General features: G+C 47.3%; 6 protein-coding genes and 1 pseudogene across 6 annotated transcripts in view; 3 read left to right on the top strand and 4 right to left on the bottom strand.

Moving 5' to 3' along the window:
* Positions 1-32,085: 32,085 nt before the first annotated feature.
* Positions 32,086-32,794, bottom strand: LOC112896240. Its single transcript, XM_025964160.1, has one exon. The coding sequence runs from the start codon at positions 32,774-32,776 to the stop codon at positions 32,297-32,299; it is 480 nt and encodes a 159-aa protein (XP_025819945.1). The 5' UTR covers positions 32,777-32,794; the 3' UTR covers positions 32,086-32,296.
* Positions 32,795-33,619: 825 nt separating this feature from the next.
* Positions 33,620-35,241, bottom strand: LOC112896844 (annotated as a pseudogene).
* A 536-nt stretch (positions 35,242-35,777) lies between these two features.
* On the bottom strand, positions 35,778-40,715 carry LOC112897685 (lysine-specific histone demethylase 1 homolog 2). The gene is made up of 2 exons (XM_025966039.1): positions 39,084-40,715; positions 35,778-36,851 (listed from the first exon to the last, which is right to left on the bottom strand). The coding sequence occupies exons 1-2, from the start codon at positions 40,633-40,635 to the stop codon at positions 36,094-36,096; spliced, it is 2,310 nt and encodes a 769-aa protein (XP_025821824.1). The 5' UTR covers positions 40,636-40,715; the 3' UTR covers positions 35,778-36,093.
* A 514-nt stretch (positions 40,716-41,229) lies between these two features.
* Positions 41,230-45,419, top strand: LOC112897988 (beta-glucuronosyltransferase GlcAT14B-like). Its single transcript, XM_025966395.1, has 5 exons — positions 41,230-41,484; positions 41,559-42,366; positions 43,107-43,182; positions 43,287-43,402; positions 44,208-45,419. The coding sequence occupies exons 2-5, from the start codon at positions 41,685-41,687 to the stop codon at positions 44,771-44,773; spliced, it is 1,440 nt and encodes a 479-aa protein (XP_025822180.1). The 5' UTR covers positions 41,230-41,484; positions 41,559-41,684; the 3' UTR covers positions 44,774-45,419.
* An 8,609-nt stretch (positions 45,420-54,028) lies between these two features.
* On the top strand, positions 54,029-55,862 carry LOC112897579 (phospholipase A1-Ibeta2, chloroplastic-like). The gene has a single exon (XM_025965913.1). The coding sequence runs from the start codon at positions 54,106-54,108 to the stop codon at positions 55,609-55,611; it is 1,506 nt and encodes a 501-aa protein (XP_025821698.1). The 5' UTR covers positions 54,029-54,105; the 3' UTR covers positions 55,612-55,862.
* A 3,445-nt stretch (positions 55,863-59,307) lies between these two features.
* LOC112897000 (putative lipase YOR059C) lies at positions 59,308-65,234 on the bottom strand. Its single transcript, XM_025965159.1, has 10 exons — positions 64,876-65,234; positions 63,874-63,941; positions 62,917-62,987; positions 62,523-62,738; positions 61,843-62,006; positions 61,655-61,710; positions 61,500-61,552; positions 61,274-61,391; positions 59,721-59,818; positions 59,308-59,629 (listed from the first exon to the last, which is right to left on the bottom strand). The coding sequence occupies exons 1-10, from the start codon at positions 65,004-65,006 to the stop codon at positions 59,561-59,563; spliced, it is 1,044 nt and encodes a 347-aa protein (XP_025820944.1). The 5' UTR covers positions 65,007-65,234; the 3' UTR covers positions 59,308-59,560.
* A 3,443-nt stretch (positions 65,235-68,677) lies between these two features.
* Positions 68,678-69,989, top strand: part of LOC112896999 (transcription factor MYBS3-like) — a 2,639-nt gene continuing 1,327 nt past the window's right edge. Inside the window, exons 1-2 of the mRNA XM_025965158.1 lie at positions 68,678-69,007; positions 69,942-69,989. The exon at positions 69,942-69,989 is cut by the window's right edge and continues 161 nt beyond it. Coding sequence (XP_025820943.1) covers positions 68,713-69,007; positions 69,942-69,989 — 343 coding nt within the window. The 5' untranslated portion in view covers positions 68,678-68,712. The remainder of the gene's footprint in view (positions 69,008-69,941) is intronic.

Raw genomic sequence — 69,989 nt, forward strand, 5'->3', positions numbered from 1 at the left:
GTTAAGCCGTTGCCCATACAACGGTCAAGTGGTTTGCACGACAGGAAGCTAGGTGAGATGACACATCAACTCGGTCCTTAGGGGTGACAAGATGGATATCTCCCTTCCTTGCCCAACCACACAGGTACGAGCGCACCAATCGGCAAATCACACAGAAATGCCATCCATCCCGTCTAACTCATTTTTTAAAACCACATTTTATCTCTTTCCACACACGCACACATATTCCTTATAAAACCAGGTGGTCAAGGAATGGTCATCGCGAACAAGGGGTGGCTATCCTACCATGTTTTCAGCAAAACACATGCAATTTTATAAAACAGGCCAATGGGTTGTGTTTATAAAAACTAGGACAGAAACATGCATCAAAGGGTGGGATTGAACTTGCCATCTTCAAATCCTTGCAGGAGATCCTGATCGAAGCACTGCCCCTCGGGTTCGGGGTCGCCAAACTGGTCCTCGTTCGCTTGATCACAGTCGGGATCTTCCTCGTCTACACCGTGTCCTATGACGCAAACAAACAGGCACACAATCAAGCGAAAGAACTAAAGGCTTTTATCGTTGAGCTTGAATCGGAAATAATTTAGTTATGGAGATAGGGGTAATATTTTTGGGTGGTTTCTTAATGGCATGGTTAGAACTATACTAGAAAGGGCGTGGTAAAGTTTCGGGTCGATCGGAGGTCATTTGGCGCATGAAATGATGAGTTAAAAAAGGGTTCAGGGGTTAAACAAGGGTCCAGGGGCTCATTTGTAAATGGTTATGAAACGGAAAAGGACTTGGTTATAAATTTTAGAAATATTTGGGGCATGTTAGAAAGATGTAGGGGTTTATTTAATATTAGGTTTACATGACGGGGGTTGTTTTCCTAAATAACTAGGAGCAGAAGGGCCTGTAGTTAAAAGTGGTACAAGGGGGGTTCTTTTGGGGAAAAGAGATAGGACTAGGGGTTTTTTGGCAAACTACCACCTTCTTCCTCCTCTCCCCACGGGAAACAGAGGAGGGGGTGCAGGGCGCCGGCGGCGGTTAATCCGACCGGCCCGAGGCCCGGCGTCGGCCGTGGAGGGAGGGAAAAGGAGGAGGGAGGCGAGGGGGTTTGATTCCCGGCCTTACCTCGGGCCGAGGCGGCGTGAGGAGGCGGGGCCACGGAAGCAGGTGGCGGCGGTCTCGGGAGCACGGCAGGGCGGCGCTAGGGGCTCGGAGAGGGAGCTAGGAGCGGTGGTGGAGACTAAGGGGAAGGTGAGCTGCGCGAGGGGCCGATTTATAGGGGAGTAAGGCGGTGGGAAGGAGGGGGACCGAGTGGTGGCGGTCGGCGGGCAGTGCGGGGTGCCATTAATGGCGCTCCGGCTGCTTGCGGCCGTCGTGGAGCGCCGTGCGGCAAAGGCGCGGGCGCCGAGGGCGACGTCGATCACGTGGGGGAGGAGGGGGTCGGGCGCTGTGCGGCACAGGGGCGACGGCGCGAGCGGCGAGGGCGGAGCGTCAGCGGCGGGCGGCGCGGCGTGTCGTGCAGCCACGGGTGCGCGTGCGCGCGCGCGTGGGCAGGGGCGTGCGCGAGCCAGAGCGCGCGTGCGCGGGAAAGGCGGGGAGCAGGGACGCGCGCATGCGTGGGCGTGTGCGCGAGGAGAGGGGCAGCGTGGCTCGGGAGCCAGAGGCCGGGCAGCGCGGCCGGGTGATGCTCGGAAATAGAGGAAGGAGGGAGAAGAAGGGAGGAGAAGGGAAAAGGAAGGAAAAAGAAAAGGGAGGGAAAGAAAAGAAAAGGGGAGGAAAAGAAAAGAGAAGGAGAAAGAAAGGAAAATGGGGAAAAAGAAAAAGGAAAAGAAGAAATGGTGGAGGGAAAAAAAAGAAAGAGAGAAAGGGAGAAAAAGGGGTGACGCGCGCTGGCAATATTCGCGGCGGCGACCGCGACTGGTCGGCCACGCGCGCGCGACGTTCGCACGCGGTGCGAGGAGAAAAGGGGGGACGTGACAGCGGTCGGATTCGGGTGTCGGTTCGGGGTTCCGGGGAATTAGGGCTTCGACAAAAGGTTTCTGAAAAAGATATTTTTAACGTATGATTTCTTTAGTAAATTTTTTTTCGGGATGTCAGAGAGAGAGAGAGAGAGAGGAGAGAATTTGCAGCAACGCGTGACAGACTAATTGCTATCGATCGAAACGACTGATTTCTCCGAACATTCAACATCAACGAGCACGCGCACATGTTGAACAACTTGCCTCTTTGTTTATTTCTCCAAAAAAAAACAACTTGATGGATCATCTTCGTGTTTGTGGCGCCCTAAGCCCGTTCCTGACACGCTAAACTCGAAATAGCCACGCCAAAAAGGACCTACTTAGCACTTAATAGGCTTAGAGTACTAAGCCTGTTTGATTCAGAAGCTAATTTTTAGTTCATCATATTTGAACTAAAAACACTACTAGAAAGCCTCTATGTTTTCCAACCGCTACTGCGAAACCAAGACTAAAAGTCTCGATCTTTATCATCGGGTAAAACATCCAGTACCTAAAGTTTCTTTTTAAGCACCGGGTTAAGGTTCCACCTAATACCTAAGCATTTTTGTTAAAAAATATATTAAACCCGTGAAGAGACCCGCACCCGTGCACATCCGAAGTTATTTTATGTGAAATACGCGCGCGTGCGGTGGCCAGTAGCCAGGATTCAAACCCGCAACCCCTTACCTCGCGTTTAACTCTCTAACCATCTCACCTACATAGCAATTATGATTAAAAAGGAGATACTTACTATTCGAAGTAACCTGTGGAGGATCCTTTAACACCACCCGGTACAAAAGGCTAGACATTGGTATCGGTGGTAACACCATCCGGTACTTTATGGTGCTTGTACCTTTCCATCCACCATCCAGCTCAAAAGTACCGGCATGAAAATGAATAGATTTTTAGCGTGTTTTCTAGTAGTGAAATTAGTTAAATCCCAACTAATATTTAGTCCCTTAGCCCTTCAAACCAAATTAATAAGGATTAGTTTCTAGCAAAAAACCTGCTAGCCACTGGTACTCGTGTTGGTCCCACCAGACAATTACAAATTAAATAAGGCATCTTTCCCAACTGGCACATGACTTACCGCCGCCCTTACTTTTTCTCAGATGTAATGCCATCATCAGAACCGAACAAAACCTTAGCACCTTGAAGGCAGCTAAATCAGTTTATAAACACTTGTCCTAAATATTGTGTGTACTTAAAAAGTAAGGGTAATTACTAGAAAAAAATGGTAATTACTAGAAAAAATGAAGGTAATTAGCCTTTAGCTGTATGATTTGGCACCCTACCATCTGACTTACATATATATTTCATAGCTGCAGCGCCGCTGGCTTTCTTCTTCTTTTTTCCGAGGGATACTTCTTAACCTCTTAGACGTAAGATTGGCCACCTTGCCGAGGTAATTTGTCGGCCTGCTTGCTGGGCAATGGCCCATGGAGCTTGAGCAAGCAGCTATGGTGGGCCGTAACATTGTGCGGTGTGGCCCACTAAATTGGGCTTTCCATTGACCGAATCGAATTCAGCCCCCAAAATATATAGCAATAAAATCCTTTCAAAAATTGTTAAAGATCCTTCCTTCCTTAGAGCCTATTTGGCATGGTTTTACTACCGGCTTCCGGTGAAGTCCAACCAAAACACTATCTCCAATGCAGCTTCACCATCAAAGCTATGAAAAAGCGCAAAACGGTTTTGCCCTGCGCGACTGAAGCTATAAATTATAATTTCTTATAGCTTCACTCTCACGTACCTCTTCAATCCATTCATGAAAAATAGAAGAAGCTACTTTACCACACGTTTATCAAAATGGTTTTTTTTCAACCAGAAAAGCTGCTTCATCAGAGAAGCTACAGCCAGAGCTGTTTTAAAAGAAGTCGTAGCCATACCAAACGGACTCTTGGTTTTAGTAATCGGAGATGAACAGAAAAATGAAGACCCCACCCATGAATACAAGGCACGACTATATTGTCGTTGCTCCAGTACTGAACAAAGAGCGAATTTCTCAACATGTGCATCGAAACAATTATCAACCATGTTCATGCAACCAAACCCTCAGGATCATTATTGCAACTAACCGGATCAAGGGCACCATGGCCACTGCTTGCCATCAACCAGCAGGGCTCCCAGGCTCCCAGCTCAAACGCGACCATGGTCAGATCGAGGTCGGCCGAGACCGCGGCGAGGCCCGGACCCGGTAGCCCGACCAGAGCCCGCTCAGGCAGGCCTGGACGGCGAGGTGCGCGTCGTAGTACTCCCGCTTGGCGGCCGCGAAGTCGCAGCGGGGGAGCTGCTCCATGATCCTGGCCCGGAGCCGACCGCAGCGCGTCACGGCAGAGCTTGTACCACGCCTCATCCACCTTGTGGATCTTGACGCCGGTGACCGGTGACCGGTGACCGGAGCCGACCGCAGCGCGTCATGGCAGAGCTTGTACCACGCTCATCCACCTTGTGGATCTTGAGGCACACGGCCTCCCGTGTCGTGGAGGGCAGCTTGGCGCAGTTTTCACGGGTGGCAAGAGAGACCAAGGATGCAAGGAGGAAGAAGGCGGCGGTCACGGCAGCCCTCTTCATGGTTGATTCTACTTATTAGCTTGGTGGACTTTGTGTGATGCCGAAACGAACTCAGTTGATGGACCTATAAATAGGATTATTATTCTCCACTTTGGTGATCAATCAATGACAAAATATTGGGAGATGCAAGTATGTTTACTATAATCCAACATATAAGAAAAAGATAGTGATTTTTTTATGAAATAAGATAGTGATTTCACATGATGTAGTTTTGATAAGAACATAGTATATCTTTTCTAGATAGCCCAAAATAAATGGCCCTATGTGCTGGATATCTTGCTTCACCTTAAATTAAAATCAACACATTTGTGACATTATAATATATGACTCTACCAATGATAAAATATTTGCAGATGCAAGTATTTAGTATAATTAATTAATGTCACAAATAAGCCAATTTTTTATTTTAGGTTTTATAGTTTTGATAAAAATAATATATCTTTTGTAGGTTGCCCATAAATGGCCATATGTACTGGAGTACATCTTCCTTCACATTTAATTAAAATTGACGTATTTGTAATATCATAAGATATGGTTTCCTTGAAAAATATCCCTATAGCTAGATCATCTATACATGAAAAAGGGCATTCTTGTCATTTGCTTGTGCATTATAGTTATTTATATGACCTAAATCTTTATATCATATTTATGTGTACTAATACAATGCACATAGACGCATAGTTTATTTTACTAGATGAACAATTCAATTTATTCACATAACATCTTGAGCAAAATGTCGGTATAACCCCAGACTATATTACCTCTAATGAGTTTTGTATTGTTTTCTCTCCCTTGTTATAAGTCCAATTTCAAGCTCATCATTTCTAGATGACAAAAGGACATCATTACTTATGTTAAAAATATGGTAGGTATTTTATGATTCTTTTGATAGGATTCTAATATTAAATACCAAACAAACCAAAAGGGATACAAAATTTCAGGAAGATAAATATATTTAAAAATTCAGAGCATTTTTTACATTGGATATATATAATGTATTTATCACTCGCACAAAATTTGAACTAAAACTCAATATGTACTTAGAGAAGCACTGGAAAGCATGTAAATTAAATGCAATGCATATCTAATAGGGTATTTAGATTTGTATCTTGCGGCGTACATTACTTGTCTAGGATTCGATATTTATTTCTTTTCTATGGGAAAATTACGAATCGATTACACTTTGTACAATCGAATTTCAGAGATATGCAACAGTTGTAAATTAAATGCCTTTTGTATCGCGTATCTCTATATATGTGTGTATCTCTATCTATATCCCATGATCAACACAAAAATCAGAGGCAATTTTCTTTTGAAGCAGACCAACTGTATCATTAACAGCCAACCGTTACTGTACAGCCACGTACTCTACCGGTAATCGTTTTATGTCAACAAAGATTTGCAAGTGTTGTAACTGCTTCATGATTGGCTTCGAGTATCTTGGTGCTTCACGTTAACCCATCACTAATACCATTATTATTTCCAATATATCTCCTGATCAAGAGAATCGATCACAACATAACATAGTACACTAGCTGTAATAATGGCCATAATAAGATAGGACATCAGCTAGCATGAATCAGCAGATAAGCTAAGGTTTCCACGACCACGGTCAGATCAAAACCGGGCTTCACGCGATTGGCCATCCACGAGCTCGGGAACGCAGTCTCCCGAACAATGTTCAGGCAGGCACCAGTGGTGCTAAGCGCCCAGCTGAACTTGCCTTCGGCGAGCCCGAAGTCGCAGCCAGACAGATGCGCGGCGCCGCTCGCCATCAGGTCGTACGCCTTCTCGTACATGTCCCTGCAGTAAACCATGGCTTCCTCCTCCTCCTGCCGGCGATCTTTCCCGGCCCCGAGCTCCAGGTTGATCGCGTTCATGGTGGAATTGTACTTGAGGTGGGCCTTCCTGGCCACCATGAGCACGTAGGTGGTGACCTCGGCGGGGTCCGGCGCCGACTGCAGGGTCTCCTTGCAGGCGGCGTACGCCGACTTCCCGGGGCACGCCTTGCACGCGTCTTCGATTTTCATGGAGGGCACGTTGCTGCAGGCGGCGGCGGCGCCGGTGGTGAAGAACATGGTGGCCAAGGAGACCTGCAGCAGGATTGTTGCCAGGACGAAGAAGGCCTTCATGGTTGATGATGTTTCTGTTGGGGGGCTTACTAGTGTGGTAGCGAAACTAAGAAGCGTTTGGGGCCTATTTATAAATAGGATACATGATTCTCAACAAGTTAAGCCAGATGCAACAAAATTTATAAACAGAAATGCTGATGCAAGTTTTATATTTGACGAGCAAGAAGTATCCTTTTGTTCAAGAAATTAAATTAAATGCTGCCCATATGGATCGGATACGTAGATCACTATGTATATCTTGCTTCATCACTCGATCGCATCCATAGGGAATCCAAACAGTCGGTGCAAAAATTATGGAGTGATCCAAAAGTGATGCATCGATAAATTGGAGACCATTCTATATGCATATATAGGATTCATGTGTATTTATGGTGATCCAAAAGAAGCATTAGACGTCTAAAATAAGATTTCTTTTCTAGATCAAGCATTAGACTAGAATAGATATATAAAATTATACTTGCTCCACCGATTTTCTTAAATCGTACACTACTACAAAAATCATAAACTATTTGTTCATCAGGCTGCTGATGACAACCTTTTTAGCTAGCTGCCCATAATAAAAAAGGCCTGTGAAAATGTTACCCACTGCAATCTGTAACAAATTATTTTCTTCCACATGTTAAGTTGAATACCTTGCTTGTTTCTACCCCGTACATATATAGACACTCTTTTTTGTTTCTTTTAAAAATCTACCTAGACTCTAGGTCTTAAGACTGCATTTTTCTTATTAGTTACTATTGTGCATGGCACTACCCAAGATGTCGTATATTTTTCAATTAAATAGATACGAGTGTAGATGTATATTTTTTCTAAAATAGTTGGGGTGCTTTCAGTTAAATAATCAGTGCAGATATGTGATAATGTTTTCAACAAAAAATGCAATAAATTTTTGTGAAGCTGCAGCAAACTTGTAAGTGAATAAGTAGCAAGCCCCTCTGATTAACATCACAAAATACACCATAATTCTTATTATAACCTAATGATCAAGATTCAAGAGAGACTATCACATCACAGTATATAACATTATAGAGCTAGGACTCTAGCCGCAGCCATGGCCATGTAAGACCTAGCAGCTAGCACATAGATAGACGTCAAGAAACAACACCGTGTGCGCATCTTGCATTGCCGCGCCATCTACTAGCCAACATTGATCAGGGCTTCCAAGTCATTGGCCACCCCGGTCAGAGAAAAATCAGCCGCAACCATGGCGTACAGCGGCAAGCTCCGGAACGAGCCGTGAAGCCTGTCCAGGCAGGACCTAATGGCAGTGAGCGCGTCCATGTACTCCTGCCTGGTGTGCATGAAGTCGCAGCCGGAGAGATGGCCGGCGCCGCTCGCCATTTGCCCGCACGCCTCCTCGTACTTCTTGCAATGGCTGATGGCTTCCCTCTCCTCGCCGGGGAGGATCCCGACCCCCAACATCATGGTGATCTCGTTCATGGTGTCGCTGTACTTCAGGTTGGCCTTCCTCGTCGCTATGAGCGCGTAGGTGCTGACCTCGGCGGCGTCCGGCGCGGACTGCAGGGCGTCCCGGCACACATGGTACCAGTTGGAGTGGCACGCCCGGCACGCGTATTCCATTTTTGTGGAGGGCACGTTGTCGCAGGCGGCGCCGGCGGTGAACACCATGGCCAGAGAGACCAGGATCGTTGCCAGGACGAAGGTCCTCATTGTTGATGTTTCTGTTGTGGGTTTGGGGCCTATAAATAGGATGATGGACAACTAGCTAGCTAGGCAGATCATGGTAAGACGTACAGAGATGCAGCAGCATTTACAAGAGCACTCCGTAAAACAGATATGCCAATTAAGTTTTATATTTCGCAGGTTATCCCACAACAAGCATCATTTCCTGTCAAGAAATTAAATGCTGCCATATGGAATGTATTTCACTAGATCTTGCTTCACTCCATCACAAGCACATGGAACACAAACAATCAGTGCAAGCATGATAGAAAAATCTATGATGATTTAATATTGTCATCTGTAAGAACCATGATCGGGGGATTGCATTGGTAAAGTAATTAATGATCATTCTATATACATGGGATTTAAGTGTATTTATGTTTATACAAAACAAGTGCTAGCTACCTACAACTAAGAAACCATATAGATTATTGTTCATGGATTAGAGGGAAGCACAAGGAAGCTACCATACGAAACTTGCTCTAGCCATTAGGCAATGAAAATGATGAATCTAATATAAATATGCATAAGCAATTCTCGGCAAGCATGTAATAGATAATAATAAATGAAATTGCAAAGAGATAGATCTTGTTACCTAAGTTATCTATGGAAGATTTGAATATTGGATTGATTAAGAATTTTCAATGAGATTTAATCTTGAGAACGTTGTGCATTATAATGTCCAAAATAAAATATACTAGAGGTAGATAGATAGATAGATATGGATCATGCACCAACCGGCCTCAAAATGTGAAAATAAGATAAGTTGGCCATAATTATATTATTAAATTGCACTTGCAAGTAACCGAACTTAAGATCTCTAACCGTGATATCATATTAAATTGCATGTATTGACCAATTCAACTAAAAAAAACATTGTATGCAACCATCTCAAGCAAAAGTAGTATACCGGTACGTTTTGATTGATTTGTATCATGATCACAAGAAACGAACAATGTCTACAGATAAATAGCTATGCATATAGTTTTTGCTATATACTCCCTCCGTCCAAAAAAAATAAGTCATTCTATGATTTAAAATTTATCCAAAAAACAAGTCATCTTACCTTATTTAGAAAGTGCATGTGCATGCAAGAATCAATTAGTGCCAAATATGGGTAATAAATAGGGAAAAATATGGTTATTTTACCATTTTGTTAATTTATTCTTATGACTTGTTTTTTGGGATGGAGGGAGTAAAATCTAATAGCATACAGAAAAACGCTATATATGGCTGCCGTCTAATTGCCAAAAATCAGGCCCCCCAGTTCAAACGTGACCATAGTCAGATCATGATCGGCCGTGACCATGGCATATAGTGGCATGTACTGGAACGTCCACAGCCCGTCCTGGCAGGACCCAATGGCGACCTGCGCATCTATGTACTCTTGCCTGCCGCGCGTGAAGTCGCAGCCATCCAGCTGCTTGGCGATGCTAGCCATCAGGGCTGCTGCCTCTCCATACTTCCCCTTGCAGTGACTGACGGCTTCCCTCTCCTTGCTGGGGAGATTCCCAGCCCCCAACATCTGGTTGATCGTGTTCATGGTATCTCCGTACTTCAGATTGGCCTGCCTCGTCGCCATGAGAGCATACAAGGTGACCTCGGCAGTGTCCGGCGCGGGCCGCAGCGTCTCCTGGCAGAGCTCGTACCACTCGGGCTTCATGTCGCATGACTTGTGGCACGCGTCATCCCTTTTCATGGTGGCGACGTTGTTACAGGCGGCGCCGGTGATGAACAAGGTGGCCATAGGGACCAAGAATGCAAGGATGAAGGTGAGCATGGATGCTGCCTTCATATTTGCAATTGTTTTATGTTGATGTTTTTCTTGGGGAGCAACTGCAAAACTAAGCAATTTGGGGGCTATTTATAGGATGATTCTCATTTTCAATGGTCTGATCTTGATAAGATATGCGGATATGCAATATTTTTAAAGAATATGAAATTAAATAAGGCAAGATTATTATTTATGACTTCGCAAGATGGATATGATTCTCGTAACAATATTTCATTCTGCCAAATGATTACGTCGCTATATATATCCTGCTTCACACGGAATCGAAAACAATGGGTGCAAATATGATATGTATAGATGAAAACTGCACCAAGTATTGGATTTACTCAAATGATGTGCAATAGACAATGGCATTGTGTATAGATATTGTCATTTTGAATATCCATGATGAGGATTGCATTGATAAATTAATGATCATTTTATATGCGTGAGATTTATTCGTATTTATGAATAATGATGCAACGGAAACACTTATAGTCTAAAACGAGATTTCTTTTCTTCACCAATTTATCAATAGCATGACATCCGTCACACCAAAACAAATGTATAAAACTATACTTGCTCCATAACCCCACAATACTTCATATTTAATCACTCAAGTAAATAAGAAAAAAAACTAATGGTCAATCAGTTTGCTTAAATCTTTCAATGAATTTTAAAAGTACATATGTGGCTGTTTATTTGCAGCACGAAAATGCAAAAGTATAGCGGATTATCCGTGGCACAATAAATTGAAGTACGTACATTATTTTTCTCAACAACAGTAACATTGGCTATAATTATGATTTAGTAAGCCATCAAACCGTGCTCTACCAATTTGAGAAACACATTAAGTATTTAAAAGAGACTTAAGTAAAATAGAACTTTGTGGATATATTTGTGACCCACTGCTAGTAAAAATTGTTTATCTTTCTACACCCTCTCTTGCTTGTTCGTTTTCTAACACAGTATAATCTTTATTCAGTTGTGATAGACTTCTGTAACATATGATTCTCGTAACAATATCTCATTCTGCGAAATGATTATATCACTATATATATCCTGCTTTACACGGAATCGAAACAATGGTGCAAATCTGATATATAAATGAAAACTGCACCCAAGTGTTGGATTCACTCCAATCATGTACGCATACACGCATATCAAAATAGACAATGGCATTGTGTATAGATATTGTCATGTGCAATATCCTTGATGAGGATTGCATTGATAAATTAATGATCATTTTATATGCATGAGATTTATTTGTATTTATGAATAATGATGCAACGGAAACACTTGTAGTCTAAAACGAGATTTCTTTTCTTGAGCAATTATTAGTAGAATGACATCCGTCACACCAAAATAAATGTATAAAACTATACTTGCTCCATAACCCCAAGGTGCTGGAAGTCATCATCTCGGATATCTTTGCAAAGAACGGATAGAAAAGCAATAATAGACTTTGCTTAGATTTTTGGTAAACTTTTATTTCTATTTCGGTGATCAACTTTGAAGCTGAATTTGCTGTAAGAACATGGCTGTGTGCGGTCGCAGAGGCCGGAACAGTTCCATTTTCTAAAAAAAATAACCCCATAATCCTTCATATTTAATAACTCTAGTAAATAAGAAAAATTAATGGTCAATCGATTTGTTTAAATCATACTTTCAATGACATTTTTTTTCTTTTCTTGATATTTCCTTGGAATTGTTCTTAGTACATATGTGGGGTGCATGGTAATTCAATAAAATTATATATGCTAATTATCGTAACAGCAATGTTTGGATGTTGTCGTTGTTTATTTGCAGCATGCAAATGCAAAAATGTAGCGGATCATCCATAGCACAATAAAATCAAGTACTTATTTTTTTCTCAATAAACATAACATTATATTGGCTATAATTATGATTTAGTATGCCATCAAACAACCATGATCTAGCAATTTGAGAAACATATAAGCATTTTAAAAGAGACTTAAGTAATAGAACTTTTTGGATATATATATTTGTGACCCGGGCCTTGTCAAAATTGTTTGTCTTTCTACACTCTCTCTTGTTTGTTCGTTTTCTAACACAATGTAATCTTTATTCGGTTGTGATAGACTTCTATAACATATTATTGCATCCCCTTTTATTTCTATGTATGTGTGTGTGAGAGAGAGGGTCTAGGAACAATATTTTAAAATGGAGGGAGTATGTTTTCTGCAGCACACCAATGGCCTCATTTACAGCCAACCATTATTGTGCACCTACTTTGCTAACAATAATCATTTTACGTCACTAGGAAAGAAAGTTGTAGTTTTTACGTCGACATTTGTGGCATGTAGTTCTATAGAGATCGAGCTCTGCCAGGCGGGCAGTGCTTGTCTGCTTGCAAGATATATCTAGGCGGTAAATGCTTGGCATGGACGACCGTCTTTCCACTGCAGTCAAATCTCAAATGCATTGCTGGCTACTGCCTTCAATTTTGAGGCCAACTTACCGGTCAAGCTTGCATGCAGCATGCACGGTTTTGCAACAAGATTTCAAAGCCAAATTTTAATATCCACGGTTTTCCAGCTGGTTGCAAAGAATCGAACGATGCAATGCGTGTTAAAAAATTGACTTCACGGGTAAGAAAGCAATGGAATCATGGAAAATACGAATTTTATTCACCAACTAGTTCACGCCTTCATGGGGGATAGGAATTTGCGGCATGAATAGGCTCCAGTGATCAGCCAGCTAGCTGGTTTCTTCATGCTGACATCTTATGAAATTAATACAAATGCAAATTACTAGCTAGGAATTGGCACAGAACAGCAGCATGGAGCTGATCCAGCAAGTATTCATGCCCACCACACCACAGCTAGCTTTCCATCCACATGAGTACATGACGACAACGACGCCATTACTGAACGCCGCCGAGCAGTCTCCCGACGAAGTAGGCGAGCACGGCCATGTTCCGGTCGACGAGGTTCCTGGCGTAGAGCGGCGACGCCGGCAGGTCCCTCACGCGGTCCCTGCAGCGCTCCACCTGCGCGACCCCGTCCCTGTACACCTGCCCGAGGTCCCCCTCAGCGAACCGGCACCCGACCAGCGCGGCGACGACGGCGTCCATGGTGCCCGTGGCCTGGGCGTAGGACTCCCTGCAGAGCGCGTACGCGTTCCGCTCGGCGCCGGTCAGGGAGCGGCCGCCGCCGCCGAGCAGCGCGCCCACGGCGCGCGCGGTGCCGTCGAAGGACGCCAGGGCGCGCTTGGCCGCGACGAGCGCGTAGAGGTCGGCGCCGTTGGACGGGTAGGTGACGTCCCGCATGGCGTCCCTGCAGAGCTCGTACATGAGCAGCGTGCCGGCCGCCTTCCGGCACGCGGCGTCCACGGTCATGGACGGGAGGTCGGGGCACGCGGACGCGGGAGGGAGGGGGAGGTGGAGCGCGGAGAAGAAGGCGAGGTGGAGGAGGAGGAAGAACGCAGCTGGCATGGTCACGAGTTGGAACTCTCAGATGATGAACTGATGGTGAACTTTGGTACCTATATATATATATATATAATAATGCGACTGATTTATATTTTCTTTGGCATATGTTTTAAATCTTTGATTCGAATTATGACTAGCCATTTCGAAACTTAATTTTGTCTTCTTGCATTAAAAAGTTGTAATTTTGTTGGCTTCTCTAAGGGATGAAGTTTTGGTTGGTCAATTAAAGATGAAAAGGTATAGTCTTAAATACTCCAGCTTCCCTATGGTAGAATTGTAAAATAGTACAGTAAAACGGAAATTGATCTGCACGCACAGGATATCTGAAAATCCTACGGGTTCCTGTCCCTTCAAAAGTAGCGTGCTTACCACTTGCTGATTCCGATCGTGATAGGCAGACGAACCTCAAGTTTACACCAACATTGAGCTTGCCGTCGGGCCTTCCCTTTGGGCGCCAGCGCGTACCTGCTTGCTTCGTCCTGTTGGAATTATGGGTTTATAATAAAAGAATTTAAAGTCCACTATTAAATGCTAAGGAATCAATTGTTTAATTCCGTACCGGGATTTGAGAAGGATCTCAACCGACTTAAAGGGTGGACTTCGTGTACACTATCTGTGAAGCCGGTAAGAGGAGGATGGTGAACCACACGCGCGCGCGCTCGCTCGCCTCGCCGAGGCCGGCCGGACATGACGGAGAATTAATGTTGACAGTAATGACTGGACAATCAAGGCTCTTTACGACGTCCAGGTTCGTCTCCGGGACGTGGGCAATCAGGTTTTTGGGGAGCGTCTTGACGCGACTGCTCGCTCCCTGAACATCTACTTCCCGGCGTGACCATTCGTGGGACTGCACTGCGAATATCTTCCTGCATCGGTATAGTTCGGCTACTTCGAGCAAGGCCAGTCGAATAGCATGTCTATTCCAGCTGGTAACGGCGCAACCGGTGCCTCCGTCACAGGTCCCGCCTTGGAGTACATTCTAAACCTATTTTGGTTTAACTCTTTGTTCATGCTTATTAGTAAGAATAACATGAACACATGCACATATCTTATTCACACATTATCACTCATTTATATCATGAAATTGCTAGTAATATTTGGAATTAAAATATACTGAAAATTGCCTAGTTTTCTAACAATCCAAAAAAATAAATTTGTTAATAGGCTTTCGGTATCTAGTTTTGCTGCATCAATCAAACCACCACCTTTTGATGGTTCAAATTACAAACGTTGGCAAGAGCGGCTTATACTATGGTTAACACTATCGAGAGCGATCCATGTAAAAGAGGGTAAGCCTGAACAGTTCTCTCCAGAGGAAGGGAGTGCGTTCGATGAGGCTGATATCCTCTTTCGAGGCTTGGTCATTAGTGTTCTCGATGAAAACCTGGTGGATTTCTATATCCGGCTGCCAATTGGCAAAGCGTTGTGGGATGCTCTTGAGGCTCAATGTGGAGTATCTGACGCCGGCAGTGAGTTGTATATGATGGAGAAGTTCCTTGAATATAGGATGGTCGAAGACCGTTCTGTGGTGGAACAGGCTCATGAAATATATATTCTGACAAAAGATCTCAAAAATTATAGCAAAGAGTCCCCATATGTGTTACCCAATAAGTTTGTAGCCGGAGGTATAATCTCTAAGCTGTCACCTTCTTGGAGGGATTTTGCTACTTCTCTAAAACACAAGAGACAGGAGTTCACCATAGATGGACTCATAGGGATTCTTGATGTTGAGGAGAAGGCGAGAGCAAAGGACATACGTGGGAAAGGAGTTGTTGGTGCTTCTAGCGCCAATCTTGTTCAGAAGAATAACTCCCACAAGAACAAGAAAAAGCCACCGCAGAACCAACCAAGGATTAACCAGACAACCACTTTTAAGAAGAAGAAGAAGAAGGGAGATTGCTATGTGTGCGCTAGTACGGAACACTTTGCTGCAAAGTGTCCGAATCGCAAAGGCAACAACTCCGCCAACATGGTCATTAGCGAGCCTGGAGGAACATCGGGGTACGGTAATTTATTACCTACAGTTCTTTCAGTCTTTGGTTCACACGAATGGTGGGTTGACACTGGTGTTAATATTTATATTTGTGCTGATGCTTCTTTATTTTCTTCTTAACAGATGTCAGACCCGGGGCCACTGGGCTGGGCATGTCACGAAGTTTAAGGGATTAAGCCCGTCTTATCTCTTATTCATTTTGTTTATCTCTTGTTTATCCCGTTTAAATAGGAGATAGAGTTAACCAACACGGAGAGGATCTACTCGAGATATGTTCTGGTATGATCCCTTGACAGAGGTTGGTTAGCATCTTTGTAACTCTGACCTCTCGGGTATATAAGGGAGGTCAGGGAACCCCCTCAAAACAGAAGATCATTAGGTCATTCTGCCCCAAAGAGAATACAAACCACTGTACAGGACGTAGGGTGTTACGCTCCGCGCGGCCCGAACCTGTCTAAAGTCTTGTGTTCTTTGCACCTTCGAGTTCCTGATCTCGGCGTTCCCTCACCCAAAACTTACCACCTTGGGTATATCCCTCGGTGGGCAGCCGGTTAAACACCGACAGCTGGCGCGCCAGGTAGGGGAGCGCGTCGAAGATTCGCCGGCGAGCTCGATGGCATTTTTCAAATTCATCAGGTCAGTTCCCTCTGAGGGTACGACGTTTGTTTTTGGCTCGTGGGTTTGCGTCGCAGACGGTGCGGGCAACTTTCGGCGATTTTTCCTCGTCGACATGACGCCGAAAACCATCGCTGCGGATCCTCGCAGCGGCCTCAACAAGTTTGTCGACGAGCTCGACAACTTGCCGCTCCACGCTTCCGCGGCACAGGTCGAGATGGAATTTGTTCCAAGCTCGACTTCTTCTGGTGTCGCGACAACTTCCCCTGGCTTGGACTCGTTCCAATTCAGGGATTCGCTGGGTCGGACTCAACCCGGCTTGCGCAAATCGGCCACTGATGTTCAGGAGGCCAATGCGCTTGGATCCCTCTTCATGTCAAAGAAGGATCTGGATCTGTTGCTCCGGGACGGAAACCCTGAAGCCACCGCGTGTCGGGAGGCTTCGGGTTGTTTCGGCCCCGGTGATTTGGTGATGGCCTCCTCGCCAAAGGGACACATCGTGCATTGGAAGGGCATGAAGCTCTCCAATCTTCTTACCACGCAATACTGGGTCGACCGGCACTCGCCAAGTTCATGGCAGTGCCGCATTATATCTATCTGCTTCTTAAGATGCCAGGACTCGGTGGCGTGCTCACCCTCCGCGGCGACTTGAAGAAGTCGTACGACTGCAATCAGGAGGCGATCCAGTACGCCTCGACTACTCGCGTGCCAGATGCTTCGGGAGAAGTACTCGCGGCCACGCAGCAGCTCTCCCAGACCGGGCTGGAGATTCCATCCAAGAAGGCTAACAAGTCGAGCATCCAGTCGACTGACGATGTGGCCCTCAAGACGATCCAGCTCCAGGAGGGAGATTTATCCAAGACCGCCATCATCGGTGCGGGTTTGGGTAACAAATAGGAACTCGCGCTCGTCAGCTTTCTTCGGGCTAACCGAGACATATTCGCGTGGAAACCAGCGGATATGCCAGGGGTGCCCAGGGAGTTGATCGAGCATGCCTTAAATGTACACCCGAAGGCTACGCCTAAGAAGCAACGCCTGCGGAGGTTTGCCCACGATAAGCGTGAGGCCATTAAACGGGAGATCGCTAAACTTCTCACGGCTGGATTCATTAAAGAGGTTATCCATCCAGAGTGGGTAGCGAATCCCGTCCTTGTAAAGAAAAAGAATAATGAATGGAGAATGTGTGTCGACTACACCGATCTCAACAAGCACTGCCCAAAAGATCATTTTGGGCTGCCACGCATTGACCAAGTCGTCGATTCGACGGCCGGGTGTGTCCTTCTTTGTTTTCTTGATTGTTACTCAGGGTATCATCAGATTGCGCTCAAAGAGGAGGACCAAATCAAGACTGAATTCATCACCCCATACGGAACCTACGCCTACAAAACAATGTCCTTCGGGTTGAAAAATGCAGGTGCGACTTATCAGCGTGCAATCCAGATGTGTTTTGCGGATCAGCTGCATCGAAATGTCGAGGCTTATGTGGATGACGTAGTCATCAAGACCAGGGATTCCGATAACTTGATCGCGGATTTGGAGGAAACATTCAGCAGTCTGCGCAGATTCCGGTGGAAACTCAATCCCACCAAATGCGTCTTCGGCGTACCTTTAGGGAAATTGCTCGGGTTCATCATCAGCAACCGGGGCATTGAAGCCAACCCTGTGAAGATCACGGCCATCACTGATATGGCGGCTCCGGCCACAGTCAAGGATGTGCAAAAGTTAACAGGTTGTATGGCGGCCCTGAACAGGTTCATCTCCCGGCTCGGGGAGAGAGGACTACCCTTCTTCAAGCTCCTGAAACGACAGGATAAGTTTCAATGGACGGAGGAGGCTGAGCGGGCTTTGCAAGATCTAAAACATCATCTGCAGTCACCTCCAATCCTTACAGCACCGTTGCCAGGGGAGGATCTACTACTCTACATTGCGGCAACAACTCATGTCGTCAGCAGTGCTATTGTAGTCGAGCGAGGCGAAGAAGGCCATGCGTTTGGAGTGCAGAGGCCTGTCTACTTTGTCAGCGAAGTCCTCTCTGAATCCAAGGTACGGTATCCCGCTGTTCAAAAGCTTTTGTACGCTATCTTGATCACATCCAGAAAGCTGCGCCATTACTTCGACGAGTACAAGATCACTGTGATCACGGACTTCCCACTGGCGGATATTCTGCACAATCAAGATGCCACGGGATGCATATCCAAGTGGGCAGTGGAACTGGGGGCTTTGTCAATAGACTTCAAGCCACGCACTGCAATCAAATCACAGGCTCTAGTCGACTTCATGGCTGAATGGAGAGAGAATCAGATCCCAACTCCAGTGGACAAGCCAGAGCATTGGACCATGTATTTCGACGGGTCCCTCAAGCTCGACGGCGGCGGCGCTGGGGTTCTGCTTATTTCCCCACGAGGTGAGCAGTTGAAATACGTCATTCAGATCCTGTGGGCGGTATCCAACAATGAAGCCGAGTACGAAGCTTTGCTTCACGGGCTTCGTTTGGCGATATCACTAGGGATCAAGCGACTACTTGTATATGGCGACTCTCTTCTTGTTGTTCAGCAGGTCAACAAGGAATGGGATTGCAACAAGGAAACAATGGACGCTTATGTGCAGGAAGTGCGCAAGTTGGAAAGCAAGTTCTCCGGCCTGGAAGTTCATCATGTATTGCGGGAGCACAATGTCGGCGCGGACACCCTGTCTAAACTGGGGTCCACGCGCGCCCAGGTCCCGCCGGGAGTCTTCGTCCAGGAGCTCAACCAGCCATCGATCAAGTCTTCCCCGCAGGTAGCCATCGACGCGGGTCCACAACAACCCGATCGAGAGGTTATGGTGCTGGAGGAAGACTGGCGAGGGGCTTTTATCGACTTCATACGAGATCAACGGCTGCCAGCGGGAGTCGACGCCAGGAGTGCTGACGCGGCTCGCATCTTGCGAAGAAGCAAAGGATTCGTCCTGGTCAATGGCAACCTCTATCGGCGAGGCGCCCGGTCAGGGGTCCTCATGAAGTGCGTCACAAAGGAAGATGGTTACGCCATACTGCGGGAGATCCACGACGGCGTCTGCGGTAATCACGCGGCTTCAAGAACGCTGGTGGGGAAAGCCTACCGAGCCGGCTTCTGGTGGCCCACCGCGGTGACCGACGCGGAGGATCTCGTGCGCAGGTGCCAAAACTGTCAATTCTTCGGCAAACAGACGCACGTTCCAGCTCACAGCCTCATCACCATACCGCCGTCCTGGCCTTTCGCCTGTTGGAGTCTTGACATGATCGGGCCCTTCACGACAGCACCAGGCGGTTTCACCCATGTTCTGGTAGCTATCGACAAGTTTACTAAGTGGATCGAGTACAAGCCGATAGCCAAGCTTACACCAGATCGGGTCGTCGACTTCATCTCAGATATTCTGCATCGTTTCGGCTTCCCCAACTCCATCATCACGGACTTGGGATCAAACTTCACGGCGAACCAGTTCTGGGAGTTCTGCGAGAATGCCTGCATCGAAGTCAAATATGTCTCGGTTGCACACCCCAGAGCTAACGGACAAGTCGAACGGGCGAACGGTTTGATCATTGACGGCCTCAAGAAGAGACTCTATGACGAGCATAGTAAGAAGGGAGGAAAATGGGTGCATGAGCTACCACATGTCATCTGGGGGCTTCGGACTCAGCCGTCCAAAGCCACAGGACAAACACCTTTCTTCCTCGTGTATGGATCTGAAGCTATCCTACCGGCCGATATCATGTGGAAGTCCCCAAGGGTCGAAATGTACAATGAAGGCGAGGCGGACGAGGCGCGGCAATTAGAGCTCAATTCCGTGGAAGAAGCTCGCTGTACCGCCCTTGTTCAGTCAGCCCGGTACTTGCAGGGGATCCGGCGGCACCATGATCGCAACGTCAGGGAGCGGTCATTCAGCGTCGGCGATTTGGTCTTGCGTCGCATTCAGGACGAGTCCGGCCTACATAAGCTCAATTCAAGGTGGGAGGGCCCGTTCGTCGTCAAGCAGGTCACAAGGCCAGGGTCTTATCGACTACAATTCCCCGATGGTCGCGAGGTCCCGAACTCCTGGAACGTTCAACACCTGCGCAAGTTCTACCCTTAACTCGAGACCCGGTGATCGCTAATTCCCCGGGGGCTCCAAAGATTTTCTTCCCCCGAACATATTTGAAGGCCGCGAGCCACATCACTCGAGTTGTACATGCTGGCAGGTGTCGCGTGCAAACACGTATACAACCAAATTGACTTCTTGTCGCCCATGACGCGGGGGCCACGGCCACGGTCATCTCCTTTCGGGTTCCGCCGCGACTTTCGATGGTCGCACGCGACAGCAGTCGCACCTTTTCCAACACAGTCGATCCGTTCGACTGGCCTACATCTAGTACGTTGGAACGGCTCGCATACAGAGCTACATCGACTACAGTCTGGGTGGCTGCACTCAGAACAGTCTTGTTTTTGCCAAAAGAATGGCAAACTCGCGGCGCTGTCCGCACCTGCTCCTCGCAAGCTTGATCCGTCTGTCCGGGTCCTACCTAGCCTGCGGAGCACGCTCACAGAAAGAGCGCTTCTCGGATACACTCCGAGGCCTCAAACTCGAGGTAGTCCCCTTTCCGCCCTACGCACAGCAACCCCGCGACGATGCTCGCGTGCTTCCCTAACAAGTCTATACCCGCTCGATCGAGTTGTGGCTACTCTGTTAGACGAATTCTAGCCGCCCTTCGGGTCGTTGCACCCAAGGACACGTTTCCTGCTTGAGTCTCGTAAGCCTGGATCTCAATTCAGCTAAGACATGAAAACAAGTAGAGGCGTCAAGGGAAGCATTTACATAAAAGAATAATTAAGTGGTTCATACACCCTAATCCTGCAGTACATTGTGTACAATCTGTTCTGCTACGGGTTGAGCCTCTTGCAGGTACTCTTCGAACCGCTCATCTGGGCAGTCCGCCGCCATCCCTTGCGCGAAGATGCTCAGCTGCGCGATCGGCACGAAGGACTTAACGTACGCGAGCGCATTGCTCACACACGCGACCGGAGCCTCTGACAGGAACTTGAGCACCTTCTTCGGGGCTTCGTGGAGACGCTCCAGCAGGGGCCGCGGACTTACATCGCCTTCTTCCGGCGGATCCCCCATATCCACCAGCTCCTAGGCGGCTCCCCGGAGCTCCTCCAGTTCCTTGCGCTGCCGCTCGTCCTTCACGCCCAGAGTTTTGACTTGCTGAAGGCAATCGACGAACTGGCGTTCAGTGTCGCCGATCACCTTCTGCAGCTTCTCGACTTCATCTGTACGTCGATACAGCATATTCTTCACGTCAGTAAGCAACTCCTCTTTGTGTTTTGTTATTTTCCTAAGCTCTGTGATAAGGGCACTTCAGCATCTAATGGGGAGCTACTGAGGGAAAGTACTCAAGGGGAGCGAGGGCCTACCCTGGTGCGCCTTCTTCTCCGCCTTGAGCTGCTCTTGGTGTTCTGCTTGTTGCTCCTTGAGCTGTTGTTGGAGCTCGGAGTTGGCCTTCTCCATGTTTTTCAGGTCATTCTTGAGCAGCCAGGTCTCTCGAGTCCTTTCTTGCTTCAGCATATCAAGCTCTCACTGCAGATAGCAATTCTTCGTCTTCTCCTCGGAGATGCGCTTGTCCAGAGCAGCTAATTCCCGCGCGTCGCTCACGACCGCGCGGAGTTTCTCCGACTTCTTCTGGGATTTGGTGATTACATGCTGCACAAAAGAAGGAGAGTGAGTCATAAACAACTCGCCAAGGCGCACATCGGGATCATCGCTCGAGTCTTACCATGGAGAAGTCGTACAGCTCCTTGAAAGTACTCTTGAAGGTCTTCAGGTTCTCCGCCGACAGCAGAAGGTCATCCACCAGGTCGGTAGTGATGACGTTCCGGTGCCCGGACCCGGCCCTCAACACCTCACGGGGACTCCTCGAGGGCCCGGCGGCATCCCCTGGCGGCGGCGGCTGGACACCTGCAGGCATACGAAACGGTTAAAACACTACGCCCAGACCCCGGCAGCCAGACGCGGGCGGGTAAGTGTCTACCTGCGCCATCAGTATGAGCGGCGTCAGGGGCCTCGACTTGTTCCCCGCCACTGGGTCCGGCTTCCTCTAGTCGAGGCTCGGGAGGCGGCAAGTCATGGAGCGCCGCATCCGCTTCAGGGGCCACCTCCGTGGGTACTGGCCCCTCAGGCGCCGGGGGCTCGGGGGCTGCAGCGGCCGAGGCAGGCGCCGCAGCCGTGCCTGGTTCGATCTGGAGTTTGACGGCGCTCGCAGCCTTGGTGACATCGACAACATTGTTATCCGAGCGGGCATGAGCAAGGTTTTCAAGCGATTGAAAGGAAACTTACAGTGTCGACTTCTTCTTGACAGCCTTCTTAACCCGCCAGACCCGACGGGGGACACCCGCTGCGGATGGCGGGGCCTGATCGGCCGATGGAGGGGTCCCCGCAACGGCGACTGTCACCGTCGCGGCGGCAGAGGGGCCTGCCTCCATCCCTTCGGGCTCAGTCCCGGGCGGCAGAGCAGGGAGACTGCAAGGGGATGCTATCAGTACTCAACACCATGGAAACTTTGGAACTGGCCACAACAGCAATTCCGTACCTGGAGGACTCGACTTCTTGAGCCTTGCGTTTGCGCATCTGGCGCTGGCCCTTCGGCACCGGTGGCAGAGCGCCGGCCAACTCCACGCTCTGATCGGAGGAGTTGTCCCCGCGCGGCTCTCCCACGGTCCCTTCGCTCGCCTGCGAGCCCACGCACTCGGTGAACTCGCTGCTGCCTTGAACCGCAGCATGGCGAGCCGCCTTGGTGGCAACGGCCGCAACAGGGCGCGGACCTCCCTCGATTTCTTCCCCCGTTGGCAAGTCCACGCGTTCGGTGGACTCGTTGCGGCTTTGGGTCGCAGCAAGGCGAGCCTTCTTGGCCGCCGTGACTGCAGAAGGAAGGAGGTGATACGCTCGGGGGAGGTCCGGCTGCGGTGGGTAGCTGCAGTACAGTTCCGAATGTCCCTGCAGCAAGTCCTTCAGTTCAGTACCGGTGCAGTAGTCGATTTCTTCAGCAAAAAGAAGTCGAGTACTTACCGGCGGGGGCGGAAGTTGCGCGGAGTACAAGGTGGGCACGTACGGCATGGTGTTCACGTCCAGCAGCACCCGCTGAACCCGCTGGAGCGCGACTTCATCTGGCACCTCTTCTGTGCACATGCGAGAAGGGTCAGCAGGGCCGGTGTACTCGAAGCCCAGGCAACATCTCTGTTAGATGGGTTGGACGCGGCGCTTGTAAAAGGAGAACATGACGGAGGCGCCGGTCACCCCCTCCTTCTTCAGGGCATCGATGGCCTCCAGCAGCTCCTTGACTTGAATCATTTCCATGCCGGAGGGTTCAAGGTTCCATTCCCCCCTCACCACGGGCGGTTTGCTCGACTTCGTCGGCAGGGGGGGAGCATGGTTTTCGATGTAAAACCAAAGGTTTTTCCACCCAGGAAGGTTGGAGGGGAACCTATATGCAAGGTATTTTTCGCCGGCCTGCTGTCGCAGTTGGATGCCGGCGCCCCCTACCACAGCGAGTTTTTTCGTGGTTGGCTGGGGTTTCACGCGGAAAAGGAAGCGGAATAGATCCCAGTGGGGTTCAATTCCGAGAAATGCTTCACAAAAGTGGATGAAAATGGAGATGTGGCAGATGGAATTCGGGTTGAGGTGATGGAGCTCAAGCCCGTAGCAGTAAAGAAGGCCGCGGAAGAAAGAACAAGTGGGGAGGGCCAATCCCCGTTCGGCAAAATGGTAGAATGTGATGATTTCGTCGACATTCTCCATGGGGAAAGGTTCACGGAAAGAGGGGCGCCAGTTGACGAGATTTTTCTCTTGCAGCAACCCCTCGGAAACAAGTTTTTTCAGATTGTTGAGGGAGCACTTACTGTGTATCCACTCCGCGGTTGTTGGTCCCGCATCCTTCTTCATTCCCTCGATCTCTGACTTCTTTGACGTCATCTCCGATGCGCCGGCCACGAGATGCTCGGGGGCTGCGGGGAGAGGGGCGGGGAGGTCGGGGTGGGAATTTTTCTTAGGGGAAGGCGGCGGCGTTTGGCTCGGATTGGGGAATTTGGTGGCTCTTGATGGAATGCAGATTGAAAGCGTGGTTTTTTCCTACAGTTATCGCGGGGTTAAATAACCAGCGGAGTGGGGGAAGTTACTGTTCTGAAGTTCAAGAGTCGTTTCGTGGAATATTCCGAAGATGAGGGGTCATTTGGTGATCTGATTAGATTGAATATTTGATTAATCATTTTTTCAGGGCTAATTAGCCCGAAAAAAAGGGTTTTTCGGATCTTTGGTCTAATTACATCATTTGTACCATCGCTTTGGTCTCCCCTTCACGTGTCATTGTTTAGCCTGTATGCCACGATTTTTGGACCCTTATCTCCAATTTTGTGGGATTTGGATTCAAGGGTCGGGGGCTGCGGGGTACGTGGCATCGACTACTTATTTTTCAAATTTCTTTGAAGGGTAAGGAAGATTACAGACAAGTGAGACCCTCAGCCTGATTCTTCGATTCAACCTAAGGCTCGGGGGCTACTTCATATGGAGTGCGATTTTGCAATCGCACACCATATCAGAAATAAAATTCGGGGCATGAGCACCTCATAGGTTCGATGCAGCCAAGCAAGTACTCGAAGAAGGACTTCGAGATGAATCATCGGAAGAAGTCGAAGACTGCTTCGAAAGTACTCGATAAGCCTGCAGTACTCAGCTACGAAGAGCTCGGGGGCTTGTCAGACCCGGGGCCACCGGGCTGGGCATGTCACGAAATTTAAGGGATTAAGCCCGTCTTATCTCTTATTCATTTTGTTTATCTCTTGTTTATCCCGTTTAAATAGGAGATAGAGTTAACCAACACGGAGAGGATCTACTCGAGATATGTTCTGGTATGATCCCTTGACAGAGGTTGGTTAGCATCTTTGTAACTCTGACCTCTCGGGTATATAAGGGAGGTCAGGGACCCCCCTCAAAACAGAAGATCATTAGGTCATTCTGCCCCAAAGAGAATACAAACCACTATACAGGACGTAGGGTGTTACGCTCCGCGCGGCCCGAACCTGTCTAAAGTCTTGTGTTCTTTGCACCTTCGAGTTCCTGATCTCGGCGTTCCCTCACCCAAAACTTACCACCTTGAGTATATCCCTCGGTGGGCAGCCGGTTAAACACCAACACCAGACCAGCGGGACTTCCTCCTTGCTGATGGGGAACGGATCGCATGCGCGTATTCTTGGTGTTGGTACAGTAAATCTGAAGTCTACTTCAGGGAAGACCGTGCAGCTGAAGAACGTGCAGCATGTCCCCACTATCAAGAAAAATCTAGTCAGCGGCTCTCTACTGTGTAGAGATGGTTTTAAATTAGTCTTTGAATCTAATAAATGTATCTTGTCTAAGTTTGATACTTTTGTTGGAAAGGGTTATGAAAGCGGACGCTTGTTCTGTCTTTCTTTGTCAGATTTTTGTAATAAAGTTGCATACAATATTATTAACGTTGATGAAACAAATGTTTGGCATTCGAGGCTTTGTCACGTTAATTTTGGTTGTATGATGTGCTTAGCTAATTTGAGCTTAATTTCAAAGTTTACTTTTATCAAAAAATTTATCAGAAATTCTAAGTATCATGTATGCGTTGAATCAAAACAAACTCGAAGCCTCATAAGACCGCGGAGGCAAGGAGCTTGGCACTCTTAGAACTAATTCAATCCGATTTGTGCGAAATGAATGGAGTGTTGACAAAAGGTGGTAAAAAATATTTCATGATTTTGATTGATGATAGTACTAGATTTTGTTACATCTATTTGTTGAAGTCAAAAGATGAAGCTTTACACTACTTTAAAATCTATAAAGCTGAAGTAGAAAACCAACTTGAGAGAAAGATCAAAAGAGTTAGGTCAGATCCTGGTGACAAGTATTTCTCAAATTTATTTACTTCATTCTGCGAGCAACATGGTGTTATTCATGAGAGGACGCCTCCCTATTCACCTCAGTCAAATGGGGTTGCCGAAAGAAAGAACCGCACTCTAACGGATTTGGTTAACGCTATGTTAGATACAGCGGGACTTTCCAAGGAATGGTGGGTTGAGACTATATTGACTGCATGTCATGTCCTAAACCTTGTTCCTACAAAGAATAAAGAGATAACACAATTCGAGGAATAGGAGAAGAAAAGACCAACACTTTCATACTTACGTACATGGGGTTGTTTGGCAAAAATGAGTGTGCCAATAACCAAGAAACGTAAGCTTGGATCTAAAACTGTGGATTGTATCTTTCTAAGTTATGCTATTCACAGCATTGGGTATAGATTTTTAATAGTGAAATCTGGAGTACCTGACATGCATGTTGGTACTATAATAGAGTCAGAGATGCTACATTTTTTGAAAACATTTTTCCCATAAGAGATGAAACAAGTTCATCCAAGCAAGAGTTCATCGAGGATGATGGCTCTACTGAGCCGATAGAACACAATGAACATACACTTGTGGAAAATTCTGAGGAGTATAACAATGATGCTCCAAGAAAGAGCAAGAGACAAAGGACTGTAAAGTCTTTTGGTGATAATTTTATTGTATACCTCATAGATGATACACCCAGAACCATTGAAGAGACATATTCATCTCCTGATGCTGACTATTGGAAGGAAGTAGTAAGGAGTGAGATGGATTCTATTATGTCTAATGGAACCTGAGAGGTTGTTGAACGTCCTTATGGATGTAAACTGGTTGGATGCAGGTGGTTGTTCAAGAAAAAGCTTAGACCAGATGGTACTATTGAAAAGTACAAGACTAGACTTGTGGCCAAGGGTTATATCCAAAAAGAAAGAGAAGATTTCTTTGACACTTATTCACCAGTGGCTCGATTGACCATAATTCGAGTGTTACTTTTCCTGGCAGCCTCTTATGGTCTTCTTGTCCATCAGATGGACATTAAGACGGCTTTCCTCAATGGAGAGTTAGAAGAGGAGATCTGTATGGATCAGCCGGATGGGTTTGTATTAAAGGGTCAAGAAGGAATAGTTTGTAAGTTGTTGAAATCTTTATATGGTCTCAAACAAGCGCCTAAGCAGTGGCATTAAAAGTTTGACAGAACTTTGACCTCTGCTGGCTTTATTGTGAACGAAGCTGACAAATGTGTGTACTATCGCTATGGTGGGGCTGAAGAGTGATTTTGTGCTTGTATGTGGATGACATACTGATCTTTGGCACTAGCCTTAATGCGATTAAGGAAGTCAAAGAGTTTTTATCTCAAAATTTTGAGATGAAGAATCTGGGAGAAGCTGATGTTATCCTTAATGTAAAACTGGTAAAAGAGAGCAATGGTGGGGTGATTCTTACACAGTCTCACTATATGGAGAAGGTGTTAAGTCGCTTTGGTTATAGCGACTATAAACCTATCTCAACACCATATGATGCCAGTTTAATTCTTAGGAAGAACAAAAGGATAATGCGAGATCAGCTGAGATATTCTCAGATCATTGGTTCATTGATATATTTAGCGAGTGCTACACGACCTGACATCTCGTTTGCTGTAAGCAAACTGAGCCGGTTTGTTTCAAACCCAGGAGATGATCATTGGAAGGCTCTTGAAAGAGTAATGCGCTATCTAAAGAGGATAATGAACTATGAAATTCACTACACTGGGTACCCAAAGGTACTAGTGATTCAAACTAGATTTCTGATGCTGATGAGATAAAAGCCATAAGTGGATATGTGTTTACACTTGGTGGTGGAGCTGTTTCCTAGAAGTCTTGCAAACAGACCATCTTAACGAGGTCAACTATGAAAGCAGAACTCACAGCATTAGATACCGCCACTGTTGAGGCTGAGTGACTTCGTGAGCTCCTTATGGACTTGCCGATAGTTGAAACACCGTTACCGGCAATTCTAATGAACTGTGACAATCAAACGGTAATTGTCAAGGTGAATAGTTCAAAGGATAATATGAAGCCATTTAGACATGTGAAAAGACGGTTGAAATCTGTCAGAAAATTGAGAAACTCCGGAGTTATAGCACTGGACTATGTTCAGACGGCTAAAAATCTGGCAGATCAATTTACAACGAGTCTTTCACGAGATGTGATAGACAATGCATCTATGGAATTGGGCTTGAGACCCACGTGAGTCATTCTATAGTGGAAACCTGTCCTATGTGATCGGAGATCTCGTGAATTAGATGGTGAAACAAACTAAAGTCTGACTGTGAGAAGAGAACCTTTGTGAAAAGGCTCATTCCGTGTATAAAGTGCATTTCTCTTCTAATCTGTATGGCAGGTTGGTCTATACCGTAATATGTTCCAAGTGGTTTCTTTAAAACAAATGAGTTGTTTTCTTGAAACAAAGATGTTGTCGTACAGAACATCTGAAAGGAACACACTTATATGAGTCTGACTACTTGTCATGGTCTATGGGAACTGGGTATTCTCGAGAAACTCATGAAGGGTCTGGAGTATGACTTATAAGCTCCAAACCGCGGGGATGCTTTTGCAGCCTAGTACCAGTGTAGGGCTCTGGTCAAACTTGTTTGCACAAGACTATCAATTCAAGGCATAGTCCATTGTACAGTTATGAATAAGTGTAGCTTTTGTTCTAGATGGAAGTTCAACTTAACAGTCTCTGTCAAATACTGGTACATCAATGAGGGAATGAGGGTATTTCTAGTGTGGCTTGAATTTCTTGATGGGGATTGTTGGAATTATGGGCTTGGCCCATTCATTCTAATCAATACAATAAAAGAATTTAAAACCCACTATTAAATGCTAGGGAATCAATTGCTTAATTCCGTACCGGGATTTGAGGAGGATCTCAACCGATTTAAAGGGTGGACTTCGTGTACACCATTTGTGAAGCCGGTAAGAGGAGGATGGTGAACCATACGCGCGCGTGCTCGCTCGCCTCGCCAAGCCGAGGCCATGGCTGAGGCCGTGGCCGAGGCGAGGCGAGGCCGGCCGGACGGGCGGTGCGGTGTGGTGCGGTGCGCGTGCGTGGCTGGACGGACGTGACATGCAGGTGCGGTGCAGGTGCAGGTGCGGTGCGGTGCGGTGCGACGGGACGTGCTGAGATGAGAAGAACATTTTGCTGTAAAGAGCATTAAAACAGAGAATTAATGTTGACAGCAATGACTGGACAATCAAGGCTCTTTACGATGTCCAGGTTCGTTGAACCTGAGGCACAATAACTGCCGCTCATCAAACTCATTTATGATGTCCAGGTTCGTTGAACCTGAGCCACCTCCACGCCTATATAAACCACCTCCTCCTCCTTCCATCCTCACTCACCTCAGCACTTGATCCAGGTACTCCTGCTTAGGAGACCTCTCCCTTCTCACTCAGCTGCTTTCTGCCATTCCCATCGCTAGTGCTGCGCGCACAGCTCTAGCGAGAGCAGGTCTCCGGAACCTTTGCTCGCTGAAGGTCCTGCACGGGACGCGGGCAATCAGGTTTCTGGGGAGCGTCTTGACGCGACTGCTCGCTCCCTGAACGACTACTTCGTCTACTTCCCGACGTGACCGTTCGTGGGAGCGACTACTTCGTCTACTTCCCGGCGTGACCGTTTGTGGGACTGCACTGCGAACATCTTCCTACATCGACATAGTTCGGCTACTTCGAGGAAGGCCAGTCGAATAGCATGTTTATTCCAGCTGGTAGCGCCGAAACCGGTGTCTCCGGCACTGGTCCCACCTTAGGGTACATTCTAAACCTATTCTGGTTTAACTATTTGTTCATGCTTATTAGTAAGAATAATATGAACACATGCACATATCTTATTCACACATTATCACTCATTTATATCATAAAATTGCTAGTAATATTTAGAATTAAAATATACTAAAAATTATCTAGTTTTCTAACACGTCCTCCGCATGGGACTTCAAGGATCAGGGTGCGCGCGGGGTGGCGACGAGGTCGGCCATGAGCATGAACTCCTCACTGCTGATGCTGCCGGCGCTGGCTGTGCCTATGAAAGGCTTGGTGCAACTGCGAGCTCGACCTGGGGAGCGGTGTACTGCTACAACACCGAGCTCGCCCTTCCCGAATTCCCAGCGTTCGTCGCGTCCAGGGGCACCTACGACGAGGGATGAGCCAGCCATTGCGTTCGGCGTCGCCCGGTGTGCGCGGCTCGCCACTCCTCGGCGACAGACTTTCCGACGCACGCCGCAAAATCCGGTGGCGGCGACGAGTCCGGTGGCGGCCCCGCCGGACGCAGGGGCAAGGTTAACGCGTGCACACGCGAGAATGCCGCAGGGGCAGTGCTTGGCGAGACATGGACCGAGCCCCTGGCATGGTTGGGCAACGATATAGCGACCAGGGGGTGGACGGTAAATGAAGTACCGTCCACCCCTGGATTCCCTCGCGGGCGTCCGATCATACTTCTGCGGCCAAGATTTGCGTATTACCATTCCAAGAGGACCATTTGCTGAAATTATTGACCGCAGTGAACTGAAGACGGAGCCTGTTGCCGCATTCAAAGGCATGGAGCGCCGACACGGCGGAAGGCATCAGCACGCCGCGACGTTCATCACGTCCTCGTCCACCATGACTCCATGAAGCCAGCTGCCGCGGTGAATTCCCACTTCCAATGGTGCCGTTCACCTGCGGCCCTGCCGCGCGGCCGCGCCAACTTCCGATATAGAGCTGAGCGGGTCGGGCATGAGCCTGAACTCCTCGATGGGGATGGCGCGGTCGCCGTCGCAGTCCTCGGCGCGGGCGGCGCCCATGACGCCGAGCGCCCTGACGAGCTCGTCCACGCCGACCAGCGCGTCCTCGGCGGCCTCGAGTGCGGGCAGCTCCGATTGCAGCAGGTCGCCTAGCGCGCCCAACCCAACCTTGCCACGAAGAGAGGAAAAAAGAAAGAAAAACAACAACTCCATTGATGAAAACACTATGTTCTGAATCTCAGCAATCAGCAGGCATTCCTCCGCAATTGCTGTTCTGTACTTGCTCTCGCTCTGCTTTTCCCGTCTACTCTTCTTCTTCCCCCAAGTCTCGTTCAATCTGGTCCATCTCCCTTCCTGCTGCAGCTTGACGTTCATCTCCCTCCTTCGCTAGAAGCAGGGTCAATACCAGCATGAGGTGTTGCCATCGATGGGCTACGATGCTGATGGGCTGGAATTGCTGCATGTTTAGGCGCTGGCTGGATCAATCGACTTGTACGTGGGCCTATATGCCAGGTTGGCCGATGAGTGGCTCCGCTAACGCCATTGCGCATCAATCAAGACATCTATTTTGTAAGTTTCAGGGACTATTTCAAATCAAGGGCCTGTTTAGTTCCTTCCGCAAAAACGCAAAAAAGCTGTAAACGCAAAGATGCTAAAATAATCTTACTAATTTGAAGTATTAAATGAAGTCTATTTACAAAACTTTTTGCATGGATGGGTTGTAAATCGCGAGACGAATCTAATGAGCCTACTTAATCCATGTTTTGCAACAGTGATGCTACAGTAACCATCCGCTAGTTATTGCTTAATCATGGATTAATTAGCATCATTAGATTCGTCTCGTGATTTACAACCCATCCATGCAAAAAGTTTTGTAAATAGACTTCATTTAGTACTTCAAATTGGTAAGATTCCTTTGGAAAAAAAATTTTGCATTTTTGCAAAATGATCTAAACAGGCCCCAAACTTTCGTACAGGGAACCAAACATAAGCCTCAACATTTGAGATAGCTTGGGCAGAGGTGAAGAAGAAACTCCCCTAACGCGATCTCTTCTTCCTTAGAAATGAGTGGCGGACACTCCAATACCAAACAGGTCCGCAGAGGACAACATATATAGGTTCAAAACAAACCAGACATTCGAAAAGATTGGACATCAAGACATCTAGTTTGTAAATTTCAGTGACAGTATTCTGTATTTGAAATCAAACCCTCTCTTCTTTTATTTGACCCGATTACGAATAAAATGATGGGCTCCGCTGCCGGGCTAATTAAGAAATTAATCTAACCAATAACATTCACAGTCATCCGAGACAAAGATCCCAAAATGGCAAAACATGGCACATTTATCGCTCGCCTGGTTAGACCAATCAACAAGCTAAGGCTATACAACCGGATGCTCTCTGTCCAGTTCCAGTGACTACCCATTCACAAGCTCAAGCCAGCGGCGCCGGCACCAGGCTGCAGAGCAAGGCGGCGAGCAAGGTCACGTTCCGGTCGGCGAGGTTCCTGGCGTACAGCGGCGACGCCGGGTAACCGAGCAGGCCCCTCCTGCAGCCGTCCATGCCGCGGAGCCCCGCCGTGTAGCCCGCCCTGAGGTCCGCGGCCCCGTCGCAGCCGTCCGCCAGGTCGGCGGCGACGCGCGCCATGGCCATGCGGGCGCGCCCATAGCCCACCATGCAGGCGCCGAACGCGGCCTTCTCGTCGTCGGCCGGCACCGCGCCGCCGTCGAGCAGCGACGTCGCCGCGGCCACCGTGGCGGCGTAGGAGCCGAGCGCGGCGCGCACGGCCGCCGCGGCGTGGCGGGTGACGGGCACTGCGGCGCCGGCGCCCGCGCCGGCGCGAAGCGTGCGAAGGCAGAGCTCCCGCATGCGGCGCGTCCCGGAGACCGCGGTGCACGCGCGCTCGGCGGTCATCGACGGGGCACGAGGGCACGGCCGGCTGACGCCATCCGCGCCGAGGGTGGCGAGCGGCGAGATGAGAACGGTGAGGAAGAGGAGAGAGTGGATGGTTCTTGCTGCTTTGGCCATGGTCGTGGTGGGCGTGGCGTGAGGATGGACGTGGTGGTTGTAGTGCCGTGGCCCGTGATGCCGGCGTGTATTTGAAGGCGTTTCTTGGTAGCAAGTTAGTGCAACTGATGGGCAGCTAAGCCAGCTTGGTTGGCGTGCGAGGAATTACAGATCATGTGATTAAAGTCCTTTTGTTAAGTACAATTCACTAGTAGCTAGTGCCAATGTGTTCGTGGCAATGATAAGCTAAGGAACTTTTTGGAAGGACTCCAGCTCCGACTCTCTTGGCAGCTTCTGTTGAAGCTGTACCAAACACCCGTTGCGTTAGCGGTGAAACCCTTTAAAACCTTCAATAATAACTTCCCATAATTTCTTTCTGTCATTTGCCATCGGTATCCTCAGGAGGGGATCGCGAGAAAAGCCGTTTTCTTTGTATCATGATATTATGGACATTTGACATTTTAATATATTTTAAACAACTAAGAGAAACTGTTTTACTAAATATTTTCAACTAGACAAATCGGAGAAATAAAAAAATCTGCTTCACGGGAGCCGTAATCGAAACAGAGTGTTATTATAATAACTGAAGCACTGCCAAACTGGCCCTAAGCATGCGTGCAAGTTGTCACATAACTGCAAACCAATTGTACTCAAAAGCCAATGACAATATTTTCTATTAGATTGTGCGAAAAGAAACATTTAGATTACATATTTATTATGTTAACGCAAATTTCAGGTTCATTCTTAATTTTAGCCGCACGACATGGCCTCCCGGCGCCGAATGAGACGCGCACGCAGCGGCCGGTTCATGATTGTGAAGAACCCGAGGTGCGGCCGCAGGTCAACGGTCGCCCTCCGCCTCCGCCCACTCGAACTCCCTCACCAGGTTGGCCACGAAGTAGCCGAGGTGGAGCACGGCGACGCCATGCCCGGGCAGATCCTCCGCCCGCCGCCGAACGGCATCATCCTGATCTCCCCCGCGCTGCCCCGGCCGCCACCAGGTTCACGCCCTCGCCCTCGCCCTCGCCGCCGGCAAGGAACCTCTCCGGCCGGAACTCACGCGGGTCGGCCCACGCCGTCTTGTCCCGCGCCAGCCTCGCCAACGGGAAGTGCACCGCCGTGCCCGCCGGGAGGCGCCGGCCGTCCAGCACGACATGGTCCTCGGCCATCACCTTGTCGAGAGAGATTTATAGGCTTGCACGACGAGTTGAAGCACTAAACTTTGGATGGATTAAGATTAACACTAATTCTCACCTGACGAAGCACCATTGGCACGGTGGGGTGCAGCCGGAGCCCTTCCATGATGACGGCGTTGAGGTACTCCAGCCTCCCGAGAACCTCCTCGCCGACCTCATCGGCGTCCGCGCCCACGGCGGCGTCGATCTCCTTCCGGAGCGCGCGCTGCACGTCCGACCGTTTCACCAGGTTCGCCATGATCCACTGCAGCGCCGCGTCGGCGGGCTCCGTGCTGGCGCCAAGAAACTCGGAGCAGAGCCCCACGAGCTCACCGTCAGTGAGCCTCCGCTGCTGCCGCCGAAGCCTGCGACGGGTGCCGGCCGAGGCGGCGTGCTCGTCCGAGACCGCGAGACGCGGAGGTCGACAAGCGTGTCCACGTACAACGAGGCCTCGCCGTGGCGGCTGGCCCGGTCGCGACGGGCGTCGATGAGCGGAAGGTACGTCTGCTCCTGCTACCTCCGGAGCTCGACCAGCTTCCTCCACCGGTTCCGGTAGATGAGCCCGGTGACCGCGGGTAGCGTGGCGAAGACACGCAGCCCGAGGAAGAACTGGACGAGGTCGTCCTGGGTGTCGGCCATGGCGCGCACGAGGCCCGCGTCGACGCCGCCGCCGAAGCACATCGCGGCCAGCAGCCCGAACTTGGCCTCGCGCAGGCTCTCGACGGCGAGCACAACGCCGCCGGACGCGCGCTGCCGGTCGAGGTCGGCGACGAGACCGCCGAGCGCGCGGCGGCGGGCGGGGCCGTACCGGTGGAGGCGCGACGGGTGGAGGATCTCGGAGGTGAGGTTGCGGCGGACGGCGCGCCAGAGCGGGCCGTACGGCGCCGAGTTGATGTTGTAGTGGCGGCGGCGCGAGAGCACGGCGCTGGGAACGATGGACGGAGGGCGGTCCGAGAACGCGCCGCCGGCGGCGGCGCCGCGGACGAGCAGGCGGTGCGTGGCGAAACGGTCGGTGACGTAGACATCCGGCTGGCCGAGGCCGAGAGTGTGGAGCATCCTTAGGAGCGCCGACCTGGCGGCGGCGAGCCGCGCGTAGGCTGCCTTGCGCGTCGGTGCATGCCGGAGCCGGAGACGGCTGACGATGTGGACGAGGAGGAGCGTCAAGGGGAGCAAGAAGAAGATGAGCGCGTCTTGCATGGCTGTTTGGCTATTGGCTTCAGCTCTAGTAACAGTAACACTCGTCTGTACTCTGACACTCTGCAGTGGTTCAAATAGTAAGCGTTGCAACTCACAGCTTGAAGGCTCCATTTGAATCCAAATGTTAATAGATAAAAGTGCTAAACTTTAGCACTGGCTCATCCAAACATGAGTGCTAATAGGATGAGCTAAACTTTAGCTAAGACTAAAAACTTTAGCACGTGCATGAGTAGTGTTTAGCACTCAACTTTTTAGCTCCTCCAAACAGACCTTACCACTAAATATATCAGGAGAATCGCACACTTGCATCGATTACTTCAATCCACTAAAATTTTAGGTGAAGTCAACCGATGTTTAATTAGGCAAAGAGTATGTATTGCACTGACCACTTTGTTATGAACCTGTAGGATTACAAGCTATCCCAAATGGAACTGCAGGATGAACGAGTCTACGCACAAGTCATACTCGGATTTCCAACTACATCCAGTAAGAAAGGTATAGAGAAAACACCAGCGCCTGAAGTTGATTCACAAAACTTTGGGGGTGTTTGGATCCAACATCCAAGTGATAATGCCCAAAAGTGCTAAACTTTAGCACTAGTTTCAACAAACAAGAGTTCCAACAAACTTTAGCTAAGACTAAAAACATTAACAAGGGTATGAGTGCTAATATGTGCTAAAGTTTAGCACTCAACTCTAGCCTAAAGTTACATGACTTGATAATTTACAAGTTACAAGTGAGAGCTCAATGCGTGTAGAGAACAAATCCGAGCTCCACCAGCCAGTTCTTCGGATCTAACAAAAGAATGCTTCTGTTCTACAAGAGGGCAAAGGAGATGGTACAGAATACAGATCAATGCGAGATGTTGAAGTTCTTCGGGCGCTGCAGCCGTTTCCTGGCTTTCCGTGCGCTCAAGATGCTCGAGATCATATCGCTACATACATCACACGTACTATCATAGCCCATCAGCTTTACACCGAGATCCTTGCATAACAATCCTAACCTACCTTTGTCGTCGTTGCTTGAATTTTGCAGCCGATCGGCCTGCTCTCGGAAGACGGTGGCATACAAATGGAAGGTCTGAAGGACGATTTTCTCAGCTGCAGGGTCATGAACCTTTTCATCTTCTTTGGGCTCATGATTCTTGGGCTGCAGGAGCAAAATTTTGTCGAGTGAAATCCGGGCTAGTCCCGGAGCCTCAGGATCATCAAGTGTCACTGAGGAGAACACGAATGAGAATATCCCGAATGCAAGATCTGGCTCGGAGAAAAGATCTTCAAGGGCACCATTTGGTGGTCTCAGGCTTTTAGGCAGGAAATACTTCTTCTGGTCAGAATTCATTATGCTCTCTGCTGCACGATGAATTTTGGAAGCTTCTCTTAATCCGCTCAACAAGGCTCCATGCATCGTTGCAGGGTACGCACGAATCGTGGCTTCTCCAGCAAAGAAGAGCCGATCATTCACACTCTCAGCAAGAATATCGTAGTCGGCACCAGAAGACCCAACTCTGATGTGGGAGTATGAACCCCAGCAAAAAGGATCACTACCCCATCTTGTGCAAACCGACTGAATGGGATCAGGAACAGTAACACCTTTTGGACCATAGATACCTGGAAAATATCATAAATAATATGTTCATTATTTATTATATGAAAGAAAATATCATAAACAATATGTGCTTATTCTTGACTTTTATGCTCATGGACTTGCACAAGAGATGCACCCAACAATGTAACAGAAGACAAGCTAAAAATAACATTCTTTTTAGTTGCAATCTTTATAACCAAAGCATCCATTAAACATTATTCAATGTTCTAAACAATACCATCTTCTTTTGTGTTTGAAGTATAAGTGAATTGCCCACCTTTCCCTATCAGCTTAAGCTTTTGGGTTAAACTGGTTGGTGCATGCAACTCAATATGGTATCAAAGCTAGAGGTCTCGAGCTCGAATCCTGGTGGGCGCGATTAAATAAATAATTGCTGCCGACTCCTAATTTCCATGTTTGAGGCCTGAGGGAGCCTGCACGTGAGGGTGAGTGTTTGAAGTACAAGTGAATTGCCCACCTTTCCTTACCAGCTTAAGCTTTTGGGTTAAATTGGTTGGTACATGCAACTCAATATTTTGCACATATTCTTGTCCTGATTTTTATATTCTCACACACCAAAAGGATTGTTTATGTTTGATCACGCCATTTATCTCAGCTAAAAGAGTAGCTATTCAAATAATTCTTAAAAAATACTTAATATATATTTTACTCTCCTTTTCTGTCTTGTTTTCCCCCCAAAGCAGCCATTTTGTAATACATATTTGTATCATATAAACAATAACTAAATGGGGTATATGCAGAACAGGGGCCTTAGTGCCAGTTTGAACCCAAGAAGTTTGTATTGTGACAAAAAAAAAACTTCCAACTCTAGTTCCTAATCAAAGAGCTATATTAGAGAACTGCAAAACATGAATTACAAATTTCTTCAATTTATAAAACTGGAAAATATAAACCTCTTAGGTGTTTATTCCATCACTGCAGATGACATGGCTACGACTCGGTCACACTTCCACCCTTACCGCACAGCATCTCCCCATCCAGAAGCCCCATTAGCCCCCCACCATAATCAATGCCGTGGAACAGTAGAGGGTAGAGGATGGATATACTAAGGTTGGACCTAAGCAACTGTGGAAGGGTAGAGGATAAAGAACGGTCCTGAGACACAGGCCAGTCTGATGGGAACTTTGATTTGTTGAACCCTGTCATGTCATCTTCCACGGTGGCAAAGCCACCTTCTGAACCACCATATGCTCTGTTTGGATAGGCAGCAATTGGAATCAATTGGCAGGGATGCCCATCCAGGGGGTTGGACTTAATCTGCATAATCCATCTCTGTCCACAAAAGCTTCTAGGGAGTGCTTGCACCGGTTTCTAATCAATGAGCTATTAAGATTGGTTTGGTAGTTTATGGGGTAAAGTAAGGCATGCTAATAGTTTCAGGGGTCAGATAGTCTTATTGCCTTTGATTATAAAGAATGTTTGGCCAAAAGATTACAAGCTCAAAGACGATTGGTCAGCTTGCTCTGCCAATTCCAGAGTCATAACCCTAGTGAGCCTATGTTTCGTTGTACTAAAAACTCATTATGTAGAAAAAATCGTATCATAATACAAGTACATCAAAAGCTACCTCATTAGTCACCTACTCACCTTGATCATTACCAGACATCTATTGTGGCAACACTCAATATTTAAGATAGTTAGGCCACATTTAGAAAATGTTATGATACAATGCTTAAAAGGGTAAATGGTTCAACAGACACAAACACGAATTCATTCAAAAGACTTTCAACTTAAATCAGCACAAGACTTTCAACTTAAATCAGCACAAGTGCCACTAATAACTAAGGAGTGTGAAGTGTGAATGAATCAAGTAGTTACAATGTGAACTTGCATGCTAAAAGCACCTACTTATATTAATACAGCAGACCCAACTGTTGTATCATCATTTAAATATAATCCTAAATCAGCCCAAGGAACTACAATTAGTTATGAATTGAGAAACAAGTACACTCTGATCAGGCATCCGGTAACATGCAAGACACATCATTTATATATTTCCACTTGGGTATCAGTCATCGTATTCGCACAGAAACACGAAGTATTCACTTGTCTTAAAAATCCCAATGCACTTGTACTAGCATATACCAAGCAAAGCAGGCAGACAACATTTGGCTATTGTGTTGGAAAGCAATTTCTTTCAATTTTGAATGATGCTTGGAGTTCCAATTAGAGTTTCAGTTGAAATTAAAAGCTAATGAAAATAAACGTGACCATGTATTAGTTTTAGAGTTTACCTCTAAGAATGGCAAGTACTCGGTGAAGTGCAACAACAGGATCGACCTTTTCAAACTCCAAAGCAGCCTCTCCAGCCACAAGTGCAATAAGCACTGCTCCACCAGAGACAGTGTGGTAGCTATAGAAGAGAAAGTACTCCCCACGCTTGCTACTCTCCTTATTCAAACACCCAAATGTATCGATATCCTCATCCCAGAATATGTGGCGAAACACCATGGCCACCTTGTTCAGCAACCCAAACCCCAACCTCTGTACTGCCCCAAGCTTATGCTCAGGCAACTCTGGGTCGAACACAATGCTCCCACTCTTGAGCACCCCAAGGGGTACAGTGCACAAAACCATGTCAGCCTGGAAAACCTGCCCTCCTTCCGCTGTGACACTAACCCCATCCGCTCCATGCTCAATTCGCTTCACTGTCTTCTCATACAACACGGGCACACCATCACACAATGCATGTATGAGCCGGGAATTCCCTCCAGCTAAGAAGCAATGATCTCCCCCCATCTCATAAGGATCGTCTTGGTCCCAATGTGCGAGCGAGAGCTCTGACAGGCAACCAGCATTGGAGAATTCCAGATTTGCCAAATGCCAATCCAAAACCATCCGCTCGTCGTCCGTCCTGGCCACATGGTACAGCCTTCTGATCTTCTCGATGCCCTCCCCCAGCGAGATCCTCTCCGCAGCCTCATTCAGAAACTCCCGGAGCCTGGTGGCATGGTCGAGAAGCGTGTTGAACACCAGATCGATGCTCCTGTCCAGCCTGGTCTCCACGGTCCGGCCGTCCGGGTAGTAGAGCGGGCAGCGGTCCCGCACCTTGTGCAGCGGGATGCTAAGCTGCCGCGCGAGCACGCCGAGCGGATTGGCGTGGATTCCGGTGATAACGCTGCCGCCGAGCTCGACGGCGGCCTTGTCCCCACCTAGGCGGGACGTGTAGACTCGGCCGCCGGGGCGCGCGCGGCCCTCGAGGACGAGCACCCGGAGGCCGAAGCGGAGCAGCTGTCGCGCGGCGGCGAGCCCCGCTAGCCCCGCGCCGACGACGATGACGGAAGCGCCCGAGGCGGCAGGGCCCTGGAGCGCGGCGTCCGGGGGCGGCGCGGCGGGGAAGGCGGCGGACACGCCGAAGTTGATGTGGCCCTCGCGGGCGAGGAACCCGTGCGCGGCGGCGACGAGGTGGTCGTAGGAGGCGGCGACGGTCTCGAGGATGCGCGCGCGGGGCAGCGGCGCGCCCGGGTCGGCGCGCCAGGAGGCGAGGATGTGGTTGCGGACGACGATATAGTCGTTGGGCGCGTCGGCGATGTGGGCGGGCAGGAGGGGCCGCTCCTCGGGGAGCAGCTCGTCGATGGGGAAACCCAGCGAGAGCGCGATGAGCGCCTCCGTCTCCGTCTCCCGCTGCCGCTCCTCCGCCGAGAGGCGGCGCAGGCGCCGCACCCGCCGCGAGGGGGCGTCGCCGAGGTAGGCCTGCAGCGCGGCGTCGACGAGGGACTCGTCGTACGACGCCGGGCGCGACGACGCCGCGCGGCGCTGCGGCCGGCGCTGCGGCGACGGCGACATCGCCCCGGGATCGAGGCGCCGCCGGGCGGCGGGCGGGGGGTTTTGGTGGGGATGCCGCGCCGCGTCGGGTTTGGTTTGGGGAGAGGGGAAGGAGGGTGGGTGGGAACTGAATTGGGGATGTGGATGAAGATGACAGGTGGGGCCAGGTTGCCCGTGAGGGAACGCGGGCACCGTTGAAAGCGGCGTGCTGCGCGGTAACTGACGTGGGGTCTGCTGCTTTTCGGCCCACAAGTCAGTGTTGGATTGGAGGCTGTTGACTTTGCGCTTTTCTTTCGCGCATGAGAACGGGGCGGGGAGGTGGCCCAGCTGACAATGACAAGGGTATGAACTCTTTGCAGTGACGTGGGAATGCGGCGAGGTGCCCCGCTCGTGCGCAACGTGGGCCCTCGCACGAGGGATGAAGATGAGGTTACTTCGTTGGCTACTTTCCTGGTCCGGCCCATGAAATTTTCGTCCCAGCCCAACTGTTACGCCCGGGCGGGCTTCTGGAAGAGCAAACATTTTGTGCTTAGCCCATTCGGCGGATGGGCCCAAGCCCGGTGGCCTGTGTAAGTTGACCACAGCAACCAACAGCCAGCTGGTGCTCACAGACTGAGAGCTTCAGCACAAGCTGCCACCGCCAACCGAGGAGAGATCAGCGCCGCCGCGCCGCGAACCGGTTCACCGGGGCGGAGCCAAGCCGCGCTGAACGGCCCGCGCGCCGCGGCCTCGCGAGCTCGACCTCCTTGGGCGCTGCCGGAGCGGGATCGTGCCGTCTTTGCCCGCGCGCGCGGCGCCGACGCGGTGGCTGCTCGCTGCCGGCTCGCCGGGGCACTCGTTTGTGGCGAGCGGGAGTTGGTGAGCACACTGGTGAGCACAATCGCTCTTGGAATTCCTAGATTACGGTCGAGGATTCCGCTCCTTCTGAGCGCATCTGGGTGCAGATCTTGCTCCTCGCGGTGAGCAATTCCCCTGCAATCGAGACATCGCCGGAAGAACTTACTCCGAAAAATGGGATCTAGGGAGCTTCAATTGAGCTAAAGGAGGAGGAGGGCGCACTTGCCAAGGAAATGAGGAAGAATTGGGGGCTCAGCTCCGGCCCCGCGCGGCCGTTCAGTGACCGCCGGTGGCTGCTCCCCTTCCTCGCGAGCCTGCTCGTCACGGCCACGCTCTTGCTCGCCGCCGCCTGCGGGCTCTTCTCGCCGCCCTACCCCGGCGGCGGCGACGGCGACGCGGCCCTGTTCGACGTGGTCTCTCTCGCCGACTGGGACGACGGCTCGTCGCCCGGCGACGGCGCCCGCTCCGTCGAGGCCGGGATCAAGGACCGGCTGCTGGGCGGCGACGCCGCCGCTGATGACGAGAACCCCGACGACGCCGCCGTCAACTCGGACGACTCCGACGCCGAGCCGCCGCGGATCGCGTACCTCCTCGAGGGCACCAAGGGGGACGGCCTGCGGATGCGGCGAACGCTGCAGGCCATCTACCACCCGCGCAACCAGTACATCCTGCACCTCGACCTGGAGGCGCCGCCGCGGGAGCGGATCGACCTCGCGATGTACGTCAAGGGCGACCCCATGTTCAGCCAGGTCGGGAACGTCAGGGTCATCGCCAAGGGCAACCTCGTCACCTACAAGGGGCCCACCATGGTCGCCTGCACGCTGCACGCCGTGGCCATCCTCCTCAAGGAGGGGCTCGACTGGGACTGGTTCATCAATCTCAGCGCCTCGGATTACCCGCTCATGACACAAGATGGTCAGTGTTCTTCAGCTAATTATTTTCTTCAATTTTCCAGGGGCCACAATCATTTACTGTATGTGACATCTAAAAATTCTTACATGGTTTACCTGTTGCAAATTTGTTTTTATAGTCTGGTTCATAACATCACCAAAAGCAAGCAATGGAAATTTAAAATGTTTCAGAGGATTCAAGTTTAGCATAGGCACCATAGTCATAGCTTACAACCCCTCTGGAGAAGTAGTTTGCACTAGATTTATTTTGCTTTATCTTTGCATATGAACACCTGTTTAGGGTTAAGTGTCAACAAACAGAATACACTGTTTCCCTGATGTCAACCTAATCCGTCCACTTCTTTTTCTATAAATTGTCATCTTGCGAAACTCTGCGGGATTTGTTTTAACAGCTCATCTGAACATGGTTCAGTTAACCTGAACCTTAAATTATACAGAATGAAGATTTTAGCAGACTTTAAGCATAATTTCGAATTATCCAGTTTCGGTAGGTTGCCTCTTAATTGTCGTAGCTTGCACCAAGTAGCAGGACCTCGAATTCTATATAATAGACATTGATCGGTGAGATAACAGGCACATTTAATAATTTTCTAATCTTCAGACGCTTATATTCGTAAAACAGTTTTCACATGGAAAGGCAGAATTACGATCAGCATTCATCATTCATTTGAGCATGCGCCCTTATATAGCTCCGGAAGTTACTGTACTTGTATGGTTCAAACCTAAATGCTCGTCTATGTGCAGATATACTTCATGTGTTCTCTTCTTTGCCAAGAAATCTTAATTTTATAGAGCACTTTCAGTTATCTGGGTGGAAAGTGTAAGTTTCCTTACTCATTTGTCAATTTGTTCACTTTGTACAGCACACTCTTTATTTCCTTTTATCCTCTACCATTTTCTGATGTTTTTCTGGTTCTATCACAGTAATATAAGGGCAAAACCAATCGTTCTGGATCCAGGGCTCTATCTATCAAAAAAGTTTGACCTTACTATGACTACTGAGCGGAGGGAATTGCCAACATCTTTCAAATTATATACCGGTAGGCCTGGTTCTCAATTTCAATATTTATCCCATAGGCATTCTGAAACAAATATATCCATAACTCCATAAGGTAGTGATACATTCATGTGTAGAATGAGTGTGGGCTTGAAGCCACTATCAATTTTGCATACTACTTTGCATAATAGCTTAACCTTCATATCTGTTGGTTTACATATAGTTAACCATAAAAGCATGTTTGGGCACATTTGATTGTAGCAGATCCCAAGCACCTCTTAAGCTAGCAGAGTATTGCTGTCTGGACACAGTACGGCTGCAATTTGTTAATTCATATGGAGCCATGTGAATTCAAACTTTTTTAGTAAGGATTGTCAATTCAAACTTTTGGTCGATATCTGTTTGTTTCTTTTTTTTCTTTTTTGTTCTTTGTGAATTCTTTCTGTCCTTCAGACAATTGCTATAATCAGTTATGCTACCTGCACTCCCCTGTGTCCATGTCCCCCCTGGTAGTTATGGAGATTTGGAATTTTCTGGGAAATAGGGGAAGAATAGTCACTGCTGATTGAAGTATTGGCCTGGAGTTTTGTGGTCAAGATATTTGGACTGAGACCTTAGAATTTGGTTACGGTGCTGGTTTTCTTATTTGATTTTTGAAATGATCAATTCTTCTGATTGACCATGCATAGGTAGGACTCTCATTTTCTTTTTTTTCATCACGTGCTGAATTGAATTATGTAAAACACAAGCATTTAAATATATACATCTTGGTAGTTGTATAGAATATTGCTATGTTTCTTCACCCTTAGTCCATGCTAAGATAATGGTCTCCCTATGTTTGATGACAGGTTCTGCTTGGATAATGCTCACAAAATCCTTCCTCGAGTACTGTATATGGGGTTGGGATAATCTCCCACGAAACCTCCTGATGTACTACGTCAACTTCATCTCCTCACCAGAAGGCTATTTCCAAACTGTCATCTGCAACTCTAATGATTTTCGGGGCACTGCAGTTAGCCATGATCTGCACTACATCGCTTGGGACTACCCTCCAAAGCAGCACCCACTGATCCTCTCAATGAAGGACTTCAACAAAATGGTGAAGAGTGGTGCGCCATTTGCACGGAAATTTCCCAAGGACGACAAGGTCCTGGACAAGATCGACCGTGAACTTTTGCACCGCTCGGAGGGTCGGTTCACCCCAGGAGCGTGGTGTGATGGGACCTCAGAAGGAGGGGCTGATCCATGCTTGTCTAGGGGTGAGGACTCTGTTTTTGAGCCCGGCCCTGGTGCTGAGAGGCTGCGAGGCCTGATGAAGAAGGTTCTGTCATGGGATTACCGCAACGGAAGCTGTTCGTCACTCGCTTATGATCAGACAAAAAGAGATTGGTATGTTCCGAAAAGTAAAGGATAATTTTGGTGTCATGCCATGCTTTCTTGTAAATGCAGCACTTGACCTCTTCCACTGAAATGAACAACACCAAGGAACACAACTTGTTGACCAAGAGAAATTGTTGATATAGCACTACTGCTCATATATGTGACCGTAAGAGGGAATTGGTTATCTGATAGAAATCAAAGATGATGGAAATTGCCAGATCTACCATATGTTCAATATTGCCCGTGTGCAAGCTAGAAAAGAACATTTCTCTTCTGCCCTATTGTGGTCAAGGTCTCGCTCTCCACCTGTTTTTGTGCTTGATCACAATCAAATTGGAAGACCCCGATTGGGACTGGACCTGAAGTATGCAAAAAAAAAAGTCTGCCAAGAATTTGTCTCGGTAGACTGAATCACATGCCTGCGTTCAGAATAATCTGTTTTTTCCTACTGGAGATAATTCTGCTTGTCTGGTCGGTAGCATGGTTCGTAGCATTGTATTCCATAGGTGTAGAGAACCAGGAATGTTCAATAGATGAAGAGATCCGCTTGCCAATATGTCTGTCTGTCTGTCTGAAACCTAAAATGTTCAGAATGAAGGACAAACTGTCTGTCTGAAACACGAACTCTGGCAAGCTTGGCTGATTGGGCTCTGACTTGTGCACAAAGAATTCTTGCAAAATTGTGGCTTTGCCACGGTGTCACGCCAAAATCTCTCTGGAATTTCCTAGGGCTAAAACCAATATATGGGCAATACCACTTTTGATCCACTTTGTTTGTCATGTAGATGTGGTACGACGAGACACAAACAGTCTCCAGGTGCACAGCTTTGGCAATTAGCAATATAGTCCCTCTCCAACAACAATTTTCTTAATGATGTGCTAACAATCTTGGAAGTGTAGTTTCTACCAATATGTTTTTTTCAAACATTATTATTATGAAACACAATAAAATTTGATAACATGAAACATCATTTCAACACAAATTCGTACCGATGGTTTTACCATCCGATCTAAAATTAAGAACGACACTTACAGTGAAATGAAAGTATAAAAAAATGCTCTTTTCTAAGTTTAACTGCACGCATAATTGAACAAAGTCTATTTTTAGATTTTTATAGGCTGGTGGTACGGTAGCAACTAGCAACATATCTGTGTCGTGTTACTCATTGATCACTATGAGCGCGTAGCTGCTGCTAGGACGACCGACTTCTAGTTTAGGCCGGAGGCCGTAACATCTAACATCTTGTAGCGCAGCACTGTGAGAACTGAGCTTCCTTTTTGTCGTTGGTCACACTTGGCACAAGGACAACGTGTGAAAAGCTCTGCAGACGCGGCGCTTCGTCGGGACACATGGATCATGCACGCTCTCTGATCTCGCCGGACGGACGGCCGGACAGCCGTCGCTTTCCTGACGAGTAGGGTGCTTTAGTTTTTAGTGAGTGGAGGCGTCAAGAGAGGATCTCGACGGCCTCTGATCTGATTCTGATCCATCATCGGCCTACCAGCTGACGAGCTAGTGAGCTAGTGACTCATTCAAGGGTCCACTGGATCTCAGGACTCACTACCTTACTGGCAAGCTAGTTTTTTTTCCCTTAATAAAAAAAAAACTAGCTTGCTTGCAAGGGCTACTTGGGTTTTCCATGTTTCCATGTGGTACTATGCCTAGTAGGAGGTTGAGCTGTGTTTGATGGCACAATTTATTTAGCAGAAAAAAATCACGGATAATAAGTAACCCAACGATCAGATTCATATATACTGATGTACCTATTTTTTTTCGAAGAGCCTGTACAAGTTTTTCTCTCTTTTTTTTGGTAATAAGGTCATGCATGGTTCTTCTATGTGACCAGGGCCTACAATTTGACGACCACATTGGATGGCAAATCCACAAATAATATTCGCATGCATGGACATCTGTACAGAGGTTGTGGTAGCTTTATAATAGAGAAAAGAGATGAGTCGGGGATTATCCTCTTGTTTCATAGAAGTTCTTCTTTTCATTTGGTTTGACGAATCTGCCGCACAAGCAAAGCTGAGCTCGCTTTTTTGTCTGCAACTTTGTGTACCTGTAACGAAGAATCAGCACGAAAAGAAATACTACTTTTGTTCGTTTGCTCCCTTTCTGTCTCCTCGTCTTAATTCAAAAGGTAAGCCGGCCGGTTTTTCCACGCCAAATCTGAGTGTCAAGTTAAATAAGTAGCTCATGTGCGTCTCTTTTAGGTACCGACACGTGACATGTCATGCTTGGCACCGCTTGGGCGACTAAAGATGACGGGTCTAATTCGACTGTTATCCTGTATTCCCATGCCAAATAATAAACGCAAAAATGGTCGTGAAAAAATAAACGCGTAGATATTTTCTTCGAAAGGAATGGGTCATGAAATCACCTGTGCCCAAGCTCCCTGTTTTACAAAGCAGCTAACATGTCATGTAGTCCTGCGCAGTTCTCTATATTTCTCTCCATCCCCGTATTTTTAAGATTTCTTTAAAGAAATACGGTATAGATGCACGTACAGACATTCCCACACATCTGTATACAGTCAACCTATGAAAACCCAGGGTTTATGTATTTTGGAAAAGAATATAATATTAAAAAAATCCCTGAGCCACACATTTTCCCAGCGAGAAATGTGATACTATTTGAAGGGAAACGTGCTTTCGGACTTAAAAATGGGTTCTTTTTCACCCTTTTTACTCTTTTTTGTTGCTGTTCCGGTAAAAAAGCGATCGAGGTCGTCTTCTTGTGAACACGGTGATCATAGCTGTTGTATGATCAGTCGTCCGAATTAATCATGCGCGAGTCAAAACAATCTTAACGAGATTTGTTCCTTTTCGGAAAGACAGATGCTGCCGCTATGAAATAGCACTCGTGTCAAGTTTGGCGTCCGGCCATGGATTTCGACCCTTTGATTTGGGCTAAATTTTTTTGGATCTTCACTTGCATGATATCTAGGTGTTACGGCTGCAAATTAAAGATGATTTCACATTTCGCCGACATGCTCCATCTGTTCCTTTAATTTGTTCCCCTTGGAAAGCAATGCTTCATATTCCGTCATTCACTTGGTCTCCAGGGTCCAACTTGTTCCACGAGCACGAGACCAGACACAAGCCTAAGCCTTTGAACAATGCAATGGATGAATTTAATTCGTGTAGACTTTGTATGAAATTCACACCCTAAGAGTGCAAGGAATTCGTGTGTTTCAAATCGGGAGACTGCTGGAGCATATTTTTTTTAATAATGATAGCATAATGGGGAAAGGGAGACTACCGGAGATGCTCAATTCTGATTTTTTATTATTTTCTGCAACGAATAATCAGGTAGTTACTTAAAAGTGCTGAATTTTCAGCAGAAGGGAGTTCAAATCCGAACACTAGTGTGTTTGCAAGTGCTATGAGAATAAAGCCCCACCACACACTGCATGTGTGGATGTTTCTTGAGAGCAGGTGAGATCGAGAGGATCGTTTAGAACGAAGAAACCGAGGTGGAGAAGATCTTGTCCGGAACGTTCGTGAAACCTGCAGTCGGAACTGCCAATGCAACTTGACTCTCGTTGGTTGCCAACCTGCTTGTCCACGTCACCATGCCGCTTTATACCTGACAATGCGAACAATGCGAGTATACTACGTGGACTTTCTTCACGCTGACTTTTATAAAATTTTTTTGAGATTAGGCTGATTATATATATATATATAACTTGTCCTATATATACATATATATATATATAAAAGATAGAATTTTTAGATGCTTCTGTTTCTCGCTCGACCTAATTTCTTCTTCTTGGATTGGAGTCCGTGTCCCCACTTTGGCATCATGCATGCAAATGCAACGATGATTGACCATCTAGCACAGTTGACAATTAAAAATGCGAGGAGTGCTTGGTTGTGTTGGAAATCCAACAAACAAAGGACATGCATGCATTGATCCTCCCTCGATGTGTAGGAGTAAGCCCCAAGCCCAAGTGGACAAAAGGGGGACCTATCTATCTAGTGGGTTCGGCGTGAGTGGTTGAGTACGAGCTAGTGTCCTGGTGTTAGTGTGATGTATGTCCTTTTTGTAATATATATATATTATATATGGATGGAAGAGCTTCTAAGAGATATATGGTATCAGTGTCAATAGACATTCTGGCGTTAGCAGGCCATCCTGTCCATTATATTACTTAGCTGGCAAATATATTGCTACACGTGAGCAGTCTCATAGGTTATTTCATGCAGATCTCTATAGGATTTTGATGATGTGGAGAAGAGAGGAGGAGAAGGAGGAGAGAACGAGGTAGTTGCTTCACGAACATCTCATAGGCTAAAATTAAGAACTATGGAACTGCTTACTCACCATTGTACGAGTTGTTGTTATACTATTTATAATATTTCTTTTTTATTCCACAAATTAAGGGATATGGTCATACTACGAGACACAATCTATTGTAGAGGTTATCTGTTCAATCATCTCAAGATGATATGTCATCGCATGAGACCGCCTATTATACGGTTTCAATGTACTTGCCCTTAGAGGTTGCGGACAGATGCTAATTAATAGTTGGATATGACTATCCGACGACCTATTACCAAGTGGATCCAAGTAGCCCTTGCTAATCTTTTAGTTAGCAAACTATTACCATTATTACTGGATCCAAACAGGGTCTAAACATTCGAAATCGTTTATATATTAGATTCTTGGGCCCGATTCTCTTTTTGAACCGCTCAAATAATTGTCGTTCGACGTCAGGATGCACGTACTGCACACATCTTGCCGGTGCCATGCCAGCTACGAGCGGTAGACAGATGCCGGCGACCCAATCTAGACCCGCAAGCAGTCGACACAGCTGAGCTGGACCCAAGGATTATTCAGGCTGTAGCAGCTGATGCCATATATGAGCAGCAGTTGCCATGCGCCTTCCTTCCTTCCTCTGAAAAGTAGGGGACGGCGGCGTCTTCATCTTGTGCTTGCATTGTTGGACGGGCATGCTACAGCTTCCAGACTGCCGTAATTGTTCTCAGGGTTTTGTCCGCTGAGAATATGAGATTAGAGAGAGATCAAGCAAGTACACTTATGAGGTTTGAAGGAGGTTGCGAGTGTTAAAGTAGTAGAAGTCTATTGTCCATCGATCTTTCTATAATAAAAAATTTACCACCGCGTCTGAGCACGTTTTTCATTAAAGAAAAATAAAATTTAAAAAATATGAAGAGATTGTTGGTTTCAGAGACGTGAAACCAACCTTATTAGGCCAGCGTACCTGACTAAAGCGTTTACACACGGTTCTATCAAGATAACACATGCATAGATGTAATGACACCACACATAACATCATAAGAGCGTACCAGCTACAATGTCCTACTGCGTGCTGAATTTCCAACCGGAAAGGAGTTAAGCTTTTCGAGGTTGGCACGTTAGGTTATTTTCTAGTCAAGTTCCACTTGTCACGCATGCACGCAGAGGACTGCCTGACGCTGACGGCTTTGCCACTTTCCAAAGGCGGTAGCAGTTAGTAGTAGCCAGTCTTCGAGCAAGGTGAAGTGAAACTAATCAAAGAAAATCAATTATTCGATTATGCCAATGAAGTACTGATGACTAGCATTAGTCCAGTCTTCCATTCGTGCGCAGCTAGCTAGGCACTGTTTTTCCACGCAGAATGGCGAGCAAATCGCATCGCACATCGAAGCAGAGACTCGAATCCGCCAATGAGCTTTCCAGAGAGAGGTTTCGTAAGGGAACTGATACTTGCTCCAGAAGCACAAGGCTATTCATTGACTGACTGACTAGATCCATAAAGCCGGCCTTGCAGCATTCCTAGCAAAACATGGGGCAGTACTATTGTAATTATGTTATACTTCTACCGGCATTAATATTGTGGTTTCTTACTTAGACATACGACATTTCAAGAGAAACCTCATAGCCACAGTTCAGTTTGGAAGACGGTGCCAAGTCAAAAGTTTTGAAAATGTTCTCATAATTTGTTTTCTACTTCAGCAGCTATTTTTATACCAAAATTGTAGTAACAAAATTGTGAAATTCATATGTTGTGAAACTTTTTGTGAAAGATCCAATGATATTACATACGTCCATATGAAAAATAATGAAAATAGTTTTTTTCTTAAATTAATTAGCAAAGTTTGACTACACGCCTTTTAGGACATCATACAATTCACAACAGAGATAGTATTGGAAATGATGTAAGTAGGATGAAATCAACTAGAGCCATTAGATGTAGTTTTGGTCCAATGGATATGCATGATCAATCAAAGTGAGTGCAAGAAAGAAAAAAAAATAGTTCATTTTATATCAGTACGTACTTGCTTTTGTACAGCCATTATATTTGAGTAAAATTCAAGATTCCACAAGTAACAACTCAAGATTTTATAAACGTATTCGGTGCGAATTCAGTTCCCACAAGAATCGGTAGAACATCCAGTATTGCAAGTTATAGCTGGAGGTTTAACTGCAAGAGCAACAACTTAACACATGCATAGTAACGCAAGCAACAAATATTTAAAACCTAGGCTAAGGTTCAATTTCGTGAAAGAATTATTAGCACAAGTAATAATCTTGCGTAAACACCTAGCGTACGTGTATACAGATGCATGATGACGAAGTCCATGACGCAAGCAAAGCACCAGCAACAATTTCCAGTCCAATGGGAGGAATCAGAATCCAGCTGAGGTAGGGTCACCTAGGCAGGTTGGTAGGCTGCTGGTCAAGTAGACATACTGGTACAAGATTTTTTTCCTTTAAAATAAAATAATTGACCGGTTTGTTAAGCCATTTCCTTGGAACAAGTCTGTAACCTTGGACATTCCCAACGGAACACGTACACTTCAAAATTTGAAAAAATGGCGGCTACGCAACAAAGTGTTATTGGTAGGAGTCGAAACGAACTTGAACTAACAGACCATGAACCCCTTTTTTTATTACTTGACCAAGCCGTTTCTTTAGTGGACTGGCGTACGTATCTACACGCGTATGCCTCTTCTTCCCTGCCTAGGCAAGCAATGGAGGATAGTGTTTTTGTAGGACCCAACGATCCATATGAACAGTCATCAAGACCAGTGTGAAGTAGTCCGGTTCTACAAGTTTGGTCCATGGTATATAAAAGGATAAGTGAACAAAGGAATGAGCCTACCTTCTTGTCTTGTGAAGGTGAACTTTTGCAATGTAAAAAAGGTTCAAAAGTTAAAGGAGAAATACAGATTCTTAATTCCATTGTGCGAAATTTGCTCTTGGATGCATGATGAATGATTCAATATTTCCATGCTGTAATTTTCATTTAAAGGATCATGAGATTTTTTTTTATACGTAACTAGTGTGGTTAGGTGTTGGAATTAACTTGACAAGAAATGCGTATGTCTCATTGCGTTGACAAGGTTAATTAGTCTTTCCGTAGGACCTATATATCCATATAAGCGGTCATCATCAAGACCAGTGTGAAGTCCTACAAATCAACCCTTCCATTCAACAATGCTAGGCATGTATTCATTTTGGCTCAGTCTTCAAGCTAGATTTTGACCATTATTTTATCACAGGATGTATTATTTATAGCTGCAAAACCAATATACTAGTCTAAAAGCATTTTAAAAATAAATCTACAGTGGCATTTTTATATTAATATTGTACTAACCGTTGGTCAAAGATACAAAGTTTAAATTTTCTGACACGACTTGTATTTTTTTTTACGAAGTAAGAAGTCAATAATAACATGATCAGTATGGTAAAAGAATCTGGCTTGTTGTACAAAAGGTTTGAAGTTAAGGAGAAATGATGGTTCGTGACAAGGTCACAATGGAAATTTGCATGAAAACAGAATCATAAAAGAAAATAAATGACTACTAGAATTCAAAGAACTGAAACCCAAATTTACAAGGTTCATGTTGATATGTTCAAGGATAATTTTGACTAAAGTTTATCAATCAAGTGATCAACCTTGATCTGTCTAGAAAAGTGAAAATGAAGAAGCTAGCATCACACATATATCTCGCAGCAGTTTGCTGGAAATTACCCAAAAGGGTGGCCTGGACGTGCGTGTAAGCGAAGAATTCTGACGACAGGGACCGGAAGGAAGTCGAGCTAGCTGGCTGGTGACACAAGAACAGGAGACTTGCAAGCCAAGTAGCTCCGTCCGGCAAACCAATTCATCTGAGCTTCTGGTGCGTCACCTCCGGATGTCGGAGACCCTTTTGAAAAGTAGTACTGTGTAGTATTGGTGAGCAGTGGTAGAATCCTTTGACTTCAGAACGAGTGAACCCTAGCCAAGTTTTTGCAGGTCACGTAAGTGTAGTCATTCGGTCAACATGCAACAACCACAACTGCTTACTCAATCCAGTCATTAGTCAAGATCACAGCAAAGTTGTTCGTGCAGGGAAAAAAAAAGTAGCAGGGCTACGAATTAGTAACGTATTTTGAACCAGCTGTCTTCGACTATCTGCCTTTCTTAAAAAAATAACTGCTAGCTGCCGGTGGCATTTTTAAAGAACCAACTAACCGCTGAGCTGCCTTTTTCTGAAGAGGAACTAAAACTCGGTCAGTTTGTATATAGGCAGAGCATTTATGCAGATTGTTAGGACAAATGATGCCATTCTTAGCAGCCTTAAACAAGGTGTGGCTGCTGCTCTGGCTCAGAAGCCACAAATTAAAGAAGCTTGGTCGCCAAAAGAAAATAAATCAATATGAAAAACAGATAAATATAAAAGATACTAAAAAAAGACATGTTGACGAGGTCACTCAAGTATACATTCTCACTAGTATAGAAAAAAGTATACATTCTTGCATAGACTAGTATTTTTACACAATAGAATTAATTTTGCATAATTATAATGTAGGCATTACACGTCATAAAATGACATATGGATTGATCTGAAGGCGCATCATCACATCCTATTTTACTATTGGATTAGTCAGGGTGACTGCTCGACTCAAAAATAGTAACATGGATATGTCTGAACTCATGAAGCAACTGTCAGCATCTCATCCGTACATTCCCAACCACCTAAAAACCCCATGCTTTTTGAAGCAGAAAATACTTAAACCACGTAAAAACCGTCATCGTCGAAAAATTAATAGGTTGTCACGTCACAAAATTTAAGAACAAAAATCGTTGCATTTCACTGCTTTCGCGCCAAAAAGAAAAAAAGAATTTTTTTTGTCACTACAGAAAAAGAGAAGAAAAAAAAGTCTCCGTATACACAGAAGCCCCTAGGAAGGTGCTGAGTGGACTTGATCCGCTCAAGCTTCATTCCACCGCCGCGTTGGCCTATAAAAGGGGCCTTTCGTGATCGAGCTCGCAGCTGCCGGGTCACCTGTTTCGCCGGGCTCTCGCCGCCGTTACCGACTTGTATGCCGCTCTCCTGCCGTCGCGACTACTACCACTTTTGCCTTGCATGTCCACCGCCGCGGCGCCGCCGTCGCTGACGCTGCACCGCCCGGCGGTGCCCGCCGCCGCCAGAGCCTCCGCCGCGGCGCCGGGAAACACCGCGCACCTCTCCAACCTCGATAAGCTCTTCCGCAACCGCGGCGCCGCCGTTGAAAGTGCGACGCCTGCGGCGGCCGTGGAGCCAGTGGTCGGCGCCGGGACTCGGAGGAGGCAGCATCCGCTGCTGCGGCTGCCGTCGTTCCTCGCGCGGGCCAGGGGCGAGTCCCTGAGGGAGGACCCGGCGGCGCCCGCCATGTCGCCGCGGCGGCTGGAGCGGCTGCTCCAGCCCGTGGCGCCCGACGGGCCGTCGCCGCGGGGGAACATCGCGCCGGCGTGGCGCCGGCTGCACGGCGAGGACGGCTGGCGCGGCCTGCTCGACCCGCTGCACCCGGACCTCCGCCGCGAGATCGTGCGCTACGGCGAGTTCGTCGACGCCGCGTACGGCGCCTTCCTCTCCCGCCCCGACGCCGAGCCGGGCCACCGCGCGCGCGTGCCGCTCCCGGACGCCGCCTACCGCGTCACGGCGCCGCTCTTCGCCACCTCCTCCGTCGGCCTCCCGACCTGGCTCGCCGCCGCCGCGCCCTGCGCCGCGCAGCGGACGAGCCTCGTCGGCTACGTCGCCGTCTGCGACAGCCCCGCCGAGGTCCGCCGCATGGGCCGCCGCGACATCGTCATCGCGCTCCGCGGCACCTGCACCATCCTCGAGTGGGCCGAGAATGTCCGCGCCGGACTCGTCCCAGCCACCGACAACAACGCCGACGCCTCGCCAGACGCGTCCAAGGCGAAGGTTGAATGCGGCTTCTGGAACATCTACAAGACCGCCGGCGACCGCTCGCCGAGCTTGTCCGAGATGGTCGTGTCCGAGGTGCGCCGACTACTCGACCAGTACAAGGGCGAGGAGGTGAGCATCACGGTCACCGGGCACAGCCTGGGCGCCGCGCTCGCGGTGCTCATCGCCGACGAGCTCGCGGGCGGCGTCGCCCGGCGCGCCAAGGCGCCGGTGGCGGTGTTCTCCTTCGGCGGGCCGCGGGTGGGCAACCGCGCGTTCGCGGCGCGCGTGGAGGCCCGTGGCGCGCGCGTGCTCCGCGTCGTGAACGCGCACGACGTCGTGCCGCGGTTCCCGCCCAGCCTGCCGCTGCCGGGGTACGCCGACGTCGGCCGCGAGCTGCGCCTCGACAGCCGCGCGTCGCCGTTCCTCCGGCCCGACGCCGACCCCGCGTGCTGCCACGACCTGGAGGCGTACATCCACCTCGTCGACGGCTTCCTCGGCTCGCATTGCCCGTTCCGGGACAACGCCAAGCGCAGCATCCTGCGGCTGGTGAAGAACCAGGGCGGCAACGTCAAGCAGCTGTACATGAGCAAGGCCAAGGACATGCGCATCCAGCTCGACGGCGGCGCCGACATGCCCGGCTCGATGCTCGGCCGCGTCGACATGCCCGGCGCGGCGAGCACGGTGGTGGAGTGCGTGCACTGACGGCCGCAACGGCGATGCGATCGAGCTGGTCTGGACTTGCATACGTCGGCGGCCAAAAAAAATTGTTTGGTCAACAGATAATGGGGTTGACTTGGGGGCATTTTTTTTAGTTTACTTTTTGGTATTTGGTCTCAACTTTTACCGAGTACAAAGTAGGACGGGTGGTTGGTGGATATGCCAAACAATGAACTTGTAGGTAAATGAAAACATTGTAAAGACGAAGATTTAACCGACTGATTGGTTAATATGGTGTTAAATCGTGCTCACTCCATGGTGAAACTGTTTATCCGTGCAGCACCATTTGCCCTAGCTTGGAGAGGCTGGAATTTTCACAAGAATTTCGCATAAATCAATTTATTTCCTACTGAAACAAAAAATATTGTTTTCAAAGGAGAAATTGGAATTTTGTATCTCAAAACATCTTCTAAAGAAAAGAGGTTATAAAATCCACATAAATTTAACAATCGAATGAAAAAAGTATTTAGTTCTAGTCCTTTTAGGGTACAACTAATCCTTGCCACAAGCTATGGGGACAACCTCGACAATCTGCACGGAAAAATCAGGATATCCAATAAGCGGAAACTTAGCCTGGTTGTAGCCTCTAGGCTGGCCCACATGATCTTAGGAAAAAGTGTCATGGTGTTACATAATACTCCATCCCTCTGTTTGAAATGACAAAGCATATTCTTTTGTTTCCCTACGAAAAGATTCTTATTAAACAATATCTTATTTATACATAGGAATCGCACAATGAAACACTCTAAGGCCCTATTTGATCTCCTGCAACTAAAATTTAGCTTGCTAAAGTTTGGAGATTTTTTTTACTAGCTAAAGCTTAGGTTGCTAAACTTTAGCAGGGGTTGTTTGGATCCTTTGGCTAAACCCTTCTAAATAACCATGTACCCTTCATTTAGTAATGCCAACTTGCACTGGTGGAGTAAATGTTAGGGTATTTTGGAATTTGCTTACTTTTAGCAAAGTTTAGCAACTTTTGGTTGACTAATGACTAAAACTTTTTTTTGGCCCCAACTAAAGTTTAGCAACATTTTAGCTGGATCTGTTTGGATCCAAAGTTGCTAAATTTAGTCAACTAAATTTTAACAAGAGAGTCCAAACATGATCTAATGCGTGAGGATAGTGGAATGTCAAGCTCGATCGAGGTCATCGAAGCCTTAATGGCTACTTGCATTTAATGCAAAAAGTTGATCGCTTTCGTGCCCTCGTTATCCAACATTTGCTATCGCCTTAATTAGTCCGGGGAAGAAAGAGATTAGGTCAGTCCCAGTGCATAATTTCATAGCACAATTACCAAGATCGATAAATATTATCAAGATTGATAATTAGATAACTGTACCGGCTGAGTTTTACGGGGATGAAACTCCTCTCTCATCCCGTAAAACTTCCTTCTTCTCTCTTCTTGCTGCATCAGCAAAATTGATGACGTGATAGAAATTAATACTATAAAACTCTCCATAAAACTTCACCATTGGAACTAACCTCACAAGAGTGAGTTGAGGTAGCTTTATTTCAGCATCACCCCGGTAAGTCCGAAGAGACTGGGTCGGCTCCCGTGTGCTGCCGGGACATGAACATGACCGAGGTTGCCTTCCGGGGCGGGAGCTTATTATCCACAGCCAGTGGTTGCACTAAGAGTGATCCTGAATTCCTGAACCCCCGTGCAGTGCAGTGCAAGGGCGACGGGCGCCTGGCAGGCAGGTCGCTCAATGAAACTGAGGCCACGAATGAATGAATCAGCTGGGATCGGAGATGGAAATGGTCCGCCCGCCAATGGCATTGGTTCTGCTGCCCAAAGGAAGAAGGAGAAGAAGAATCAGCAACGTCGCTCTCCGGGCAGGGGGTAGTGCGTCTGTCTTGTCCTGGGTGTTGGCCGCCGGAAGACCAAGGACGACCGCCGGCGGCCCCGCCGGTCAAGGTGGACGCCGCCGTGAGGTCAGCAGGGGACCGGTAGTCGGCAGAGTTAACGACTCTGGGACTAGGCGGCTGTTGGCGTCATGGTTCTCGAGCTCGGGGCTTCCATGCCCACAACCGTATGGTGATTATCACAACGAACGAAGAAACCAACCACGGTAATCGCCTTGTCTACTTCTCTTTTGGCAAAAAAAAAATCCTTGTTTTGATTTTTCCCCTTAAAATATGATATTTGATCGCTAACTATTGGATTGGAAATATTAGCTGATTCCTCCATTTGAAGAAATTGTAGATAGTTTTGGTTTTTCTAGCTATTAATACATAGTGCATAACAAAAGTTAAGAATCTAGACAAGCCAAATTTAGAATGCGGAGGGAGTAGCGAATCAGCGGACCAATGACAAACGATTAGCACAATCAATCGTGTGCTCACGCTGTCACAAGTGAAGGAGCAAGGAACGAAACAAGGAAAGAAAACTTTTACAAGGTATTCTCTCCGTTTCAAAATATAAATCATTTTGATTTTTTAAATTAATAGTATTTGCTATGTATTTAGATATATTGTATGTCTAGGTGCATAGAAATTTTTTTATAAATTTAGAAAAATCAAAACGATTTGCATTTTGGAATTTTGGAATGGAGGAAGTAGTATACGGCTAATTAATCTGGCGCGGACGAGAAATCATAAAAAGGGCATCTATCTGGGATTCTAGGAGGCGATCAGTCGGGGAAGCTGGAGGTTGGGATGTGGAGCAACGGCAGCCATCGGATGCGACGGCACGGCGAAGTACTCAGACGGTCGGAAAAGGTTTTGTCGAAAATAAAAGCAAAACGACCGGCCCATCTGGACGGACGCAAACTTTTGTACGTACCGACGAGCATGACCTACTGCCGACGCCGGCGGACCGAGAAGCGCTCGGCTCCCGTCCCCGGCCGGCGGGCCTTAGCTTGCTTGCATATTCCGCCCGGCTTGACCTCGCACTGGCGGCCGGCGGCAGCGTCGGGTCCGTCGGCGCGCCCTGGCACGTACACACCCCGCGCACACGTGCTGCGTCCACCGCCGTCCATCGCTTTTACCTGCCGGACCCAGCGCCGGCCGGTCCGTCGCCACGCGCCGTCGTGGTCGTCGGCGCCGCGGCGTGCGTTTTGTCAACGTACCGCGAGTCAGAGGAGGGTGGGGGACTCAGTAGGAACGACGCGACTGCCCGGCTCGTGCCGGCCGAGCGCGTGGTGGTACACCAACACCTGGACTCGGGGCCGCGCCGGCGACACGTCGCGTGGCACGCCGGCAAGGAAGGAATTCTCGGGCTCTCTCGGCAGGGCGCGCCGGCGCGGGCATGTCGGCGGTAGTGCGCCACCCTGTGCTTCCGTCCCCGGGTCAGCGTCCTTTTCTCTCCAGCCGTCTCAGAGCACCGGATCCACGGTCCAGACTACCTTTTCTTTTGTCTTTTGTTTGTGAACGCACGGATCGCACGGAACCACTGCTAGTACGCCGGAGCAGGCCCTTGACCGGGGACGCACGGACCCTGTGATGAGCTGCGTCCTGCCTGCTGCGACCAGACCGGCCAGCTTTCCTTTCCATGTGCACGTAAACTGGCACCGGTTTCTTTTTCCTCTTCTTCAGACAGAACGAGATTGCGAGAACAAAGTACAGCCAGCATGACTGCATGAAAGGGCCATTTTGACTGATCTTTCTCCGCTGGCATAATGCACATGTACTACTGTTCTTACATCAAAACAAAAAAAAAGTGCATCTGCTGTTCCCTCCCCCGCCCCCCCCCCCCCCCCCCCCCCCGCGCGGGTACTGCTATTATGTACAGTGTCAACACATCCTTACACGACACACAAACCAACCATCTGCTGAATCTAATTTATGCTATGATGAGGCGACCAGCCCTCTGCAGCGCTCGGCAGGTCCGCGCTCCGCCGTGCGGCCGCTCTTGGATCAGCACGCACGGACAGCGCGTCAAGGGGGAAAAAACTTACTCTACCATGGGTTGGGGGGGATTCTCCATTTCTCCTCAGAGTTGGAAGTGGTCTATTATGTGCTGTATCACATCGGCGCCGTCGTTCATGAACGCGTACTTCACCTGCCGTGGTACCAAGAGGAGGAAAAAGGTTTAGGGAATTTGTTAGCCTTGCATCATATAATTGTCCAAGGAATCAAAGCTGGTCAGAAACCTGAATGATGCTGTGCGCCGCGAAGCTCGTTATGCTCGAGTGGAAGCTGACATCAACTTTCTCCCATGAGACTCTCCGAAGCCCCGTCACCATTTTCTCTGCAGGATGACACGGTCAGGAAACTATTAGTAGACACATGACGCTACAATTCCAATTGCTCCAAGAAAAACAGCGGTGCGGATTTTTCACACAAATAAACTGGACTTGGCTAACTGCTAAGATGTCAGCTCCAAAAATCCTCCTAAGCTTATGTTTTGTAACAGCAATAAATAGCCATGCACATTAGGCTGGGGTCCAAGTATATATCTAACCATGCTTTTGTGCTGCATATACACTCTGCTCTGTTGGTTCATCATGCTGTAAACCTTTTTTAGTTACATTATAGTTTCTTGTTACACAACTGTTTCGTGTCATAGAAAAGATTACAACTACAAGAAACGTACAAGCACATCAAAAGTATTTCAACACAATATTAGATAACAAAAAACCACTGTCAATTACAACAAAGGAAGGGAAAAATAGAAAGGCGACTCCCCTGGCCTTGGTCTTTAACTAGGTTCCAGGTCCAATGTTATATAAACAAAAAAATTTCTGCAAGCAACATGGTGAGAAACATAGGACCAATACGGACTTTACAATGCGCCACCAGGATTGCAGCCATCCAGTCAAAGGTTGAATTCAGGTCATGAAACTATTGGCTTTGAAACCACAGGCCTGCTTGCTAATTAGTTATGACTAGGGTTCAGGGTCCTAACTTCTACATCCAGAAGTCAATAACACATGATATCAAATAAAAACAATGATGTAGTGAGAAAACACGGATTGCTGTACCTAAAGCTAAGACGAATCTTGTTACTTGCCTATGTGAATCAATGGAATGCTTTCTTAAGGGTCACAGAGGACCGTGCAAACAATTTCAATCAACTAACAAGAACGACAGCTTCCACGAACTGACTGATTCCAGACTTCACTTCCAAGTCTCAAAACTACGACACATGCACTACACTTCAACAGTACAGGCAAGCCTCATGATATGACAAATAGACCAACTACCCTAGGAATTTCGTATCAATGCCCTACCATTGTTGCTAGATATGCGGAAACTCACGAATCAAAACATTTCCATACGCAGCGTGCCAACCACCATGTCAAATATCCCAGCAGTTCATATGGTGCTCAGGTCGGGCTCATTCACATGTTATGGGGATAAATTAGCAAAACTATGACAACAGTTTTAGGTGCCACGTCATTGTCCCATTGAAAAGAAAACTACTGATAAATTGTGCCACGTCAAGACAAAAATGCCACACTAATATAAATTTAATAACAGGGTGGCTCGCTGCCTCACTGTGGTCAAGACTACTCTGGTAAGCTTGTTTGCTCAAATCTATAATAAGGAAAACCGCTTTTTTTAAAGGCTAAGGAAACAAGATCACCTTTTCCACACAGCACTGAAGTATCATTTACTCATAATAGAAAAGAAATAGAAAACAATATGGTTTCTTGAAATACAGAAACAAAATAGTATTATCCATGCAACGCTATAAACTTACCTTCAAGAATGTCCAAATTACAGTCTGTCATGGAATCTTGGCACTTCTCATCATCAGTTCCTTCTGAGTACTCCTCATGTACAATGTGGGGGTACTTCTCAGATGACGATACCGCCAACTGCAGATCAGAGGAAGTAAAAGAATCCTTTCTTTATGAGAATGGTGCTATAAAGAACTCCATAGTCCTTCCTAGTTGTTAACAGAAATAGGAAGTCAGTAAGAATACCTCAGGCAGCTCAGTGTTTCTCCTAATAGATGATGTTCGCCAGCCAACAATATCTGATTTTGTGCATTAAAGAAGACTAGCCAAGTGTATGCAATAATAAAACAAACAGAACGAATACCACAAAGAAAATTGTAATTACCAAATAATAAGGATACGATCACAGTCAGCATTTGCGTACACCACTCGCCGCTTAAATGCTCGCAAAGCAGATCTATAAAAGGTGCATGTACAGCATCATTAGTATAGTTATCACAGAATAGGCAAGGCAAAATTAAACAATATACTATTAGGACTAGAAATAGAATAAAAATGAAAAACAAACCAAAAGCAAGATAAACCTTACATAAAGTAGAGATCGTCATGATCTTCAACCATACGCTGAAGCAGTGGTGGCTGCCCTTCATCATCGTCAGTTAGAAAGAGATGTTTACCAGTTCTCCTAAATATCCAATGGACAACCCGGCAAGCAACCTTTTCCATTGCAAGGGATCCAAACAGGAGGGGGACCTAATTTGTATACAAATCTGATGAGATCTCCAGTTACATAATTCAGAAAGATTACTCCAAGCAAGTTAGGTACGAAAAAAAGGTGGCATTTTGGAATCTTTTAGTTTTTAGTGGTTGTAAGCAGAAGAGCCAAGAAGCCTGGCAACGACTGTATTGAGTTTTTGCAGTAAATGAAAGGATTTTGTTTTTCTCTTCATTGAACGTCTGGAGGGTTATAGCAATCTCTGTACGACCCTTCCCTTTTCAGATGCTCTGATGTCAGTGAAAAATAAAAGGGTAGCATCCACGATTTCTACACATATTCTACCTTCTAGTCAGACTCTTGATGCATGGAACATTAAAAGAAACACCCAACTTTTCTTCACAGAAAATTGGAATAATAGAGGAGAGAAAATGGTTCTTCAGTTGCTTCAAAAGATGGATATAATATCAGCTTTCAAGTATCATCTTCCTGGTAAAACAAATTAGAGTCTAGAGACATGTAGATCATTGAAAAGAGGCAGGCAAAAGTTGAACCTGTTTGTTTCCTCGTGAACCAAGGTGAGGCGTTGCTACAGTAATAAAGTTAATTGCTTCCAACCCGCAGATAGTTCCTTTAGTATTTTCATCAGATCCGGCGTTTGGGTGTCTGTAAAGTTTTGCGATTGCATATCTTGCGGCTAATCCTCCAACGGAGTGTGCAAGAAAAGAAATTTTGGTGAGTTCTGGCCTCCGACTAATTACATCAAGCACCTGAGTAAGAGAAGAATGCATGTGAACATCTAGACTTGTACTTTTGTGTTCAAACAACAGGGATTGTACAAGCGAATGGTTTGAAGCAGAATAAAATTGTAATAGAAAATTACTATGGAGCAATAGTTAGCCTGTACATATTTTAATTATCAACGCATTAACTGCCTGCGATATTTACCTCATCAGCTAAGCGTTCCCCCATGACGTCAACTCCATCTAGAGTCAACATTGATGCATTTTTTTCACTACCTGTAAAATGGAACAAATAAGCCTGCATACCACAAGGTAGATCAACAGACTAACCAATCTCACAGCCTCCTTCAAATTACAAATTCAGGAAGGGATCAATTTACATTAAGCTATGGTAATTACATAGCAGTACTGAAAGTCTGTGGATGACTCTTCAGAATTGTGAGGATCAATGAGTAGAGGAAGAAGATGTAGAACATAAATACATAACAGTAGTTAGTAGTATTGATCTTTCAGGTACTCTCATGATAAACGTGGTTTCTCAAGTTTATTAGTTCTTCTGTATAATGAGATGAAGCACTGACAAATATAAGCTGGCAGTGGTAAAATTGAGTAACAATCAACTACATTTCAAACATATACCCTTTTTCTCAACTAATGGATCTGCTTTACGAGGAAAATGAGGTTCTAAACTAGGACTGCATCCAGTTGGAAAAAAGCTGCATGCAGATCCGACCAACAAACATAACATCACACCATTCTGGGTGACACGGCCATAATCTTGCTCACAGTTAAGAATGGAACAAAGCTAAAAAGAACTACAACCGGGTCCGGTACTCAGTCAAAAAGCTATCCTTTTCATTAGTCGATCAGTTACATTAATTTGAGAATAACACTGATGCCAAAAGGTTGACAACATGTCAGCATATTTGTGTCACTGTTTTTGTTACTCCAATAACATATCACCAATAGGTCGAGTAAGAAGCAAAGCTAGAAACAGTTTATTCAACTACAGACAACAACGCATTACATTTGCTATTTTCATAGTAAAATCTGTTTTAAACAAAACAAACACAAGCATATTCATAGAAATAAGAAACTGAAGAAAAAAAAGGTAATAGAAAAATGAACATGGTAATGGATAGTACAGAGTGGCACAACTTACAGTGCACAATTACATCATCAGGTAGTTGCTTTACAAATTCATTAGCTCCATACTGCCAATCAGCAGTGCTGTTCAAAGAAAAAGAACAAAGTGAATAAAGATACAAAAAAAAAGAGAAATGTAACTAGAAACATGTCCACTGCACGTGAGCACCATATATAAATGAAAAAGATCAGTCTCTCAGCTACACAGAACAACCAGATAATGTAACCAAAATAGCTTGCAGCTTTGCATATGCTTGGTTCTAACCAATGCCAAACAGTAGTTCCCTCCTTTGTGCCTTATAAAAGAGGAATCTTTGTCTCTGCCTATACTGGTACTGCACAGGGAAAATTTCGGGTTTGGCGTAATTAACCATAGAAGCTTAGCGCAGTACTAGGTCATTATTGTTTTCATTCATCATAACATCGGATTTTTGCCTATGACGCCAGCTTTGAATCCTGAAGGAAGGGTTGAACATTTCGCTCTATTTGCAGAGTACACTAAATAAAATGTCTAGCGTAGAGAAAAGCGACCTGCTTTCCTATGAAATGGTTCTTCCAGGGGAGCAGGAAAGATAGTTGTCAGCTGGCCTAAACGCTGGCGTCGTGAGCCAGCAGACCAATTCCATACACTACGGCAAGCCGAAAAGGCAGCACGCTAGAGCCAATGCCGTGTCTGCAGAGCCTTGGGAGGTTGCTCCCAATCGCAGGCTCCGGAACAAATTCCGCCCAAATGTACCATCTGATTTCACTTCCCAAAGCACAGCATTAAAACGCAACGCGCAATGCTCAGGTAGTTAGTGCAATCACCAGCTCCGCAGCCGGATTGCAGGAGCTCGGCATCCAGCTCTAACGCGGCCTCGACTAACGAAGGGAACCCCCTCGACCGCCGCTCCACATTCCGTAGGAAACTACCAATCCGTTACAATCTAGTATTCCAGAACCGGCGCAACCCAGCAGCCGGCTTCGAATCAGCTACAAATCCCGGGTCCCCCGGGGGAGCAGAGGTGGTATACTTTACCTGCCGAGGATGCCGTGGACCATGACGAGGAGGTGGTCCGGGGCGTGCGAGGAGACGGCGTCGCTCCAGACGTCGACGCCCCCCGAGACGGACTCCTCGGCGCGCACCGCCGCGTCGTCGGCGCCGCCCATGGCCGGCTCTCCTCTGGCTGCGCGTGGGGGTGGGGTGGGGTCGGCCCGGGGAGAGGGAAGCAGCAGAGCAGGCGGGGGCGGGGAGCCCGTGTCGTGAAAAAGCCGGGAGATGCGTGGGGATCGATCGATGGAAGCGTCGCGTCGCGTGGAGTCGACGTCGAGCAGCCTGCGTGGATCGGGCTTTGAGGGCGGGTGGGCGACACTGACCGGTGGCTGTTTCGCGCCACGCCCCCTGGGTTTCCCCTGATTTCGTAAGTGGAAGGCCCGATCGACGCACCACGAAAGGTGCCTGAGGCCTGAGCAGCTCTACGTATACTGGCCACGTGCCCCGGGAAGCATCTCGAAGCTTCCTAAATCTCTGGTTGGTTGCTGTTGCTCCACGACTTTTTAAAAAAAATTAAATTCGAAAAAGGGTGCGATTTTGGAAGTTTTCGAAAAATGGGTGCCTCCCGCCGGATCCACGAGCGGGAGGCGTGGGGCCGGAGACCTCCCGCCCATCCTACGGGCGGGAGTTCCCAAAACTTTTCCTAGACCCCTCCTGATGGCCTCTTCCCGCCCGTTGGTACCCGGAGGGGCATCCCGCCCGCCAACGGGCGGGACGTTCCACCGCTACTATATGAACCCCCACCTACCCCTAATTTCCATATTATTCAGCAAAAATCAGGAAAAAAAAGAAAGTGAGGAGAGGAAGAGAGGAGAGGAAGTGGCGAAGCCCTGTTCACACGTTGGTTTGGAGATATATTCTCATTCTAGTCGTATAATTATTTGAAAATAACTATAATTTAGGAAATATTTCTTAAGATAGTTATATTTTGAATAGTTTTTAGTATTTTTAATAGTTTTTAGGAATATTTCTTAGGGTAGTTATATTTTGAATAGTTTTTAGTATTTTTAATAGTTTTTAGAAATATTTTTTAGGATAGTTATATTTTGAATAGATTTTAGTATTTTTAATAGTTTTTAGAACTATTTTTTAGGATAGTTATATTTTAAATAGTTTTTAGTATTTTCAATAGTTTTAGAATATTTCTTAGGGTAGTTATATTTTGAATAGTTTTTAGTATTTTCAATAGTTTTTAGAAATATTTCTTAGGGTAGTTATATTTTGAATAGTTTTTAGTATTTTCAATTGTTTTTAGAAATATTTTTTAGAGTAGTTATATTTTGAATAGTTTTTAGAATTTTTAATTGTTTTTAGGAATATTTCTTAGGGTAGTTATATTTTGAATAGTTTTTAGTATTTTTAATAGTTTTTAGAAATATTTCTTAGGGTAGTTATATTTTTCATGAAGATATGACGCGGACACCGGAGCTTCTTGACGCGGACACCGGAGCTTCTTGACGCGAACACCGATGAACGGTACAGGTCATACCTAACAGCGGTGGATGGGCAACAGCTTCACGAGTTGTGCCATCGTGTAGCAAAGGAGCTGTTGCACCTGGACGACCGGTGGCTTGACAGGTGATACTTTGTATATTTTTACAGAATGAATGTATTGCTTGTACGACAATTGTAACTATAATGCAAAATATACAGGTTACGTGAGGCTGGTTTGCTGCCACTCGCACGTATGCTTCAAGACTGAAGACCAAGAGAGCGCGAGGACCGGGACAGGCGGAGTAGATACTCCTGATTCGATGAACTCTATATATTTAAACTATTTTTTGTATGATACTATTTTATTTTTAATGGGTTGATGTATCGTACTATTGTAATATTTGGATTCTACGTTGCAAAACGTTATCGTTTAACCATCTTCATATGATTTTTAGATACAGTAATCTTCTTCGTAAAATTGAATTAAAATTTTATATGTATACAAAAGAGTATGGCGAATAAATCTTGTATTTGAAAAAGTATGAATTTTAAATAGTTTGTAAAACATAAATTCGAACAAAAAATAATAAGAAAGTGGGCACATCCCGCCCGTTGGGCGGGCGGGATGCCTTAGGGGCCTCTTCGCGAATAAGAAAAGTTTCTTATCCGCGAAGAGGCTCGAGAGGGGTCTGGGAAAAATTTTGGGACCTCCCGCCTGTTGGGTGGGCGGGAGGTCTTCGGCCCCACGCCTCCCGCCCGTTGATCGGGCGGGAGGCACCCATTTTTCAAAAATTTTCAAAACGGCTCACCTTTTTCGAATTTAATTTTTTAACTTTTTTTTTAAAAAAATCGTTGCTCCACTGTGGGGACGGCGGCGGCATGGCCTGCTTCCGGACGAAGCAAGCAAAGCAACGGGACGCGGCCGCCGGGCTGCTGCCTACGCGACGCGGCGTGGCGGAGGCAGAGCGGGCCCGGTGGTCGGCTTCTACGACCTCGGTCGGCCCGCGAATCTACTGGGCCTCAGTACGACGACGGGCTTTCGGCCCACCGCTGTCGCTGTCCCCTGTCACGTGCTGACGTGCCCGGTGGGCTCACCAGACGCTGCCCGGGCCTGACAGCGACCCCGCGTCGTGCGGCCCACGCTGCCTCGTGACTCACGCGCGCGCGCACGTCACGTCATCGTCACTAGATTCTTGGAGGAGCTAGGTAGTGGAGGCTAGAGCCATCCCAAATTCCCCAACCGGAGAAAAATACAAGGCCGGTGGGCTTATCGCGCCTCCGGATAAGAAAGAGACCGTCACCGTCAAGCAACAGCCAGAGGACTCGTGCGTGTAGCCCTGACCTTCGCAACAAAGATTTACATTTATTTATTTATTTATTACAGTCAAGATCCAACAACGGCCAAGTCGGCTTGGAATCCGGCAAAAGCTTATTACAAGTGGCACGCAGAATCATATCCTATCAAGGGTTACGGAGAGGTTCGGATCCTAGTACAATTATCCATGATTACAGTGGATATATATTTCATTTCTAGCTAATAAGAAATGATGCCACGGTAATTTCTAATTGCTAGACAAACGATTAGTAGAAAATACAGAATTCTGTTGTTTACCTCCTGAACCTATTTTCGAGCTTTGCTTGAGCTATGCAGTGAAGTTACTGCTGAGCTGGCTTGTTCCTCCCCTTGTTAATCGGACGGGTGGGACCAGGCCGAACAAACCTAACTAACATATAGGTATGTAGCCAACCACTTAAAAGGTCTGTACTTTTACTTTCAACACAAACCTAATGACAATCTAGTCTAAAAATTAAAGAAAAATCAAATACGTTTATTCTTTTTTTTTAATCTAATGTAAGAGGTGGTCACACTATCATTAAACTTTTACCTAGCTGGTCTCTGCAGCCAATCTGACTTTCTCTAAATTGAGACAATGATTCTATCCTGCGCTGACAGAGAAACTCAAACCAGAACTCAATTTCCCAAATTCCATACGTATACATAACTCAAATTCGAAATATTTTGGGACAGAGAAACTTGAACCATCCAGATTACACGCTCATCAATTAACCCAATCCAAAACAATTAAAAAACCTATATCTCTTGACTGGCTCGATGACTAATATAATAGAAGGAAAACCCCTCCCGTATCATATCCCAGCCAAATCCAAACGCCTTATTTTGTCCATTAAAAAAGAATTTCTTCCGCCCGTTGGAAAACAATTTCCAGCTACGCTACCTTTTCCCTGCCCCCAAATAAATACGCCCCACCGCGCCCAGGAATAAAAAGAGAAAAAGAAATCGGGACAGGATAAAAAAAAAATCTGGAGAGGGAAAAAAAAAGATCCCACCCACCCCCAACCCTAGCCAATCCTCCTCCTCTCCCCACCATGACGCGGGACGGCGTGCCTCCGGCGGCGCCGCCTGCCCCGGCGGCGGCCGGCGGCGCGGGAGGGGGCGACGGGCCCAGGCGGTGCTCGCAGTGCGGGCACCACGGGCACAACGCGCGCACCTGCACGGCGCGGCCCGTCAAGCTCTTCGGCGTGCGCATCGGGGACAAGCCCATGCCCATCCGGAAGAGCGCCAGCATGGGGAACCTCGCGCAGCTCGCGGCGGAGGGGGGCGGCAGCGGCGGGAGGGAGGAGGGCTACGGCTCCGACGGGGAGCGCCCGCACAAGAAGCGAGGTGAGCGGCCGGCCGGGGTTTTGCTGAATCTCTGTTGTCCTTATCCTTGATTTAGGGCGTAAAAAAGATTGGATCTTTTTCGAAGATTTCGTGCTTGTTTATTTCGTGCTTGTTTGGGGGCAGATAGGCCTTCTGTGCGAAAAATGATGCGGTTTTGATGTTCGTCCAAGTGATCGTTGGGAGGCGAGGAGAACCGTACGGGTTCACGTTTTGTTGGACGTTTAGTTCGTGATTCGATCCGGTTGCCTTTCAGTTCGTGATTCGATTGGAGGATTTTGGGAGGTTTGGTGGTGTCGTGCTGTTTCTGAATTTTCAGGGGCTCTGTTATCTGTACGGATTGTGAACGTATAATTGTGGGGAGATTAAGGTTTAGTTGGTCGCTGAAACATATATTGTTTTTTATGGCTTCTGTTGACTAATAATGTGAGGTCAGTGAATTTTGTTGTTAAGAGGTCATTTTGATGCTTCTTGTTCACAGTTTTTGCTTTAATCTATTTTGGTTTGTTTCAAGTTTATTCTCTCTTTCAGTATGTACTTACTGTGTCATCCAATTTGCATGTTGGAACTGATTAATTTGGTGCTGCTTGAACATTGTGTAACCGGGCTTCTGTTTTGCGCTTTTGCCGTTGCCATTCAAGTCAGGTGCCATTTTACATAGGTGACTTGGTTGACCAAACGTTGTGGTACATGAGACAAAACAAAACTGAATTCCTTAATTATCTATCTGGTTGCATATTCATACCATGTGTGATGGTGTACCCTTATGTGCCTCTGTATACTGTTGAAGTGTTGCTTTCTTACTTATGGTTGTCATGCAACCTTACTCGTCCATCATGATGGACATGTTGACATGGCCACCCTGCACTATGTTTCGTATGATTGTTTGGTACCAATTTGTATAAGCTAAAATGTCATGTTTTTGTTTTGGTGACAGGTGAGGCATGGACAGAAGATGAGCACAAAAAATTTCTACTTGGGTTGA

The sequence above is a fragment of the Panicum hallii genome, chromosome 6, assembly GCF_002211085.1.
Source record: "Panicum hallii strain FIL2 chromosome 6, PHallii_v3.1, whole genome shotgun sequence".
NCBI lineage: Eukaryota > Viridiplantae > Streptophyta > Magnoliopsida > Poales > Poaceae > Panicum > Panicum hallii.

What these genes read in the sequence shown, in the direction of transcription:
- LOC112896240 (XM_025964160.1), bottom strand. Translation starts at nt 32,776, where the DNA reads ATGACCGCCGAGCGCGCGTGCACCGCGGTCTCCGGGACGCGCCGCATG.
- LOC112897685 (XM_025966039.1), bottom strand. Translation starts at nt 40,635, where the DNA reads ATGTCGCCGTCGCCGCAGCGCCGGCCGCAGCGCCGCGCGGCGTCGTCG. An exon ending in AGTACTTGCCATTCTTAGAG is followed by an intron (nt 36,852 to 39,083) that starts GTAAACTCTAAA and finishes GATATTTTCCAG; the next exon opens with GTATCTATGGTCCAAAAGGT.
- LOC112897988 (XM_025966395.1), top strand. Translation starts at nt 41,685, where the DNA reads ATGAGGAAGAATTGGGGGCTCAGCTCCGGCCCCGCGCGGCCGTTCAGT. An exon ending in CCCGCTCATGACACAAGATG is followed by an intron (nt 42,367 to 43,106) that starts GTCAGTGTTCTT and finishes GTCTATGTGCAG; the next exon opens with ATATACTTCATGTGTTCTCT. An exon ending in ATCTTTCAAATTATATACCG is followed by an intron (nt 43,403 to 44,207) that starts GTAGGCCTGGTT and finishes GTTTGATGACAG; the next exon opens with GTTCTGCTTGGATAATGCTC.
- LOC112897579 (XM_025965913.1), top strand. Translation starts at nt 54,106, where the DNA reads ATGTCCACCGCCGCGGCGCCGCCGTCGCTGACGCTGCACCGCCCGGCG.
- LOC112897000 (XM_025965159.1), bottom strand. Translation starts at nt 65,006, where the DNA reads ATGGGCGGCGCCGACGACGCGGCGGTGCGCGCCGAGGAGTCCGTCTCG. An exon ending in GGGAACGCTTAGCTGATGAG is followed by an intron (nt 62,739 to 62,916) that starts GTAAATATCGCA and finishes TCTCTTACTCAG; the next exon opens with GTGCTTGATGTAATTAGTCG. An exon ending in CATGACGATCTCTACTTTAT is followed by an intron (nt 61,711 to 61,842) that starts GTAAGGTTTATC and finishes CACCTTTTATAG; the next exon opens with ATCTGCTTTGCGAGCATTTA.